This window comes from Bidens hawaiensis, unplaced genomic scaffold, assembly GCF_021521415.1.
Source record: "Bidens hawaiensis isolate Kalapana, Puna unplaced genomic scaffold, B.hawaiensis_p1.1 tig00035997_1, whole genome shotgun sequence".
Taxonomy (NCBI): domain Eukaryota; kingdom Viridiplantae; phylum Streptophyta; class Magnoliopsida; order Asterales; family Asteraceae; genus Bidens; species Bidens hawaiensis.
The window spans coordinates 52659-124747 of record NW_027496285.1 but is presented as its reverse complement, the minus strand read 5'-3'; the positions used below and the strand labels follow the sequence as shown (position 1 = coordinate 124747).

The window sequence follows — 72089 nt, the reverse complement described above, 5'->3', positions numbered from 1 at the left end:
AGCGCACCGGCTAATGTGATGGCATCCTCAAGATTCACTGGTTTGCTATTCATGACTGAGTCCCGGATTTGCATCGATAAACCCCCAATGTATGTGTCAAGTTGACGCTCAGCCGGGGTAACCAAATGTGGTACAAGAATGCTCAACTCGTGGAAACGGAGTGAGTAGGCGGCGTTATCACCACTATCTTGCTTGAGGATCCAGAATTCCTCCTCAAGCTTTTGAAGTTCATGTTTGGGACAGAGCTTCTTCATCATAAGTGCCTTGAGGTCGAACCATGGAAGAGCCATAGCCGCTTCCGACCCTTGGATATGCATAAGACTACCCCACCATGTTAGAGAGATTTTTCTAAACATGATTGAAGCGAATTTGTCTTTTTCTCTTCGGGGCACTCGCTGTATCTAAACACATTCTCCATGGACTCGAACCATTGCAACAAGGTAGTCGCACAGTTCGAACCCAAAAATTCGGTTGGGTTGGCACTAGAAATTGCTTGTATGGGTAGGATGCGGGTTCGGGTTCAATGGATGCAACAACGGGTGGAGGAGGTTGGGTAGCTTGGATTTGGGTCACAAGTTCGAGAATCATAGCGGCCATTTTTTTGACGATAAAAGCGGCAATACGTCGGTTGGTATTCTTGCGCGGTCTTAGTGGAGGCATGCTAAAAAGATTATAAAGAAATTGGATAAGTTTTGGGTAAAAAGAAATGAATATGAAGGTGTATAAAAATAAAATAAGATGAAGTTTAAATTATTGACTGTGAATCCTAGAGTTCGTAAGGAGGAGATGTTAGTGTTAGATAAAAATGTATATATTTGTATATAAACAACAAACTGAAAACAATCGTAAATGGTTTTTGAGAGGTTAAAGCTTGAAAATTTAAGATTTTGAGATTTATGGAGTTGGAAAATTGTACATGAACCACCATGATTTGATAATCCAACACTAAAAAGTTTTATAAAACAACATATTGGAGTCTAAACATGTGTACGAACCACTGCAACTTTTTCATGATTTCGACTCAAATAACGACAATAACACAATAAATCGAGATACAACGTCATGTCAAAACACTAGTCCACGAACCACCGTAGTTCTATTGTTTTGACACCGAAAATTAGGATGGCGACCGGAACGCTCGCGTTCAAGAACTTAAAGTATTGACACGTATAACACGATTTTTGGCCTACAAAACGAGCACTATAATCCAACCATCCAAGGTAAGTAAATCACCTTCGATTTTTGGACTCTTTTTTTCAAATGGTCGTTTTATAATTTCTCGTTTACTATGATGGCTACAAACCCGATATAAACGCAACATTTAAGGGATTTGAAACAACGGGATCTAAGTTAATCTTGTAATCCATATAACACAATGAAAATATACTTTTTGCGTTTTAAGGTAAGGATACCTTGGAAGTACTATGAAAGTGTGTATGTGAACATTTAGGATATTGGTGAATTTTAAACAAGTTTGTAAATAACATTTGATATGAACAATCAAAATAGAGTAAACACGTATAAGCACATGTATAGGACCCTAAGTATATCAATAGTAGGTCGTTACGTCTAACCACCTATCTTATTGTCATGGCTCTGATACCAAACTGTCACACCCCGACCAAAGGCGGCGGAACATGCCGAGGTGTAACGATTGCCCATAAGCACATGACACTAATTAAAAGAGACAATATTTAACAAACTCATTTAATTTCACAACATCGGAAATGTCACATAACAAATATTCATAAAATAGTCACAACAAGATATTACAAAATATAACAAATTAAATATTGTTCATTTTACTAATATCCTAATGGTCTTGACAACGTTTTCTCCACAAGCTCGAGTCAACCAAGATGCAAACCTGTAACATTTCATAATATGAAGTTTATCAACACAAAAGTTGGTGAGCAATTCATAAGTTTGAGCATATAAATATATAGTAAGAAAGAACCACAAAACTCGTATACGAAACAATAAATAAAAGAAATAATTTGGATAAAATCACTAATAGATTTACGTTAGCGACACCTAACTATAATAGGATGCTAAATAGTCTAGGATTTTATAGTTATCGTTAATTGCATTACGTTAACGACACCTTGCTATAAGGGGATGCCAAATATACTAGGATTTTATAGTTCCACCAACCAAAAACGATAAACACATAGGCATCTAATCATAGAACACCAAATCGAGCAATTATTTAAGTAAATTATACAATAACGTTTGTGGTTTAAGATTCAAGTATAAAGCATTTATTTGAATTAGTATGAAATGTCACCCCCAAAACAAAATATGGAAAACGGGGTATGAAAGTACTCACATTCAAGTAATAAATTTGAAATATGATAATTTGGAGATTTGCCGGAACGACGGGTTTAACGAACAAAACCTAAAAGGAAAAAAGAAGTTTCTTGTTTAGAAAGGTTGTCTTGAAAATACTAAAATAAAATAATTGTTGAGAAAAGTAAAAAATTAAAATTCAAGCTTTAAAATGTAACTATTTAAGAACTTATAATAATAACCCTTTAAAAATGTAAGTTTGCTCAAAACCGGGTTAAAGTATCTAACCTTAATATTTACTCAACCTATGTTAAGTAATAAAGTGGGTAAAATGCAAGAATGCAAGTCCCTTGGGATAAAGATACTAAAACGGGTTTACAAAAGTTGGTTAACAAGTCTGCTCGCTAAAGACAAAAGCTGCAAAGGTTGCTCGAAGACCTGTTTACACTTAGAATATTTTGTAATACGTTTGAATACGTTTTATACCAATCATTAGGGTTTCTAGAAGGAATGTCAGGTGTCAGGGAAGGCCTATAAAAGGAAACTTTAGGGCACGCCTATAAAAACAACAGACACTAAGCGAATATTGTGACTTGACGGCTGTCTCCCTCCTGTAAGGAAAGCTGTCATAAATCCTGATATTCCACCTTGAAACTCTAACTGCTTTTCATTGTATCCTTCATAAAATATATTGAAATATTTTGAGTTACTTTATGTGTTTGTTACTTTCTTGTTCGTTGAACAATATTAAAAGTATTATTGATTCCGCCTTTAATATTTTTTTGTTTTTCACAAAGATAGTAAGTCGTAACCTTCTTATCAACACTTTTGTATGGGTTACGATTGTGAGTGATTGAGCTATTGAGTGAGATATATGGGACCGATAAGTGGTATCAGAGCTGATATTGATGTTTCTGTGAAGAGCTGTTGCTGATTATTGTTGATTTTGAAGATGCAAAGTGACGTCAGCTGACAACTGTTACATTGGTTTGTGACGTCAGCTGCCCTGTTTTTCATTTTTACAGATCTACAGTATTGTTGAGGTTTAAAAGTATTTTCTTACTCAGATCTACTTTAAAGTTCTTACCTTTATTATATATCTTGCTCTAATCCATCCAGATACATCAGATCTGAGGATTTTGTACACAGATCTGATTGATTTTCAAGAGTGTTTAAGTTTTGTTTAAGCTTTTTAAGGTTATTTCTCATTTTAAAAAATATTTTAAAATAACAAAAAAAAATGTCTGGATCAATGGATGAGCAAGAGGTTTCTATTAAAAAGATTCCTAAGCTGTATGGGCAGGAGAACTACATCAAATGGAAAGTGTTGTTTGAGGCTACAGTTTATTACAATGATGTTGAGACGTGGAATTCAATCAAGAATGGGCCTTATGTTCCTGATGGCACAACAAACAATCAAACAGTTGAAAGAACAATGAAAAGGGGGAGCCTGTTGATGAACATGAACACAGAGCCAAAACTGGATCATTGATGTACCTGACTGCTTCAAGGCCAGACATTATGTTTGCTGTTTATGTGTGTGCAAGATTCCAATCAAGCCCAAAAGTGTTTCACATGACTGTTGTTAAGAGGATTTTTAGATATTTGAAAGGAAAACCTAATTTAGGGATATGGTATCCGAAGAACCATGCCTTTGATCTAATTGCCTACACTGATAGTGACTACGATGGCTGCAACATAAGTAGGAAGTCCACATCAGGAGGATGTCAATTCTTGGGAGACAGGCTAGTATCATGGCAATGCAAGAAGCAAACTACTGTGTCAATCTCAACTACTGAAGCTGAGTACATTGCTAAATCTGCCTGCTGTACACAAGTTCTTTCGATTCAAAATTAACTATTGGACTATGGTTTGAATTACTTGTTCACTCCTATCTTTATTGACAATACTGCTGCTTTGTTCATAGTTAAGAACCCAATCCAACACTCCAAGAACAAGCACATTGAAATCAGACATTATTTCATTAGAGACTGTAATGAAAAAGGTCTATTTGAATTGAAAAGAGTTGACACTAGTGACAACTTGGCTGATTTGTTTACCAAGCCACTAGACAGAACTAGATTTCACTTTCTTTTGAAAGCATTATGAATGATCAACTCTGATGAAGTCTGATTGATGAAGTGTGCTTCTTATGATAACTGACTATCTTTAGAAAGGTCTTGATGAGTGAGTTGTGTTTGATGTGTGAATTTGTGTTTAAGATTAACTGCTATGTGCTTTGAATGAACATTTATGTGACTTAGGTGTCTATGATGCTTAGGTTTAAAATTAAGTAAATTTGTGTGATATCAGGATAAGTGTAGCTGAATGTGAGTTGAACTGATGAATCTATGTGCTTATTGGATATTTCTGAATATGTAGATAATCTGATGTGTTTAGACAGATTAGGGTTTTCATAATCAGTCTTGAATGTACATGATGTTAAATCTGCTTGTGTTAATTCATGTCATTCATGTTATGATTGTTCTTGAATATGTTAGTCATTTATTGTGTCAAAGTATGTCTTCGTGTTAAAATTGCATGCTCTAAGGAATATTTTACAAGAAAATTTTCACAAAACATTTTTGACAAACAGAGCAAGTTAATGGTGTGAGGTATGATAAGATTATTCAGTCCAAAGCTTTGTAGAAGCTTAAGGTTTTCAATAAAAATTTATCCAACCTTTGGGAAATAATAGTAGATTAATTATTTATGCCAATCATATGAATTTATTAGGCTACAAAAACTATTCATGCAGTCATTAATATGTATGGTTGCTTTCCATGATGTGTAAAAACTGAGGTAATATAAACATAATGAAAATGTTGAACATAATGTGGAGATACATTGTTGAATATGCATGTTTCAAGATAAATCTCTCCGAATGATAGGCAGAAAAGTGATTACCCGAACGAGCATCTTGGTATTTGGTCACCAAAAATGAAACATCTTATACATATGACAAAGAACAAATGTGAGCAAAAATTTTATTATCAATCAAAAGTTGAAATGTTCACAAATTTTGAAAGAAATGAAAACATGAGGGTTAATTATAAAACTACAGAGGTGGGACATCCCTATAAGTCCTAAACACCTTGAATGGATGGCTAGTAAGTCCGTATTGCATGGCATGTAAGTCCAACGTTCAACTTCAATATGTTTGAAAACTTTGAAAAGAAAAATCCATGGAGAAAATTTAATGTTCTGTCATAAAAATATTTTGACCAAATATCAGGGGGTTGAGTTAATTTGGGCTGATCCGGGGAAATCCAAATAAGCTTTGAGAAGAGATATGGGACATCATAGTACAATAAGTGTTATCCATTTTTTTTATTATGCAAACTAATTGAACCTTAAGCATATCACCAACATGTAATGAAATTCATGCTAAGTCTAGACCTGCTATTAACCTGCCTGATATGTCATAATAATGCTGAGAATGAAGTATTGAAAGGTGACTTAATCAATATGATCCCATGTTGAGATCTTTTCATAAAAGAGAAAAAGATTTGAAAGAAAATAACTGAAATTTGATCTCATTATGCACCATTTGCTCTTAAACTTTGAACTTTAATGATAAAATTGATTGAAATATGGTTTAAGTTAAAAAGAGTTGCATTTTAACCTTGAATATGTCTGAATATGTTATTTCGAGTAAGCTTTGATGTTTTTCAAACTTTCGAGTAATCTTAGGTGTTTTATTTGAAGTTTAACTCATTCGAGCAAACTTGATATTTATTTGTTTTTATCAAGCACACTCGATGATTATGTGATACATGTATGAATATGCTTTACATATTTGTTTCGATTAAACTTGGGTGTTTTAGTTGAAATTTGTGTTTGTCAAGCATACTTCATAGTTTTGGAGTATTTTTTGAAATTACGAGTGTTTTCGAGTAAACTTTGTTTATCGAGCAAACTTCATGTTTAGAGCATACTTGTCTATTGGTATAATATTCCAAGTGTTTTTCAAGCATACTTGTGTATTTCAGAAAATCTCAAGCAAACTTCACTTTTCGAATACACTTTATGCTTAGAGCACACTTTGCACTCTTGAAGTATTTTCGAGTATACTTTGATTTAAAGTACACTTGATTGAATATTTGTTAACTTTTTGCGTTTATAAGTATAATCGATTAAGGTTTGTGAAATTAAGGTATTGAGTAAGGTTGAAAATTAGAAATATCTCTAAGTTATTATTTTGGATTCTTTATTGATTCCGAGTAAGGTTTCCTATTTGATGGATTATACTTGATTATTTACCTTGTGATTTATTTCTCGAGCAATATTGTATATTCGAGTAAGCTTCCTTCGTATTATCTACTTAGGCCTACTTTTAATTACTTTAAATATCTGAACAAACTCTGGACGAGCAAGCTATGAAAATAAAATTTAACGAGCAAGCTATATGCTTGTAAAATTAAAAATTGGATTTTTGGCATTATTCAGGAGCAAAATGACAAAATGCATTTAAACCCCACTTTCAAAAGTGTACAGCACACACACTATATAAGAGAGACTTAGAAAAATTTTACATCTCACCTTTTCCCTCTTTCCACTTTGCATTATTGCCAACTTGCTCATTAACCAGAATCCCAATTATTTATTCATATTCCTAACCTAAATTTTCCAGCCAACTAAATCCGACTTGGTAAGATTCAATTGATAGTTTTTCGACACTCATTGTACATATTTAGGGCTTTAATTTCATTATCACTAACATCTCTGTTTTCTGTGTAGGTTATAAACTTGTCGAAGAACAGGTTCTTAAAGAATAACTTTCATTTCTTTTTTAGTATATAACCTATAACATGATAAAGTTGTGGACTTTAATGACTAACCTTTAATTTGAATGTGTTTTTGTTTGTGATTGTGTAGATATGGTATATCCATTTGAACAGAAGCACAATATGTGCGCGTTGCTCCAGGTCACTGATGACAATAGACCTGTGGAGCTGATGATTAGATGGATGCAGCGGCCTAATCTTCGATTTTCTTTGATTGAGAGTCTAATCATCTACATAAATCATCAATTGGATTTCTGGAATTCGGCCCAGCTGGTGGATGATGTTAATGGGCGACGTGTAGAGGCCACGGTGGTGGGGCATGATATTGAGGTCACAAAGAATCTTATAAAGGACAGCCTACAACTGCACAATTATGTGGAAGCTTCTATTCATTTCTCTACAAACCGTCTATTGAGAATTTTTCAAGAGACGATGGGCTACCAGGGGGATGTCCACAAAGGACAATTCAAAAAAGGTATGTTCCCTAACTTGTACAGATTCTTAATCCACCACATTATACATGGATTTACACCCAGGAGGGGTACATGGACCTTGATGAGCAGGGAGATAGCAAATGCCACAGTTGCTGTCATTTACAATCCATCTTTCAATTGTTCAAGACTGATATTTGAAGGATTGGTGACGAATTTGAGGAAAGAAAGGGTACAAAGATTCTTGGTCTATCCAAGATTTCTTCGAATTATCTTCAATCTTCAGTTCCCTGATTTACCAACCTTGCGCACAATACTTGCCCTGCAAAACCCAAATGTATACAGACGTATAGCAAGGTTGGCGGCAACAAGTAATTTTAATCCAACTATTGAATTTGATATTTTACCATGGTTAATTGATAATGACATGGAAATTATGGTGGTGCCAGAATCACCTAGGGCGACTTCTGAGGAGGAAGAGAGTGAGGATGATGAGGAAACTGATTCTGGTGATGAAGGTGATGGAGGAGTTGATGGCAATGATGATGGAAGAAATGATGATGCTGTTGTGCATGATGTTGTGGAGGTTGTATCTAAGGCTCAGGGGGAGACACTAACCCAAACCCAAACCATTCCAACACCACCTACCTCACCACCACACTACTAAGACCAACCTTTAATCCAAGACCTTTCACCACCACACTACCAATCAAATGAACCTTATATTCCATCCCCACCAATATCACCACCAATCCAAACCCAATCCCCTACACAAACCCAAACCATAAACCAAACTCAATCACCAACCCTTTCCCAAAACCAAACCTTAAACCAAACCCAATCCTCAAGCCAATCACCATCCCATTCCCAAACCTTAACCATAAACCAAACCCACTCACCAACCCATTCACAAACCCAAACCTAAACCCAAAACCTAGAACAACCTAGACCTGAACCTTACATTCCTCAATATGTACCAGCCCATCTCATAAACCAACCCGATACACCATACAAATCCCCAAATCATTCACAAACACCTGAAATCCCAACCCATGAAACACAACAAATAAAAATCACTGATTCTTATCATCTCTCACCCTCAAACTCACCACAAAGCTCTGACCCTACCCAAATCTCACATATCTCTTCCCATAATTTATTGAGCCGAAATTTTGATCTAATAATTGAGAATGTTGATTTAAAAGCATAAAACAGTAAATTAAAGGAGAAGAATGAAGTGCTAAAACAGAAAAAATGCTGAGGTGGAGCTACAGCTGGAGCATGCTCTCCAAAGGATTCAAACTTTGGTATCTGAGGTTCAGAAGACCTCAGCTGTACCAAAACAAGGGGAGAATCCACCTGCTGCCATTGATACTGCTGTAGATATGCTTAAAAAATTGCTGATGTGTATGGGAGTAGTCGAGTTGATGATGAGGAGGAGAATGAGGAGGATGGTTATGAAGTAGAAGAGTCTGATGGTGTTGAGCAAGACTATAATGTTGATGAAAATGTTGATGCTGAAGAGATTGTGCATGAGAAGGTGGTTGATGATGAAACTGTGGATGAGGAAATGATTGATAATGAAAATGTTGGTAAAATCATTGATGAGGCGATGGTTGATGAAGGATATGCTGACAAGATTGTTGAGGAAGAGGAAGGAGTGAATTATGAGGAGGATTTGAATATTCTGTATGGTGAATTCGATAATGTTGAATCTTTATTGGAGAAGGAGAAGGAGGATGAGGTTGAAAAGTCTGTGGATGAAGAATTAAATGAATTATTTGATCAGATTGATAATTTTCCCTATGAACCAACTGTGATGAGGGAAATTGGTCCATCCAAACCTTTGACTGTGGATGAGGAGAAAAGGAGGCTGAAGGGAAAATCTATAGCTCAAACTGAAAAACAACTACAACCACTGGTACCTAACAAGATTAAATCAAGTGATGAAGCATTAATGGTTGATGAATGTGCTGAAAAGGCATGATGATATTGTGAATGATTTTTTGAAGAGGGAAACGATTTCAAGATTCCTATCTGACAAGGAACTTGAAGATCAGAGGATAATTATAGAAGAGGCTGAGTTAAAAAAGAATCTAGATGAAGGCAAAGGGGGAAATAGAGCAGGAGGTGATAGAGGGGTTGCTTAAACTACAACAAACTGAAGAGGCTGATAAGACTTTAGCCATTATCTTATATCAATTCCAGTAACCCCCAAAAACACATGAAGAAAAATATAAATCACCTGAGCCTGAGCCAGAACAAACCATTCCTACTACAACTGCTGATAAACCTGAAAATGAAGATGAAAGTAAGCAGTTGGTTACTGACATAGTTGGACAAATTCTGACTCAAATAAAAGCTGGGAAATAGGATAAACAGATCATTGATGATATAGTGAATAATCAAGAAAGTTGGGATACTGATTACTTGAATAAGTATGCCAAGAAGTATGTGAGGAAGAGAAAAAGACAGGATAAGGATGAGAGTTCGGAGGAATCTCAGCCAAAGAAAAAGAAAAGCCCAATCAATGTTGTACCTATTCAAGTGGTGGAACCTGTTGATGTTGAAAATGAGCCCAAAATGAATGAACCTAAAATTGATGCTCTTGATGATCTATCTGAAGCTGATGATGATGATACAACTGATTCCCCACATGTGGATATGACTGATATTCACAGGGAAAATATTCAAAATATGTTAAATGAAGCTAAGAAGGAAGATCCAAAAATCATAAGTCTGATGAATCATGGTTACAAGTTTGAGACCTTGGCTCCTATGACTGATGAGGAGTTGCATGTATTACTGGATGAAGAGGTGGAGGAGCTAAAGAAGAAGAGAGAGAAGTAAAACAGGGACACTCAAAGGTTCCTTGCCTATCTAAGAACTCATGGTTTCCCAGAAAAACAGCTGCGCCACATGAAGTTTGAAGAACGAGAGAGTGTCAGCAAGTCTATCAGAGAAAGAGTTCTGAAAGATGAATGGGAAATGATGAAGAAGAAGACAGCCAATCAACAAGACAAACTTGAAAAACTCTATAACAAGTATGGTGGCAAGTGCAAATACTTGATTGATCATGGTGTGGTAATAGATGATGTGGAGAAGATGAGTAAGAAAGAGTTTTAATAAGTTCTCAAGGAAAATCCATTCTGAAACTAGCACTAGCAAGAAAAGACCAAGATTGATTACATTAGCTGAGAAAGAGAAGAAAGCCTGGGAAGACGAGCAGGTTAAATTGTTTGATAGGCTGATGGAAGCAAGGGATGAAGGAGAGAAGACCAAAAGTTTAAGCATAAAAGAAAAATTGTCTCTATATGAGTCTGAGAAGGCAAAATTCAATGAAGAGAAAGCAAAATCAAAAATATCTTAGACTCCTAACCCAGTTTTTGTGAAGGAAGAGCCTCTTAAGCCCTGAGAAGATGAAAACAAAATCAAAACCTTGAAAGATATGATGAAGAGTAAGGGCATGACTGAGGGAGTCTTTGACAATCTTGGAAATGGGCAATTGTGTAAGGCCCCGTTCCCAGTGCCCTACATTTCATGTTGTATTTACTCATAAACACAGTTCAACAAATCAGAGTTAACTAAAACTTTCGCAAAAATGCTAACTTCAATCATTCGTTACAAAACATTCAAACTTGTCTTTAAAACATATCGTAAAACATCATATTTAAAACATCATTTCTTCCATCTTCAAATGCCAGCCGGTCAATCTATGCAATGTGTCATCCTCATGCTAGCTCATTAAACATATTTACATGCGAGCATATAAAAAGTCAGCTACGTTTAGTGAGTTCTAGTTAATCAGGAAACATACAATACATTCTCTTACATTCATATATACGCATCCGAAGATACATATTCATACTTAAACTTAACTTCATTCCTGACACTTTATAGTTATCCGTAATAGGACCATTTCATAATATCTATTACAAGAGCTATTACTATTATCCATAGAACTAACAACTTGTATCATCCATAGAAGGATCTATATAAACTATCCATGGAAGGATCCCTAGATATTATCCATAGAAGGATCCTTAAGTGTTACCCATAGAAGGGACCCTATATACTTTCCATAGAAGGACCACTACATATTATCCATAGAAGGAGCCCTATACCAGATCGATAGAAGGAACCATATATATTGTCCATAGAAGGTACTCCATAGAAAAACGCATACTTAGTTATATAATATTCGTATAAGGAACGTTAATAAGGTTCACAGTCCTTATTTAAGCTAACACATATAGAGTCTAGGTCCAATAGTAGTTTAGAGGGATTTGTCATCCTAACTTACTGGGTCGGGCGTAGATCTCACATACCATTCATGTACCTGCTTACACATACCTCACATATACAATAATTACATCATAGCATACGAACACTTTAAGCGTTCTTCACATCATTCATCTAACAATCATACTCCTTGACGATACGTGCAATATTCAAAAATTGTTCACGTACCGACAGGCATTCGTTCATTACATTCATACATTCTATCACATATATCATATATAGCAGACACTTACCACTTAAGATAAGTGTATTAACATTTCACCTTGAGTATGCACACAACCCCGAAAACAAAACAAGGAAATGGGGCTAGAAACTCACCTGAACTCGGTTTCTCTTAGAGTTAATGGTAACTCCTTTCTTTAACTGGGCAAGACTAATTGTGTAACAATTACACGTATCAATTAACTATCACTACCCATATCGGATTTCTATTATAATATAACCCTCAACAAACAGGGGTCCGGGGGCAGCCCCTAGAAGGTTCCAAGGGACAGAGCTCCTAGCTGGGGTCGAGCTGCCAGGTCAGCTTGGAAAAATTTTATTTCCATTAATTGCCTTAACACAATTTTCATTAGAATTCTTAATTTATTATTTTATTTGCTAACGAATAAAGTTTGAGGGCTTCTTTGTAATTAATCCATTCTTTTCTAAGTCCAGGGATCTTTCTATCATTCTTTCAAAGTCTAATTCGTTTTCCATTTCTTTAACGAATGGGGGCTCATTCGTTACTTCATAACGAATGCCCACTTATGGACCTCCATGACGAACTGACCTTAATAACGAACTAACCTTATAACAAACTGACCCTTATAACGAACTGACCTTTATAATGAACTGAGGGTTCGTTCGTTAGTTCTCCGTTAACGAATTTCTTAACGAATGAAGCTCATTAGTTATTCTTTCTTAACAAATTGGCATAGCGAATGAGCCTATCGAATCAGCCCTCATTCGTTAATTCTCCGTAACGAATTCGTTACACATGCCTAGGGTTAGGTCAGAGAATGTCATAACATTCTTGACATCCTTAAATTCTCCGCCGCCGTGCCGGAAAACCGGGCGGTGACTGGAAAAACTTATTTTACACCGTTTTCACCGTTTTCGCCCTGATCGATCCGGATCCGAGTTAGGGTGACCCCTAAGCTCGTTTTTTGATTGGTTTATACCCTATTTCATCCGGATCTCACGACTTTAACGATTGATGGCATCGGTTTATCGTTTTGCGACTAGATCTAGTGGATTTTGAATCTATATGAGATCATAACATCATTACCTCAGATTGATGCCCGGTTCCTTCTTTGGGTTCGGCTAGAGGAAGAGAAAATATGATAGAGAGGGACAGAGAGAGCGCGCTTAAGTGTGTTGTTTGGGAGGTATATGGAATTAGTGGAAATGGATGGATTAATGGATAATTATAATTTATATACCATGGGTCATGGACTTAAGCCCATGGTCTTTCCTCATTCCTTATTGATCCTAGTCCATCACCCATATTTATTTAACCCAACACAAGCCCATCTCATAATAACTGATATTATTATTTTATTAACCGAAACAGGAAACAAGATGTTTCAAAACAAGATGTTTCAAATTGAAAGAATTGTTTTATTCTGAGAAGGAAGAGTGGGAGAGATTAGAGGCTGAGGAAATGAGATTATTATAATTCCAGTGTCAACCAAATGGTGAGCCTATTCAAAGTCAAAGATCTATCCTTGTTGGTCCAACTGATGAAGAAGTGATGAAGATGATTACCACTATGGCAAAGGAAGGGAGAGATTACCTGAATCTTGTAATGATGCCAAAGGAGCAAGTCATTAATATGTTTGAACAATCTGGGCATGTGTAACACCCCGCAACCGCAGCGGAAACGTAAACGGGATGCGACAGACACCTCTGATATCAACCACATTGTTTATAAAGAAAATTGAATGCATTAATATACTTCAAAATTACATTATCTCGTATTTCATTACCGTCTAGGTGATACACACATCATACCATACGATACATAATTCTATCTGTCATAATGTATCCTAACATCCCGCACGCAAATCTTACACACATCAAGCACTTAGCACGTAAGCAATCAGTTCATCTTAATTGTATCTGAAAAGCATGTGAGAAAACGGGTCAACTATGAATAGTTGGTGAGTTTCACAATTTTAGTAAACCATGATAAATCCATATCATAATATAATATTATCTGGGGACACTGTTAACCCAGAACACTTCCAATAACCTCTGGGGACACTGTTAACCCAGAACACTTCTAATAACCTCTAGGGACACTGTTAACCTAAAACACTTCCAATAACCTCTGGGGACACTGTTAACCCAGAACACTGTTTCGGGCCTTATAATGTTAGCAACTCAGACAATTACCATCTTAATACATTACCGTACGATTCCCGTACAATAAACATTATATAAATACATTCATTTCCATGCGATCAGCATGTACTTAAACATTTTGATAGAAACATGCTTTCCGCCCCGGGAAAATATTTAAAACAGTTCAGTAAAAAGGGGCTCGTGAAACTCACCTCGTAAGTAGTGATCAATGAGCGTTGGACAATACAAATTCTCGATGAAATACCGGTCTAGATATGATCTAGCACATAATAGATTACTTTAATATCGCACGAATATTATCACCGAATAAGTAGGTTTATGCTAGTCACTTTCACCCAACTAATCGTTTCGTTTATTTTTGGACAACCCATTGATGATAAGTTTTTATAGGTTCTTTTTGAAAATATATATTTACTGAACTATATAAATATAAAGAATGTACTTTTTATTAGTGTCGGTTTCACTTCATTATCGTTTGTCTTTAATATAAATGACTCGTTCATTCGAGTGGTATATATATATATATATATATATATATATATATAAAATATTTCGTTAAGTTACGATCAATATCTTTAGTAAAATGTAATATGTTATACTTTCGTTAGTAAACTTCCAACTGACTTAAATATACCGCATGGGGTCGTTTTACTCGTAAAAATTATTATTTTTGCATCTAACATACATGCACACACATATGTATTTCCATATATGTATTTATGTAAAAATTATCGTTGTTATCAAGGTATTATATTCTATTCAAAAATATCTTTCAACCTATACTCCCTCTTTTATTCGTTGTTCGGATGACAAGATATATAACGTTTATTAGTTTGCATTTAAAAGAGAAATTTATGTAGTTTTTATTTAAAGTCGTATTTAAGTTTAATAAAATATATAAGCATATTTTTAATATAACTTTATAAAAAAATCAACCATTTTTTATTTAAAGTTATAAAATACATTTATGGCTTAGACGTATTTATTTGGTTTATATTTTAAAAATCAATTTTTATTTCTTTTTAAACATTATTTTTTTATTCCACTTATAAACCCATAAAACTATATATTTGTACCAAGGTTTTATATAACTTTCACTAAATCACATTATTAGGCTTTTAAGCCCGCGTTACACATTTATTTTATATGAACACTTTTTAAAGTTTAGTTTCAATTCCATTTATATAAAGAAACTCATTTTACTGATACATAAACACCAAATTTTATCAACATTATTGTACGAACACCTTAACCAATTTTAGTGATATGTAGGTCATATCTAAATATGCTTAGCATATCAATAAAATACACTTAGCCCTTTTCTTTGCGTGCAATCACTTTTAAACATATCTTACCCAAAAATATTTTATTCTTTAATCACTACTTATTTTTCCATTGATAAAAGTTTATGTATAAGATTATAAGTTAACTTTAGCATGTTAAGTGTAGATTAATATATGGGTGTTAAAGCTAGCATGAACATATTTTATCAACATAAGGCTAGACTTAGGAAAATTTAGCTTGCTTATGTCTAGGATTCGGGTTTAAACTACTTGGGTGAATAATTAAGCATAAATAATATGTACAAAAATAGGTTATAAAAGGGTGTTAATACTCACTTGGTAGCTAGGTTTGTTTAAATATAAGAATAAGAAGATTTTGAGCTTGATTTCACCAACTTGAAACTTCTTAGCACATGCTCCACCTTGTAATAACCATTGAGCCGAGAGAAAGAAAAGAGATTGTTGGTGGTGTATTCTTTGTTGGAACTAGTAAGTGTTATATAGGAAAGATATGTTTTCTTATATAATGTCTTGTATATTATAATATAAAGTATGGGTATTGATTTTTGAGTGTATGAGAGGCAATTAGAGGAACATCATGGGATGTGGTGTGTTCAAATGATGGGCAGGGAGGAAAGTTGGGAGAGTTGGTGGATAAATGGTGATGGAGAATAGGTGATGGATGTGATGAGTTTTGACTGTGTTAGATGTTTGATCTTTGAAAAAGTAGTACTTATAATATTTTATTTAGTTTGAAATGGCCACAACGAATTAAGAAGGGCATGTGGAGTGTATTGTGAGGTCACGGTTCAAAAGGTAAGAAAATTGGTATGTGGTGTTAATGTTAATTAATGGTATTTAATGTCTCATTTACACATACATGTATTATTTATATTTCATATATAATGGTTTGAGTATTTCTTGTAATTATAATTAAAGAGTACAACTATCTAATAAATTAGGCTAGCATAGAAAATGTTTTAGTTCGTTTATCATTTTAATTTGGTGTTACGTCATCCGTTCATTAGTGTATATAATGTCTTGTACACGTCTATTACTCGTATAATTACTATGGTAATTCATGTATCCGACATTAAATATGACGTAACTATTATCTACCGGTTAGGGTATACCGGGTTTCGTCGGAATCGTTACAGCATGTGAGAAGACCTGTTCCCAAAAAGAAATATACAACAAGGCCTTCCACTGTAAGGGTCCCAATTCCAACCACAAGAGCCGCACTTCAAAGACAACAAAGGCCACCATCTGAGGTGGTCCTACCCAAGAAACTGTACTTTTATTGGAGAACAAAGATTATAAAAGTGGTTATGTCTAGTGGTGAATTGAAGGAAATAATCTTTAAAGATGATATTCAGGACTTCAAGAGAGAGAAGTTGGAGAAGATGGCCAACATGAGCTTATATGACTATCATGATACTCAAAGGTTTGCAGCCCAGCAAAGAAATGAGCTTTCCAAATACTTAAAATATCAAGCTCGGAAAGGATTTCCTTTGCTAAGAAAGAAGAGGAAGTTAGAGCTCTCAAATTTTGAAAGGAGCAAGAGGCAGAGGAGGATAACTGATATAAGGCTGACTGAAGGCTCCTATAAAATGAAGACTAAATACTCCAATCCTCTGGCCAATCTGAAAGAATGTTTGAGTATAAGGCGGCGGATGATCAGGCCAAACCACAAAGTCCAGAAGAATGGCAGAATTTCTAAGATCGTATTTGAACCAAAGATCAATCATTCATACTTAGGAATTCTGATGGACTGGCCCTAGGCATCATTCAGCATGACACTGAACTAGAATTTCTTCATGTGGAGGATTTGGATGATATAATCAGATAGAATCTTCCCTCCCAACATCCACCATAGGGAGATCTTCTTGTTCAAGGATAAAGCCACGGCAATCAAACTTGACAGAAGAAGAGAAGCATCAAGCTCAAGACATTGAATACACTTCTTTTAGTTTAAGTTTGATTTGTAATGTCCTTGTGGCAGAATTATGAGTTTTAAATTTTTCATTATGATATGTAATTTTACTTTTTGAGAATTTGATGTGTATTTTGAAAAGTGTATGTAACAAATAGGTGTTTTGGTACAGCTAAGGATGTTCCAATCTAGAGGGAGATTGTTGGGATGAGAAAAGACTTAAGGAAGATGCGAATCTTCTCAGCCTCCTTAGAAAATGGCTAAGTATGGAAACTGAGCAAATGTAGGCCTCCCAACAAGCTTATACTTGGTCAACCAAGGTACTTTGGTCTTCGAGCAAAGTTATCTTTTAGAATTCTTCTTAAGTGTTAGTTCTAGCGAACTACACTTCATCAAGAAAAGTTGTTCTTCAAGTCAAACAAGGTTTGTTTCAGAGCAAACTCTTGACTAAACTGTTTCGGTCAAAAATTAACAACTTAACTTTTGATCAAATTAGTACGTGAGGTAGAGTGCTTGATTGAAACAAAGTGAACACGATAATTTGATTACGAGGGAAAAAGCCCTTAATTGTGAGAATCTCCAGCACAAAAAACCCCCGGACGATGAAAGCTATCACAGTCACTTTTATTAATAACAAAAGGTTGGTTACAAGTGGTGGAGCAGATAGTGAATCGTATGCTAAGTGTTACAATGAATACTATTAGCTAAAGCAATGTAGTGTGTGTTCTAAATGATTCTATCAGCTCGTTTAAATAGACAAAGTAGTACAACTGAAATTCCAAATAATCCGGAAACCCTAGACTAATTCTTCCATGATTCGTTGCTTGCCCACGTTCGAGTTGACGAAGTTCAAATAATATCCGTAATCTCACGTTCTTATAGTCACATTAATCACGTGGTCTTATCTGCAAAACAAATAAAAATAATATAGGACAATTGAATTTGTCAAATATCATCCTCGGAATATTAGCGTCGGTAAGATAGCTCGGAATCCTTGAATCGTAGTCAATCCTGAGGATACAAATTAACACCCAACAATTGCCCCCAATTTTTACAGTTAGCGCGTGACAGCTATAAAAAGTTCAAATTCCAAAAACAATAACATCTCCTGCTGCTTGAAAGGACGTGCACGCGGATTGAGGAAAAATTATAACCGTCTTTGTGGCTTATAATTAACCCTTAATCAATTTTTTAATTCATTATACTCTCTTCTTTGCTCTGTTATCCAGGTCAGTCTCGCTCTCTTGTCTTCTTAATTTTCTGAAACTTTTCTTCTTATTTTAATAATAATGAGGAAAAGAACCCCCCGATCGCCAAATCCTTACTCCTTCGTAACCTAGGAAGATTTCGTTGACCAGGCTCACATCCCTGCCACTGATGAAGACCAGTGTCTTTTTAAAGATCTCGAAATTAGGTTTCTAAAAGATTCAGGCTTGTTACCCGCTGAGGCCATTATTAGACCCTAAGACCCTAAAGTCAAGGCTGATTTCTCTTCTAAAACCTGGGTTTGCTTTTTCCATTACCACTTTTCGATTGGCCTTTCGTATCCATTTTCTCCGCTAATCAAGGAGTTCTTTGATGTCACCGGGTTTTCTTACTCCCAAGTCATGCCAATGGTGTGGAGAGTCTTGGCCACAGTAGATCAATTGAATAGAACCCACGAGCTGTCCATAGGTGTCCCTGAGATAGCCGTAACCTATAATCTCCGTACACATGGATCTCGCCATTACTGCCTTCAATCCAAATCCAACCGCCTTTACGTGGTCCCCAAGGTGTCCGATAATGACCCCGATTGGAAGAAAAAATTCATTTTCGTTCGTCGTGACTCTTTTCCCGATGGAGTGAGCTTGCCGGTTAAATGGGTTCACAAGGGTAGGAAATTCTTATGATAGAATTTATTTTTGCAAACAGTTTGTATTAATACGACATCTTTTTTGCAGTTGTGTTTGAGGATATAATAAGGTACATGAAAGATACGAATCGAAGGCTCAAGGCGTTGTTCAAAATCCCGGCAGAAGATAGGGAATTCTGGTTAGAAGAAGAAATAGGGGAAACAAGCGTGACCGCTGCGAAGTCTATTGAAAGCATGTCGTCTGGTAAGTATCTTGGGTATTTCGTAGAATTCTTAGGATTTCACTTTCTTGAGAATAATTTGATAAATTATTGTGCAGAGATGCCGAAACCAAAATCTTCCTTCAGCTTAGTTGACCTGGACGATCTCATCGAGGACAGGACCGTGGTGAAACAGGAACACTCCAAGACCCTCTCTCCGAATGTAAGGGTTCCAACAACTCGTCAAAAGAGCGCTGCCCAGAAGAAAAGGAAGGCCACCACTTCAGCTGAAACTGAACCCTTTGCCGACATGAGCACTACCGATGCTGTAGAGAAGTTGCAAGCTCTCGCCAACTTTCTTGGAACAGTAAGTATCTTTGTTTATCCTGAAAATAGTAATCTGCAGGAAAACTTATGTTAATTTGGGGATAACAGAAAACTGAAGGTTACCATCAAAGATCCCAAGACGCTGAATTGGCTCTGAAAGAGGCTGAGGTCAAGATTGTCGATCTTCTACATGCTGCCGACATAAAGAACAAGCTTTTCAAGAAGAAGGACAAAGAGATTGTGGACCACAGAACTTCATTTGAGTTGGAGAAGACTGAGTTCATTGAAGAGGCCAAGAAATCTGCAGCCACCAGTATCCTGGAGTCAATGCTCAAGATTTCAGAGGAGGTGCAAACGAAGGGCTATGCGATGGATTCCTGGAATTCTGCGGCTTGGAGGAAGAAGCTGAAGATGCTGAGGGGTGAGAAGGTTGAAGAAGCTGATGTGGCAGTTACCTCTGAGGTTATTATGGAGAGGGGTGCTAGTGAGGAGATGAAGGAAACTAAGGCTGGTGAGGTGACGGGGTCGGAGAAGAAGGAGGGTGATCATGGTGAAGGTGACAAGGTTTGAACCCGGTGTTCAGGTTGTTTTGATGTGTTTCTGATGGTTGTCTGAACAATTTTTATTTTGGTTGTGTAAGGATAATATAACATGCTTAGGATAGTAGTTTGGGTGGAGGGATCCTGGTTCAGGACGAAGCCCAAGCTAACTCTAATTTCCTATTTTTGAACAACATGATGGTTCGGGTGGATGGGCTCTGTTTTGAGCGAAACCTGAATCATCTTTTCCTGCATTATGATGTTAGTATAACAAATTTTTATGACTTGTGTTGGTATTTTATCCGTGTTTGTGTTATTAAATTCTTTAGAGAAAAAATTGAATCTATTAGAAATGGAATTTTTTAATACAGTTTAAGTTAATAAATCAATACCAAGTCATAAAATTCCTCTCATAAATAAGGCAAGTAATATGAAATATAAGATATTGACAAATATGAAATCATACCAGAATCGTATAGCAACTAACTCTGATAATGTATAGACCATTTCATCCTAGTAATAAGATTACTTTTCAAGATGCTCCTCCAATCATAAGGATACATTGATAGACCTGCAATATTAACATTATCCTGAAAATAATTTCAGAAATTCTGTCGACGAGGCCCAAACAAACTAGTGACAAGGTCTAAACAAACTGGCGACAAGGCCCAAACAAACTAGCGACAAGGCCTAAATAAACTAGCAACAAGGCCCTTAGAAGAGGTGAAAACGCCTTAAACCTTAGGAATAAACTAGCGACAAGGCCCTTAGAAGAGGTGAAAACCCCTTAAACCTTAGGAATAAACTGGCGACAAGGCTTTTAGAAGAGGTGAAAACCCCTTAAACCTTAGGTAATGGTACGTCTACCATAAACTTGAGAATCAAACCAATAGCTGAGGATAACGAGGCAACAAGTCACTATATTTCATGTGCTGGCCCCGTCTCTCGAACTACGGCCGAATCAACGTGCGCTACAGGTGATCTTAAGAAGAGGTGAAAACCCCTTAAACCTTAGAAGGCATTGAATAATACCTTAACTAGCGGCAAGGCCTAAATAAACTGGCGACAAGGCCCATATTAACTTCATTCCATGTGGGGATACCACAAGTCTTCAGGCTACAAAACACTCAAATCTAGGTGAGGGGTGGGTGTTAGCCTTGCTAACACCCCTCCGATGCTTAAGTCAGTAACGTGATAAAGGAATAATAATATTGAAAATGAATAAAAATGTAAATTCGAATACATACCTTACTTGTTTAACATCACTGTTAAATTTCTCAAGATAGCAGTTATCCTCGGGATAAAAGTCTTACATAAAATATTTTTTGAGGTGGATAGCGTTCCAAGCCCTTGGTAGCAGGTCACCATCCAAAGTTGACAATCTGTATGCCCCCTTTCCTGCTTCTGAGTCAATCAAGTAAGGACCTTCCCACTTTGGTGCAAGCTTTCCATACGCAGGATTTGTAGTATTCTGAAAAGCTTTTCGGAGAACTAAATCCCCTTCTTGAAATTTATGAACCCTGATATTCTTGTTGTAGGACTTTGATATCTTCTGCTGATAAGATGCCATTCTGATCTTTGCTAAATCCCTAAGTTCTTCTACTGCATCTAGATCTTCAAGTAGACTTTGAGTATTATCTTCAGGATTTTGATGACTGACTCTAGCTGTAGGAATAACCATCTCCGTCGGGATAACTGCTTCAGCTCCAAATACTAATGAGAAAGGATTCTGACCAGTAGCATTCTTTGAAGTGGTCCTATCTGCCCAAAGAACAAAAGGTAGTTCCTCGGCCCACTTTCCTTTCTTAGACCCCAACTTTTTTTTTAGGTTACTGATAATGATTTTGTTGCTTGACTCGGCCTGACCATTAGCCTGAGGATGGACAGGTGTTGAGGTGATCATTTTGATTCCCCAACTGGCACAGAAGTTGGTGGATCTCTTGCCAATGAACTGCGAGCCATTGTCACACACTATCTCTGCCGGGATTCCAAATCTTGTCAAGATATTGCGCTTGATGAATGAGATAACTTCTTTCTCTCTGACTTGAACAAAAGCTTCCGCTTCAATCCACTTCGAGAAATAATTCATCATGGACAGCATAAAGACTTTTCCTCCTGGAGCTCTTGGTAGTTTTCCCACGATATCCATACCCCACTTCATGAAAGGGCAAGGGGATATAATAGGATACAAGGGTTCTGTTGGCTGGTGCAAAATGTTGCTATGTCTCTGGCATGCATCACAACTCTGGGAATAACTCATAGCATCTCTCTTAATCGTGGGCCAAAAGTATCCGGTCCTCGGGATTTTGGCGAATAGTGCTCTGCCCCCAATGTGATTCCCACAGTCTCCTTCATGGATATCCTGAAGAACTTCTTGAGCTTCTGCCTTCTCCAAGCATCTAAGATATGGTCCTGCAAGAGATTTTTTGTATAATATATCATTCATTATAGTATATGGGATTACCTTCGTGCGAAAAGCTCTTGGGTTTTCATCCTTGGGGATAACTCCATCCTGAATATATCTCCTGATCGGGATAATCCAAGAATTTTCATTATCCTCAGAGTTTTTGACTATCTTATCTTCATCATCTTCTGATATTTCATTAACACCTTGCTCTTCTATTGCCGGGCTCAGGATATGTATAATAGGAATCTTGACACCTTCCGGTATTCTGAAGGATGAAGGTAAGTATGCTAGGGCATCTGCTTCAACATTCTCTTCTCTAGGTACCTGTGAAATATCAAACATTTCGAAACATTTTGCTAGTTTTTTTACAAGCTATAAATATGTCATTAGTTTTTCTCCTCTAACAGTATACGAACCATTAAAATGATTAGTTAATAATAATGAATCAACATGTACTTGAATAAACCTGATTTTCATGTCTATTGCTAGTTGTAATTCTGCTATCAAAGCTTCATATTCTGCCTCATTGTTTGTGGCTTGGAATCCTCAGGATATGGATTGAGGTATAATGTCCCCCTATGGCAATTTCAGTAGGATCCCGAGACCTGTTCCTCTAACATTTGAAGCACCATCAGTGTATAGGGTCCACTTATCTTTGGCTTCTTCAAGTTGTTGGATTTCCAAGTCTGCTTCTTCATTAAGTTCACTGGTGAAATCAGCCACAAAGTCTGCTAATGCTTGGGATTTTGATGGCAGTCCTGGGTTCATATGCTATATCATTTGCACTCAGCTTTACAGCCCATTTTGCCATCCTACCTGACATTTTTGGTTTTCTCAAAACAGACTTAATAGGGTAATTAGTTTTAACATGAATAGAATGAGTATCAAAATAATGTCTAAGTTTATTAGATGCCATAATAAGTGCTAAAATTAATTTCTCAAGACAAGAATGCCTGGTCTCAGCATCCAATAGACTTTTACTTACATAATAGATGGAATGATGTTGACCTTCTAGATCCTTAGCTAAAACTGCACTCACAACATTATTTGATACAGCTAAATATAGAGATAGAGGTTCACCTTCCTCGGGTTTTACCAGTAGAGGAGCAGAAGAAAGATAAGCTTTTAAGGACAAAAAGCTTCCTCATGCCTACTGGTCCATTCGAACTTCTTGTTTTTCCTCAGAATATCGTAAAACTCTTTGCACTTTTCTGAGGATTTGGATATGAATCTGTTGAGCGCCGCTATCCTGCCAGTTAGCCTTTGAACATCTTTGACTGATGCTGGGGATTTCAGACTCAGGATAGCTTGTATCTGCTCCGGACTTGCCTCTATCCCCATTTTGGTGACCATGTATCCCAAGAATTTGCCAGCCTTCACTCCAAAATGGCACTTTGCAGGGTTCAGCTGCATGTTATATTTGTCGAGGATATCAAATGCATTCCTTAGATCCTGGAGATGATCCTCAGCTTTCTTAGACTTCACCACCATATCATCAATATATACTTCCATCGTGTCCCCCGGTTACTCTTTGAACATCATGTTAACTAACCTCTGGTAGGTTGCACCTGCATTTCTAAGTCCAAAGGGCATAGCAATATAACAATAAATACATGTGGGAGTCATGAAGGCTGTGTCTTCTTGATCTGAGGGCTCCATTTGGATTTGCTAAAATCCTGAGGATGCGTCCATAAATGTCAGCATCTCGTGGCCGGCTGTAGCATCTACCATTGAATCGATGTGTGGTAGAGGGAATGGATCTTTAGGATAAGCCTTATTCAAGTCTATGAAGTCCATACAAACTCTCCATTTTCCATTATTTTTCTGCACAACAACCACATTTGCTAACCATCGAGGATATTGGACTTCCCTAATCATATTTTCCTTCAAGAGTCTTTCAACTTCTTCTTGGATGATTATGTTTCTCTCAGGTGCAAACTTTCTTCTCTTTTGATGGAATGGCCAGAAAGAATTATCAATTCCAAGTTTATGTGTTATAATATCTTTGGAATTACCTGTCATGTCTTCATGTTTCCATGCAAATGTTGACAGTCTCGACTTGAGGAAATCGAGCAACTTCGACTCAATATCCTCAGGAATGCTCGTTCCTATCAGCACTTTGACTTCAGGATCCTCGGGATAAGGAAGTACTTCTTTAATTTATTGTTCCCTAGCCTCCATTACGTCTCGTGCTGGCTTCTGTAATTGCTACGCCTGTTGATATTTGGCAGTACACTTCATAGAAGAGGTGTAGCAATTCTTTGCATCTTGTTGATCGCTGATGATTTTGATAACTCCCCACGGACTTGGGAGTTTCACACATTGGTGATAAGTAGAGGGAACTGCTTTCATGTCGTGTATCCAGGGCCTGCCTAATATAATATTGCAACAAGACAAACAGTCAATAACACAAAATTTTTGTATTTTATTTACCCCTTCGACGTATACTGGGAGTTTTATTTCCCCAATAGTGCTCTTAGTCTCTCCGCTGAATCCAACCAATACTGAGGAACTGAGAACGATTTCATCCTCAGGAATATTCATCTTTCTAAGCACATCTAATTAAATAATGTTGACAGAGCTTCCACCATCTACGAGGATCCTGCGCACATAATGGTTAGCCACATATAATGTTATTACCAAACTATCATGGTGAGGATACTGAATGTCGACTCTATCGCTTTCATCGAAGGTCATGGTCTTTGCTTGAGTGAGAATGGATGTCTTTTTTGGTCTGTCAGCCACTTCTAACTTCCTTTGATCAACATTTCTTTTTGCAGCAGAATAAGAGGTTCCGCAAATGGCAGATCCTCCAGATATGAACATGATTGTTCTTGCGTCTGTTGGTCGAGGAGTCGCCTTTTCAGGAATATTTTCAGGATTTTGTTCCTTTCCCTTCTTCCGGCCAAGTAGCTCTTTCAAGTGGCCTTTGCTGAGAAGATAACTAATCTCTCTTCTGAGTGCAATGCAATCATCAGTCAAGTACCCAAAGTCTTCGTGGAAGGCACACCACTTTGATTTGTCTTTGTAGGCTCCTTGTTTTTCCATCTTCTTTGGCCACCTAGCTTTTTCACCTAAATCCTGCATGGCACAAATTAATCCACCAATATCAACAGAAAAAACAATATTTAGAGACCTTAGGATATTCTTCATCATCTACTGCATTGATCCTTGGGTTATCAGGCTTATAGTAAGGCTTTGATCGATATGATTTTCCCGGGGATTCGGCCATCCTGTTCGTCTGATCGTATTTCGGGATAAAGATCTTATAGTTTTTCTTATCATCTTCGAGCCTGATAAACCTCAGAGCTCTGCTTCTTGCTTCGTCTAATGACCTGCATGGAGTCATAACAAGATCATCATAGAAAGAGGAGCTTTTTTCTAACCCCAACTTAAGAGCTTCCACTGCCGAAGCCGGGTTTAGATTTGGAATTTCTAGTGACTCCTTGCTAAACCTGGTAATAAAATCTCTCAAGGATTCATCAAGATTCTAGGTAACCCTATAAAGATCACCTGTCATTTTCTCAAATGTTCTACTGCAAGAAAATTGGTTATTGAACAAGTTAATTAAATGATAACAGGAAGTGATAGTATTAGGAGGAGTACTCAGTAGCCATTTCATGGCTGCTCTGGTCAAGGTAGATCCAAACCCCTTACAAAGACATGCTTCCTTGATTTCCATAGGGATTGGGTTGATCTCCATACGCTGTCTATACTGTGCAACGTGTTCCTCAGGATCCGTTGAACCATCATACAGTTTCATATTTGGGGTTTGAAACCGTTTTGGAATATGTACATCACCAATCGATGACACAAATCGGGATATTTAGTGACTATCAGTGGGAACTTCAGCTATGGGACGGATTACACTAGGAACATTTGATATCATATCCTTAAGCTTCTGTAATTCCCGGGCTAAATTTGAACTTATGCCTGCATCCTGCAAAAATCCTTGATTAGCATTAAAGGGAATTGTATTGAAAGTGTTACCCTGATTAGTATTCTAAGGAGCAGTCTGGAGGTTGTAGCTTGCATTCCCGAACATAGTATTTCCTGGAGTGACAGATGGAGTGGTAGAAGTGTTAGATTGCATCGGGATAAAGTCTCCCTGGTGCACCTCAGAGGACCCTACAAATTGCCGAGTTTGAGCAAACGTCTGCTGAGGATTGAAGAGCCCTGATGGATACACTCCTGAGAATCCTGCCTATTGCGGAAATCCTGCGGATACCACCTGCTGATAAGGACCTGAGGATCCTGACTGGTGGGACAATCCTGAGGATCCGGACTGCTGGAATGATCCTGAGGGTCCTCCCTGCTGCGACAATCCTGAGGATAACGCCTGCTGATAAGGACCTGAGGATCCTCCCTGTTGCGATAATCCTAAGGATCCTGCATGTTGAAACGGCCCAGCAAAGGATGCTTGCAGGTATCCTTGGGATCCGGATGAGTACAATCCTGCAGACTCCGAGTGCTGGAAGAGTGAGGATTCAGGGTTGTACGCCGTGGTTGACTCCGGATGTAACAATCCTGAGGATCCTGGAGGAGTAAAATTCAGAGATCTCGGGATTAATGGTGTGAATTCTTCCGCCGGCTTCTTGGCTTTTTTGATGTCTTCCAGTTCCTTCACCAGCATCTGGTTGGTCTTGTTCTGGCGATCCATCTGTTCCTATAATCTCTTATATATGGGCAAAAGTTCGTTATTAGTTACCGTAATGGGATCCTGGGGAGATGGTCTCGTTCCCGCGAACACCAGAGTGGCTCTTTCTTCTGAATGTTGTCAAGTTTCTTTGGGATACCACCAGCAGGAGGAGGAGGCATAGAAGGCCTCACAGAGGAATCCAAAGCCGCGATAGAAGAAAAAATAATTTTCGGTTGGGTAGACGTGTTGTGGATATTGAAAGTAGGGTTTAGTTTGAGAGTTGATAATGATCAAAGCACCGATTGCCCCACGGTGGGCGCCAAATTGTTTCGGTCAAAAATTAACAAAGTAATTTTTGATGAAATTAGTACGTGAGGTAGAGTGCTTGATGGTAAAATGAATGAACACAACGATGTGATTACGAGGGAAAAAGCCCTTGATTGTGATAATCTTCGGCACAAAAAACCCCCGGACGGTGAAAACTATCACCGTCACTTTTATTAATAGTAAAAATTTGGTTACAACTGGTGGAGCTGATATGATATCGAGAGCTAAGTGTTACAGTGATTGCTAGTAGCTAAGTAGTGAGAGTGTGTGTTCTAAACGTATCTAGCCTGATAAACCTTAGGGCTCTGCTTCTTGCTTCATCTAATGACCTGCATGGGGTCATAACAAGATCATCATAGAAAGATGAGTTTTTTTCTAACCCCAACTTAAGAGCTTCCACTGCCGAAGCCGGGTTTAGATTTGGAATCTCCAACGACTCCTTACTAAACCTGGTAATAAAATCTCTCAAGGATTCCCCAGGATTCTAGGTAACCTTGTAAAGATCACCTGTCAATTTCTCAAATGTTCTACTGCATTAAAACTGGTTATTGAACAAGTTAATTAAATGAGAAAAGGATATGATAGTATTAGGAGGAATACTCAATAGCCATTTCATGGCTGCTCCAGTCAAGGTAGACCCAATCTCCTTGCAAAGACACGCTTCCTTGATTTCCATAAGGATTGGGTTGATCTCCATACGCTCTCTATACTGTGCAACATGTTCCTGGGGGTCCGTCGAACCATATATAGCTTCATATTTTGGGTTTGAAACCGTTTAGGGATCTGTACATCACCAATTGATGGTACAAATCGGGATACTCTGTGACTATCAGTGGGAACTTTAGCTATGGGACGGATTACACCAGGAACATTTGATATCATGTCCTTGAGCTTCTGTAATTCCCGGCTAAACTTGAACTTATGCCTGCATCCTGCAAAAATCCTTGATTAGCATTAAAGGGAATTGTATTGAAAGTGTTACCCTGATTAATATTCTGAGGAGTAGTCTTGGTATTGTAGCTTGCATTCCCAAACACAGTATTTCCTTGAGTGACAAATGGAGCAGCCGAAGTGTTAGCCTGCATCGGGATGAAGTCTCCTTGGTGCACCTCAGAGGACCCTGCAAACTGCTGAGTCTGAGCAAATGGCTGCTGAGGATTGAAGGACCCTGATGGAGGCACTCCTGAGAATCCTGCTTGTTGATGAAATCCTGAGGATAACGCCTGCTGATAAAGACCTAAGGATCCCATCTGGTGGGACAATCCTGAGGATCCAGACTGTTGGAATGATCCTGAGAGTCCTGCCTGCTGCGACAATCCTGAGGATAACTCCTGCTGATGAAGACCTAAGGATCCCGTCTAATGGGACAACCCTAAGGATCCCACCAGATAGAACAATCCTAAGGATCCAGACTGTTGAAAAGATGAAGATCAATCCTGAAGATCCTGGAGGAGTGAAATCCAATGATCCTGGAGGAGTGAAATCCAAAGATCTCGGGATTAGTGGTGTAAATTCTTTCGCCGGCCTTTTGTCCTTCCTGATATCTTCCAGTTCCTTCACAAGCATCTAGTTGGTCTTATTCTGGCGATCCATCTGTTCCTGTAACCGTCTATAAAGAGACAGTAGGTCGTTGTTGGACACCATGATGGTATCTTGGGGAGACGGCCTTGATCCCGAGAACACGGGGGTAGCAGGTTTCTTCTGAGTGTTGTCCGGTTTCTTCGGAATAACACCAGCAGGAGGAAGAGGCATAGAAGGCCTCACAGAGGAATCTGAAGCCGTAACAGAAGAAGAAACAATTTTCGGTTGGGAAGACATGTTGTGTATGTTGAAAGTAGGGTTTAGTTTGAGACTTGATAATGATCAAATCACTGTTTGCCCCACGGTGGGCGCCAAATTGTTTCGGTCAAAAATTAACAACTTAACTTTTGATTAAATTAGTACGTGAGGTAGAGTGCTTGATTGAAACAAAGTGAACCCGATGATTTGATTACAAAGGAAAAATCCCTTGATTGTGAGAATCTCCGGCACAAAAAACCCCCGGATCTAAGTGTTACAATGAATACTAGTAGCTAAAGCAGTGTAGTGTGTGTTCTAAATGATTCTATCAGCTCGTTTAAATAGACAAAGTAGTACAACTGAAATTCCGAATAATCCGGAAACCCTAGACTAATTCTTCCATGATCCGTTGCTTTCCCACGTTCGAGTTGACGAAGTTCAAATAATATTCGTTGCAATCCCACGTTCTTATAGTCACATTAATCACGTGGTCTGATCTGCAAAACAAATGAAAATAGTATAGGACAATTGAATTAGTCAAATATCATTCTCGGAATATTAGCGTCGGCAGGATAGCTCGGAATCCTTGAATCGTAGTTAATCCTGAGGATAAAAAATTAACACCCAACATAAACCAAGCTAAAACCAAGTATTTTGGTGGATCGAGCAAGGTTTATTCATAATAATCAGTGGTTCCAGCAAGCTTGAATAAATTTGATAAAGAAATTACTTAAAGACTTCAATCGAGTAAGGTTCAACCCCGAGCAAGCTACAGTGTCACCAGCACACTTGGGTTTTGTTCAAATAAGTTAATGCAACAAAAGGTTGAAGGGATCTCTGAAGAACAAGTTTGCTTGTAGGATATATACCGATCAAAGTTTGGTATTATTAGGAAGTTTGAAGCCTGCTTGATGAATATTTTCTAAGGAAAAAATTCTAAGTAAAGCTTAATCGGAGAACTGTTCCCCGGCACACTTAATGGTTACCAGGTCTGCTCGCTAAAGAAAAAAGCTGCAAAGCTTGCTCTACGACCTGTTTAGACTTAGAATATTTTGTAATACGTTTGAATATGTTTAATATAAATCATTTGGGTTTCTAAAAGGAATTTCAGGTGTCAGGGAAGGCCTATAAAAGGAAACTTTAGGGCACGCCTATAAAAACAACAAACACTAAGCGAATATTGTGATTTGACGGTTGTCTCCCTCCTGTACGTAAAACTGCTTTTAGAACTCGATATGACCATTATGAATTTCTGGTTATGCCATTTGGTCTAACGAATGCACCTGTTGTATTCATTGTCCTTATGAACAGAGTTTGTAAGTCATACTTAGATAAATTCACGATAGTATTCATCGATGATATACTTATTTATTCACGAAATAAGGAAGAACATGAGCAACACTTGAAATTAATCCTAGAGTTGCTAAAGAAAGAAAAGTTATATGCCAAGTTCTCTAAATGTGATTTCTGGCTTCGAGAAGTCCACTTTCTAGGGCATATAATTAATGAAAATGGTATCCATGTTGATCCCACAAAAATTAAAGCAATTAAGAATTGAGAGACACCAAGGTCACCCACTGAAGTGCGGCAATTTTTGGGATTGGCTGGTTATAACCGTAGATTTATCGAAAAATTTTCCTTCATAGCTCAACCTTTAACCCAGTTAACCCAGAAGGACAAAAAATACAATTGGACTGAGAAGCAAGAAGAAGCTTTCCAGCTACTTAAGCAAAAGTTGTGTAGTGCACCAATCTTGTCACTTCATAAAGGAACATACGAATTTGTAGTTTATTGTGATGCTTCACGATTAGGACTCAGATGCGTGCTTATGCAAGGAGATAAAGTGATAGCTTATGCATTACGACAACTCAAGAAAGAATTACACAACACATGATCTGGAATTAGGAGTTGTGGTATTTGCCTTCAGAATCTGGAGACATTGCCTCTATGGCACCAGGTGCACGATCTTCACTGATCACAAAAGTCTCCAGCTCATATTTGATCAAAAAGATCTTAATATGAGACAACGAAGGTGGGTAGAACTACTCAACGACTATGACTGCGACATTCACTACCACCCCGGTAAAGCAAATATTGTAGATGATGCCTTGAGTAGAAAAGAAAGAGAAAAACCACTTTGTGTCCATGCATTAGGATTAACAATTCAGACAAGTCTACCACTCGAATCCGCGATGCACAAAGAGAAGCTTTGAAACCTCGGAACATAAAAGCCGAGAGATTGCGAGGTATTGAATGTGAATTCATAGCAAAATCGTATGTTACACTATACTTGATCGACCGAGTTTGGGTACCATGATTTGGGAATTTACGAAACCTAGTAATGGATGAAGCACATAAATCCAATTACTCAATTCAGCCAGGATAAACCAAATGTACAAAGATCTCCAAGAATTCTATTGGTAGCCAAATATGAAAGGAGATATAGCGGTCTATGTCAGCAAGTGTCTGACATGTTCAAAAGTGAAAGCTGAACACCAGAAGCCATCTGGACTGTTACATCAGCCTGAGATTTCGCAATGGAAATGAGAAAATATTACCTTGTATTTTGTGACCAAACTACAAACTAGCCCCAACAACCACAATTCCATTTGGGTTATTGTGGATCGATTGACAAAATCCGCTCATTTCATTCCCATCCGTGTGAAGGATAGCTTAGAGAAACTAACTCGACTTTATTTGAATGAGATTGTAGCCAAACATGGTGTACCTGTTTCAATTCTATCTAGCAGAGACGGTCGTTTCGTTTCTCAATATTGGCAATCCCTGCAAAAATCCTAGGGACACCATTGGACATGAGCACCAATTATCACCCCCCAAACCGATGGTCAAAGATAAAGAACCATCCAAACGTTGGAAGATATGTTGCAAGCCTGTGTTCTTGATTTCGGCAAAACTTGGGATGCCCACTTACCTTTAGCAAAAGTTTCCTATAATAACAACTACCACTCTAGTATTAAAGTTGCACCATTTGAAGCTTTATACGGGAGGAAATGTCGATCCCCTCTTTTTTTGGGCAGAGATTGGAGAAAAACAACTAACAGGACCTGAGATTGTTCAGGAGACCCCCGACAGGGTCTTCCAGATCAAAGACAGGTTGAAGGCTGCAGCAAACCGATAGAAGAGTTATGCCGACAATCGCAGGAAACCATTGGAATTCCAAGTAGGAGATCAAGTACTATCTAAAGTCTCACCCTGGAAAGGAGTGATCAGAATCGGAAAAAGAGGAAAACTAAGTCCTCGATATGTTGGACCATTCAAAATCATCGTTCGAATTGGTCCGGTAGCATATCGAATCGAACTGCCTTCAGAGTTGAACGGAATGCGCGATGTGTTCCACGTATAAATCTGAAGACATGCTTATTTAATGATTCATTGATTGTTCATGTTGAGGATATTCGAGTTGACGATAAGCTTCGATTCGTCGAAGAGCCTGTAGAGGTCATGGACTTGAAAATACAAAAGCTTAGACGAAATCAAATCAAGCTAGTCAAAGTTCTTTGGAATTCAAGGCTAGGTCCTGAGTTCACATGGGAACGACAACATCAGATGAAACAAAAATATCCTCATGTATTTCGAGTAGAGTCTGAAGCCAGTGACACTTCCTAAATTTCGGGACAAAATTTCTAAAAGGAAGGAAGAATGTAACACTCGACAAAAATTATCACTAATGTAATCATGATTGGCATCATAATTTCATTTTATGAATAAAACCTTTCTTTATTAAGATTCAATATCTTGCAACGTCAACAAAAAATCCACATTTTGACACGTAACGAGCATAACGCGAAATAACCTTGGGCAGCGGGCCAGAAAATAAATAAATTTTTATATGATTAAATGGCCCCAAAATTTAAAATATATGTTAAAACATTGGAGACAATGTATAAACATAATTTTAGAAGGTTCGAATTGCAAAAACTGAGAAATAAGTAAGCGAAAGCCAGTATAGGACCCAACACAAACTACTTTCAGAAAAATAGTTTTCATAGTCCGAATTGTCAGGAATTTAATTTCGTTCAAAGTCTGACAAAAATTATTAGAAACGGGATCTGATTGATTATCTAAAACTTAAACCGATTTGGACTGATGATATGAACATGAATCATTGACAAAAATTATTAGAAACGGGATCCGATTGATAAAAATTTTGGTTAGTTATTGATCAATAGGACTTATGATATGAACATGAATCATTGAATTGTTAGTATTAAAGTTGAATATAGCAAGAACTTGTTCATAGTTTGCAATTTGGGGATTTTTGAATTTCTTGGATTAATTGATGATTTTGATGAATTAATAAAACTTGAAAGTGATATGGATTAATGTTATGGGATACTGAATAGGGTATATGCTAGTAAATTTATAAAACTATTAGATAATACGTGAAGATTGTTGAAATTGTTAGATTGCCAATTAAGGAAACTTTTTTGAATGAAAAGTTGAATCCTTGATTTTGATATGAATACTTAGCATATATGTGTTTGATATATAATAAATTGCATACCTGAACAAAGATAGGATGCATTGTTAAAGTATAGATTGAATTAGCATATTGATAATTTGCCACTTACTTGCTAGAAATAGAAACTTTGTAACATGATTAATTGAAAGATCGAAACTTAAATAGAACATTAGGGTGAATGAAACTATGTGAAACTAGATGAATGAGATAAACAAAGATTCATACTTAATCATGACTGAAAGATTGATAGAATTATCAAAAATTAAAAGTTATTATAATAAGAAACTTTGTTAGTTAAACACTTAGGAAATTCATAAAAATGATGAAATGCATGAGCTAATGATTTGATGATATGAATGACTTGATTGGAATAAGTTGATTATTAGATAATGATAGGAATAATCATAAAGTTGTTAATTGATTCTAGAAAAGGACTTACATGATTACACACACATGTTAGAACCTTTCAAATAAAAATAAAGAATATAGTTGTAAAGTATTAATTTGGCTAGTTGTGAGAGTCATAATAATAGGTTGAAATCTGGATTTTTAAGTCTTAATATGATGTTTATTCATATTTTAAATGATAAGCTTGATTAGTGGCATTGTTAATAAACTTAAGTTACGAATTAGAAGCTTGAAATTGATTATATGTGTTATATGAAACTATGTTATCAAATATAGAATTAAGGATGAATTATGTGTTATAATGTGTATATATTTAGTTCATAGGATTATTGGTGTGGACTTACTTGACTTATTTTATTTGTCGGTAACTTTAACGGTCGAAAAATCGGCTTTTAAACGTAAATCGACAAGACGATTAGTGACTGCTTTAGAACAGCCCCTAAAGTTGTATACTTATATATAAAGTAAGTTAATATATGAGAAAATGACAAGATAACAAAACTTGGTCCTAAACAGTTCGTGTCGCGAAAACCGACACGAAAACGTTAAAAGTTGATATTTTAATAAAATATTAAAGAAAATGATAACATATTTTTGTAAAATAACTTCTAAAAATTAACTGATATATATGTAACAAGTATTTTTCAATATTTAAAAGTTATATTTTATACAAAAGTCGAAAAGTTTGTTTTTAAACGCGAAACCGACGAAACTGGCAAAACCGACAAGATTCATTGAAAATGATAATTTAATATTTTCTTAAAGCTTTCCAGCAACTGAAACTTTAATATTTTATTATATTTATATATATACTTTATTAATTAATTTAATTATTAAGACAATAGTTAACGAAACCCTAACTATACGTACTCGTTAACTTAATAGGAACTTACTTGCTTATATGCTTGTGTGGACATTAGACTAGGACTAACAACTTAAAGATTGTTATAAAATAAAACTCAAACTAAGTTTTATTAACAACACGTGTACTAATATAGGACACGCGATTTTTGGAACGAAAAGCTTCAACGGTGAGTTTCTCTATCGACCCTTCGTTTTCAAATTGTTTTTATTGTGTTTTGGGGAAAAAACATATTCTTTCTACTGATTTTTATTGAAACTTTTATAAAGCATTTTATTTTACAAACCGTGTAAAAAGTGGGATATGTCAACAATTAATTAAATAACTTTTAACCGAATTAATAAGAGTACAAAAATATTGGTAGATCTATCGGGGGTGAATCCCCCCCCCCCCCCAATTTCTAATCGCGTTGGGTTAAAAGTGAGAATATTTTGAATATGGTAGGTATCGATTTATCAATTTTGATAGTCATACACTTGTTGTATTCCTTGCTAGTCTACAACAGTATGATTTGTTTAAAAAATAAAATGCTTCGTTTTTATGGCAAGTTCGATTATTAAAAATTTTAAAGATATAATTATCATGTTAAAAGAATGGTAGGAAAAGATTACCACCATTTCTTATGGTAAAAGAATGGTCATTGAACCATTGTATGGTGAGAATTTATATGTACTCGTTTACTTTATTTATCGATAAATTAATATAATATTGTTATTTTTATGATGACTTGGATGGAAGTTTCGGTTGCCTTACTTTCATAATAATATATATGTAAATATATATATATATATATATATATATATATATATATATATTATTTTCAATAAAGAGAACTCACCAACATTCGTTTTTGACGTTTATTTTTAATATGCTTTTCAGGTAAGTGATGGCTTCGAGGGTACAAGGAAAAGAGAGCGTTGGATGCGTGTTTGAATAATATAGGAAACCGGGATTTTTAATAAACCGTTCAATAGCACGTGTTTAACTCCATGTAAAGAATTCTATTAAACAAAAGTTTACCTTTTATTATTAAATATTTTGTTGTATTATAATTGGCTATCGGCATCTGTCACCACCCGAACGACTTAGTTAAAGTCTTCAGCTGTCTTGATTAAGGTTTTCGGGATGTGACAGATAGTTTTTGAATATATACTTCATTTATCCCAAACCGATAACAAACCTCCTAAGCGGCCCCTCGTTGAACTGCACGCGTAATCAAAAATTAAAGTTTTCCCACTTTGACTTAAATTTACTCAAATCCAATTTTGTCATATATGTTTCCTGGAGAGGATTTTGTCATATGTGTTTCCTGGAGAGCCAGAAAACTGACTCCATATTTACCACATAACTTTTCTTTTTTCATCTTATTCTGTTTTTGCATATTTCCGCTCCCACATGAATTTATAAAAACAATACATTCATTGATACACTATCGTCTCACTCATCCTCCTTAATAATTTTTCCAGGTCTTCTTTGTTTTCTTTAAGATCATAACCCATAACAATGCTGATCTAAGTATTTGGCACTAGCTCATTAATCATAGAACCACCATGCAAAACCTTTTAACGTGGTTTTCTTTTGTTTAAAATTCCCCCACTTTCTTTTATTCTCAAAACACACTCTTCCGATAAAGTCCTAAAAGAGGAATGGCATTCATTGTTGATTAATTCCTCATAGTGATAATAGAAAAAAATGATAATATGATAAACCAATTAATTGTATGCATACATGTTACAACATGGAGAGTAGTAACCGCATCCGAGAAGGATGTAGACGACATGGTTGTCAACTTGGTCGAGTTCCCCTTTAGAGTGTATAGTTAAGGATGGTGATTAGGATTCTTAAGAGGAGCCTAGTTTTAGGAGAGATGAGGCACGTGATTTCTTATGTGTGTGAGATTAGGTTATGATTTTAATTTATTATCTCTATATATACACCCAAGGGGAAACCCTTAACACCACCCGGGGGCACCCGATTTTATTAGTTTTCATTTACCTAACCACTAAAATTTTGACACCTCTCCCCCAACCTCTCTCACACCACTACACCCCTAAAATACAATTTATCTTCTTGCTGACTGGACACCACGTGGCACACTTCTGCCCCGATTCTCCCCCTACCACTACGCACGGTCTTATTAGCTAGTAAAGGTAATATGATCTATCAACAATTACCAGACTAATATATAATAAGGTATAATTAATATTTTGATCTATTATAATATAAATGATTATAATGGTCACATATAAATATATAATTATATATTTATTCATACATTCTCCCACTTGGCTAAGTAATCATTATTTATGAGTATTAGATAAGCCTAATCAGGAGTTAACACTCATTTTAGCTTTAAACTTAAGCTGGAGCATAGAAATACAGTCATTGAATTGAACATCAGCTCAAGACCCCCATTAATCATATTTTTGTCCTTATTTAAAACTTAAGTAGTTATGATCAAAATTTTCAAGTAAGCCCTTCAAACTTTTGATTTGTATAATACTTTGTCTATATATCATTATGCATGCAGAACAAATTATGAGACATACAAAATCGAAACTGGTGAGGAAAAATCAATAGTTAATCATTCACAGTGTGATATGTAGTTATACATAGTCATCAATAAACCTGTTATGGTTATAAGCGCTTTCAAAATAATTATGGGCGATACACCTTTAGTTATAGGATCACTAAGCATATCATGAATGTTTTCATATTAAGCATATCATGAATGTTTTCGATGTGAAAATTTAGTTCTCTCAATTTGTTCATAAACGAATAATTAATTTCATATCGAACTTTAATACAACACCTCTCGAATTGTTACTGTTTGAGAAAACATGGTAGCTGAATTTATCACAATAAGTTTTCATTATATAATTTATATGGAGTTAACAATCTTATAATTCCAATGATAAATTTTCAACAACATTTAATGACAATTACTATGTAATTAATCAACATATTATGTCATTATTACTTAGGTTGTTGTTATCAGTTCATTATGACTCCTCCACGAAATAGATTTATCTACCGATATAAGAATATATCCCGAAAGTTACATTTGTTATCTTTGAATATTACAAAGTTTAAAGTAATCAACCGGTTTGAGTTCTCACTTTTCTTCTTTTAAATTACATTCTCTCCTTTCCTTTAAAGATATTTAATACTCTTTTAGATGCTTCATATTAACTATGACATATCTAGTTCGTTGCAATTTGAATAATATATGTACGAGTATATACTTGAACCTACATAAGTCTTCTACGTAATGAAGCATAAGGAAATAATCTGTGTTCCTGTTATCCTCTAAAGGAGAGCAATATAGTTTGTTACATACGTAAGGATCCATTTAAGGTAAGATTATGAAACAAAACTAATGTTTCTTTGGGCCTATCTCATAATGTTATGATATCTATCGTGTAAGTGATAACTCTAAGATCTATCATATCAAAGTATGTATGAACAATGTTTTGACTTATGTAACATATACTTATCAAAAGAATGTCATCAATATAAAGACAAGTTTGTTTTAGTTGCTCCCACTAATCTTGAGGTAGGTATATTAATCAACTTGGTTCTTGAGAGTTGTATTAAGATTTCATAACATTATGATATTTGCATTTACCCATACACGGATTTTATTAACTTACATACTAAGTGTTCTTTGACCTTCAGTTTAGAACATTCAAGTTGTTTCATGAACATGTAAATATATAAGTCAATTTTTAGAGAAACTTGTTTTAATGTTCATTTAATGTAGCTCTAAACTATTTTAAGCTACAGTATGGTGTACAAAAGGTGTAATCGGAGTTAAAGTTGGAGTAAAATTTAATGACACTCTTTCCCCGCCTCTTGTACTTATGGCAAGTCATTATAAGAACTTTTACTGTTCCTACTAACCTTAGTAACCTTTAAAAATTAAAATGCTTATAGTCAATACTTAAGACCAATAAATTCTAATAGAGAAACAAGTTGATAATGTTAGTTGTTGTAGTTTCTCTTGGTGAGGATTATCTTATTATTGGTAAGATATCTAATTATACCCACATTTAAGCTACAATAAAAATTTTGTAAGAATAGTATTAAATTCTAAGGAGATAAGTTTTATGGTGAACAATGTAACATTTATGGATTTTTCTTGCTAATAAATATTAGTCTTTTGTACTCATTTAATAAAGTTCTCGTATTCATTTCATTGTCTACATTTATTAGTGTTAAATTATATGTTATTTATTGAATAACATTAACTTTGTATGCGTAATTATATGATCATATACTCATTTCATCATAACTATGCATAATCGTTAATATGACACGTTGAACCGGAATGCCTAGATTAATATTTTAAAACATGTAACGAAATATTTTGTTATTATTATTTTTATCCTAAGTATTTAAATTAATCATGTGATTAAAAAAGTGAAACATTCTAGAACATTATATCTTAACCTTGTTTCCCAAGTATTACTTTATCTTTTCATTTTATTTGAAAAAAAAAAGTAAAAAAATAAAATAAAGTGTTTGAAAAAAAAAACGTGTCGTGAGATATTCAAAATGTCATTATCATTTTGTTGCTTTTTATACTTATTATCATTATCATTATTAATATTAACTTATCTCTCAATCTTTAAACAAGTTTTATCTATATCTAAATCATATTCAAACCTCCTAACCTTCACTATAAATAGAGCCTCTCATTCTTACTATTTTTCACACCAAATCTCATTCTCTCTTTTCTCTCTAAGTATAAACAAGTCTATATAATTATTTTGCTTTTCACTGTTGTTCCTTATACATTTTTGCTTTCTATTATGAATTTCTTGTTTGTTCTTATGTTCTTGAGTTTTTTTTTGAATCTTCATAGTTGTTCATATACCCTCACCATGATCATCATAATATGTTATTAAAATCCTTAATATTTGCTTTAAAGATTATGATGGCCATGTTATTCCAAGAAATCACAATTATTTTCTCAAGTTCTTGGATCAAAAATATAATTTTTTCATGAGCAACTATGAATATTCTTATGATCTTCAAAAACTTATAATGTTATCATATTCGAAAATTATAATATTTACATAATTAATCCTTATACTTTCATAAGTGTCAATAAACATTCTAAACTATAATATTTACACTTTAAACTATGTACTTTCATAAATGTCAATAAACATCCTAAACTTTAATATATACACTTTGAACCCTATACTTTCCAATACACAAACCTATATGATATACACTTTTAACCTCAAACTTTCTTATTTATCAAAACCATTCTAAACATTTTGAGTTAGTATAAAAATAGAGTATAAACTGAGTATGTATGTATCTAACAAGCAAACGGTTCTGTATAAGGCAAGAGTGGCGTGAATATTCCCATTGGACCCGTGAATCTTACCAGGGAATCAACTTGATGGAGGTCATGCTCTTGGTTTAGAACATTCTAGTATGCAACACTCTAACTAATTTAGAAATCAAAACTTAATCTAGGGCATCCTGTGACCGGTTCAACAAACTCTTGCTCGTGTTCGTGTTCATCCGTCAAGAAAGGTGAGTTCATAGCCCCTTTTACATGTTTTTTAAACGTTTTATACTTTGGGGTGGAAACATGCAACTTATTTCTTCTATGGTTTATAAATGTTATTTGATTCAAGCCTTATTCATGATATTCATTGTGTGTGATCATTACAAGTATATACTTAATCGCATGTACAACCATTAACTTGTTAAGCCCGTGGTAGTATGATGATAGATCTATTAGCCCGAGCCTCCCACTCAGGCCTCGGGTAGAGGCTTGTGTGTTCTAAATCCAATGAGCGTTAAACATTAAACATAATAGTCTAATCATGGATTAGACGACTTGCTAATCGTATCAGAGGTTTGGTTGTAATCACTAAAGTATACAAAGTAACTCGACACATATGGAATGTTTTCAACATAAAACATATTTTTCTATTATTTTAAATTTAAAACCTATGTTCTCACCAACTATTTTTAGTTGACACTCTCGCATGTTTTTCAGGTGATAGGATATAAGTTATGAAGATTCATAAAGTATCACTTAGGGGATGTGTCAGATCTAGAAGTTTAAATAAATCAAGTGTTATGTCTTGCTTGTTATTTGAATTATGTTTGGTTTAAACAATGTGTTGGTTTATTTTAATAACAGTTTTTACATTTAATACCATGTGCATGATTTCAATCTACGCACGCCCCGGCGTTTCTGCCTTCGGCCAGGGGGTGTGACAAGCAGTGTCATGTAGCAGCAATGTATAGTGTGCAAGAGGTGTAAATTGAGATGATTTCAAGTTTTACCCCCACCTCTTGCAAGTTATGATTAAGACACTTAACTCCCACTGATCTTTGATATCTCCAGAAAAACTACCAGAGAAGTTTCAATGATGTATGTGGCGTAAGAACATATCATACATATTTTAGACTTGATTTGATTTACTTAACGTCCAGATGTCATAAGAAACTTAGGGACAAATTTAGAAGAAATCATATTAAGTATATATATGAATGGATTTCTATAAGTAGTGGACCATACAAGTCAGATTAGATACAAGTAGATAATCTTTAAATGATAAATTAATTGTGTATGAATATTCCATTTTGAATAATTCAACGAATGTCAGTGAAATATAACTTTTGTGTAACATCCTGTTTCCTGTTACGGTTTATAAAATAATAATATTAGTTATTATGAGATGGGCTTGTGTTAGGTTAAATAAATGTGGGTAATGGACTTGGATTAATAAAGAAGGAAGAAAGACCATGGGCTTAAGCCCATGTCCCATAATATATAAACAATATTATTCATCAATCCATTCATTCCACTCATTCCTTACACCATCCAAAACACACACTTAAGCTCTCTCTCTCATCTTTCTATCTTTCTCTAGCCGAACCCAAGAGGAAATCGAGCATCGATCCAAGGTAATGATGTTATGATCTTATATGAATCCAAACCCGCTAGATCTAGTCACGAAACGATGAACCGACACCCTCAACCGTTAAAGCCACGAGATCCGGATGGAATCGGGTATAAATCAATCGAAATACGAGCTTAGGGGTCACCCTAGCTCGGATCCGGATCGAAGGACGAAAAACGGTGGAAAAACGACTGAGATCTCGTTATTCCGGCGAGATCCCGATTTTCCGGTGATGACGGCGCCGGAAAGGCAGTGCCTGTGGTAGGGGAATGTTCTGACATTTTCTGACCTAACCCTAGGTGCGTGTAACGAATGAACTGCCATTCGCTATGCCCATTCGTAAGGAAGGAGTGACGACTTAGCTACATTCGTTGGCTCATTCGTTACGGAGAGGTGACGATTGAACCCTCATTCTTGAGAAGGTCCATTCGTTATAAAAGTTCATTCGTTATAAAGGTCCATTCGTCAAGAAGTAATGAATGAGTCCACGCGTTAGGAGGCAACGAATGAGCCCCATTCGTTAAGGAACTGTATAACGAATAAGAGTTTGATAAAATGATAGAAAGGTCCCTGAACTTAGAATAAAATGGTTTAATTACATAGAAGCACTTAAACTTTATTAATTGATGAAAGATACCTTAAAGGGTTAATGAGTTAACAATATAATATTATTAAATAATTCTAATGGAAATTTTGTTAAGAACAGTTAATGGAAATAAAATTTTTCCAAGTTGACCTGGCAGCTTAACCCCAGCCAGGGGCTCTGCCCCTTGGACCCCGCTAAGGGTTGCCGCCCCTAGAACCCCGCTGCCAGGGGCGCTGCCCCCGGAAGCCCGTTCGTTAAGGGTTATAATTAAACCAGAAACGCGATATGGGTAATGATAGTTAATTGATACGTGTAATTGTTATACAGTTGGCCGCGCACATCTAAAAAAAGAAATAACCATTAACGGTGAACGTATCAGGACGCAGGTGAGTTTCTAGCCCCATTTCCTTGTTATGTTTTATGGGCTGTGTGCATACTCGATGTGATTAGTTAATATACTTACCCTAAGTGGTAAGTGTATGCCTTATATGATTTATATGATAATGATTGAGGTTATGAATGAATGCTTGTTGGTACATGAACGATCTTCGGATATTGCATGTATCGTCAAGAAAGGTGAGTTTACTTAAGATGCATGAATGATATATGAATGATTAAGAATATGTATGAATGTATATAATAGAATGTACGTTTAAAGGATCGTATGTATGGTTGTATGGAAAGAAGGTACCAGGCCTAATAATATCTAAGATAGAAGGGACCAGACCCTAATAATATCTAAGACAGAGAAGAAAGAGACCAGACCCAAATAATATATGAGATAGAGAAGAAAGGGACCAGACTCTAATAATATCTGAGATAGAGAAGAAAGGGACCAGACCCTAAAAATATCTGAGATGGTAAAGATAGTTATGTATGTATTATGAAAGTATGAAAGTGTGATGGTATGAATGAATGTATGAAAGTATGAAAGAAAGAAAGAAAGAAAGAAAGTATATATGTACGAATGAAAGAAAGGTAACAGGCTAAGTATGTAATATGTATCTTCGGATACGTATATATGTAAGTATGTGAATGTATTGTATGTTGCCTGATTAACTAGAATTCACTCAGTGTAGCTGACTTTTAGTATGCACGCAGGTGAGTAGGATAAGACAAGTGTTTTAAAGAGGGACACATGGCAGATGAATAAAGAAGCTGGCATCTGAAGACTCAGTTGTTAATGTTTGAACTTAAAAGACATGTTTTATATTATTTTAAATTGAGACTTATGTCATGAATGGTTGACTTTTAATATTATTCCACGAAAGTTTTAATTCACTTTGATATTTAGAACTGTGTTTATAAGTAAATCCAACGCCAAAGTAGGGCACCGGGACCGGGGCCTTACATTTTTGTAGACCCATATTTATTCCTTAAGCCAAGTAATGTTTAAGGCGTTTTAACACATGATTTAAAGTTACTAAGAATGAGATTAGATGAAAAAATCCTTATAAATCTTATGATGATTTCTCATGAAATTTAGTTTCAATAGATGAAAATTATAGGTCTCATTTTTCTGTTCTTAATTTCTCATTTGCATGATAACAAAAGTTGTAAAAATGTATAGTATCATTTAGTTCTATATTATAAATTTTTCTATCCAGATATTGATAACAAATAATATGAGACTTTAAGGTAAGAGTGACTTTATGTTGGCTATACAAACCGTATAATTTTCATAATGAAGCTTAAGTATTAATACTAAACTGATTAAACTTCAAAATCTATAAGGTATCATAAAGCGTGATTAGAAAACAATTTATTATGGTTCTAATAGACTTAACGTTTAAATTTGTCACTAACACTCTTCTTAGTTACTTGTTGGTTTCCGGTAAGGAAACATATAGAACTAGACTCAACCTATCATGTGTTAATTGGAATATTATGATTAGCAAACTTAGATACCATTAATATATAACTATCAATTTAAGCCAGTTCTTTTGAATTATGGATAGTCTCATTGCTCATGCCTAATTTAATGGCATATTTCAGCAACGGTACTTCTTTTTATAGAACTTAAAGCTAAAAGTAGCATTTGTATTTTGTTCATGGACTTTAGCACTATCCTCTTTTAGGTTATAGTGGTTGTGACGTGAATAACATCTTATTCATTTCTTTTCTTGTACATATGTTGCAGATCAATACACTCATTTTCCTTTGGTACTTTTGAGTATTATAGCCGGTTCTAAAGGCATCAAATTGCACTAGTGAAAATTAGTATGTAATGTACTAGAAAATGTACTTATTTCTATGTATGAGCCCTTAATTTTATGGGTCATGATATTATACATTAAAATGTATTCATGGATATCGTTTAACCTTATTTTTAGAATTTAAAAAGGAATGTCTGCATCTTATGAGCTATTTTGATTATTTTATAGATATTAGATTAGTTTTAGGAAAAACTAAATCTTAAATAACTCTATTTAATAATATGAATATATTGATTATCATAAGAGACATTATGTTTGACCCATCTCATTTGTCATGATCTAGGTTTCTTCTTTATTACTGTTATTTGAAGGAACAACGGGATGATCATGTCTTGTGGGATAAACAAATAACGAGAAGAGCTAAAAGTTAATGAAACTCTTTATAAAACAAAAACATATTGGGTTTGAGATTAGAGTGGATGATTTGAATGAACTAGTAATTTCTAGGAAACAAATTATAGTGAGTAATGTAATGAGATATTAAAGTAAGGCATATTAAAATATGTCCGTAAGATTAATGAATGATCATTAATGTGAGAATTATTATATTTTATTGAAATGTGATATGTCTATTATTAACATCATACTGATAGACTGTTTAAAATTCCACTTATACACAAAATACATCACCTTGGGCATAAGTAAAGTTCATTTAAATATGTATGAAAAACAATTGTGACCCACCTTTGGGCAGAAGTGAGACAATTATTTTAATTATGCACGGATTAACTTTGTTGGATATAAATGTAACACATCACCTTTGGGTAGAAGTGAAACATTTAAATGATGTAGGCAAGATTAACAAAATTTGTATTTGGACTTGAATTAAGGGTAGATGTAACACATCACCTTTGAGCAAAAGTGATACATCAAAATTCATTCAAGTAAAGCTTTTATGTTTTGTAAAAGTTTATAATATTTAAATATTCACACAATTTTTTAATCTGAGTTTTCAGAAAAAAATTTAGTTTCCATGAAAAAGCGGTTTACGGGAAAAAGATAGTTCTTGGTTTTTTATGAGATCTCGGTTTTTACGAGTTCTCAGTTTTATGTGTTCTCGGTTTTTATTGAGATCTCTGTTTTGAGTTTTCGGGAATTTATATGTTTTCGAAAATATTGAGTTTCCAGGATTTTTTATCCCGGTATTTTAGTTCCCGCGAACAGATAATAAAACCCGAAACTATTTAAGCATCCATAACCCATGAACAATTATGACCCATAAACAATTTAAGCCATAAGATTTGGTCCAAATTTAAGGGATTGACTTTATCTACAAGATTTGTGTATTTTTAAAAACAAACTTTTATTAATTTTTCAAATTTCAAAAAAGTCTTGGGGATAAATTTTAACCAACAATTATGGAAAAACAAATCAGAATCCATATTTTGAACCAAATTTTGTTAATTTTTCGAAGATCTTGATGAATATTAAGAACATTAATAAAAATAACCGTAAACTTTTAACCTTAAATTTATGACATCAAAACTTTGATGATGATTTTGAAATCTACTATGGTTAAAATATGAGGTTTTAACAAGTTTTAATGATTTTAAACTATTTATTAATACCAAATTTCAATAAGTTTAAGAATAATGAAAAAAAAATTAGGATTTATCAAGACTTAAGTTCATGTCTCCTGGTTTAAATCCAAATTTAAGAGAAAACCATAAAGAACAGATTAAACAACATCTTTATATATACACCTAAGGGGAAACCCTTTATTAGCTAGTAAATATAATATGGCACATCAACAATTACCAGACTAACATTTAATAAGGTATAATTAATATTTTGATCTTTTATAATATAAATGATTATAATAATCACGTATAAATATATAATTATATATTTGTTCTTGCATTCGCTACTAACTTCAAAAGTTGGGTTAACTCCAACAGCCTTATCAACCAAACACCCCATGCCTCCATCACTTTGTTTGAGTGTTGAAGAAAGCCCATTTAGCTAAATAATTCCTTACCCACTCTTCGAATTATTTCCCAACCAATACCATCTTCATTAATACCATTATTTTTCACCACTGAATGGATACCTAAGGACTCGATATGATTATTACCAACCTCCTCCCCTGTTTCCAAACCCATATTGTTCCCATTCAAATTAACTTGAACTTCCTCAAACCAGGCGGCCTTCATAGAGAGATTTCCTCCTCGTCTTCTTCATCGACTAGCCCATGTTTTATAAAAGTCTTTGAACATTCTGCCGAATCAACTAAAACCTTTTACTCATCCCTTTTCTCTCAATCACCAAAAATAAGTTTGTCCAATAGAAATGGATCGTTGTTCTCCGGTTGCTCGTTAACCTCAACCTCTTCCTTTCCATTATTTTCGGATTCACTATAACTTTCTTTGCTCGCATTTGACTCCTGGACACTCTCTTCTACTTCTGTTTCCAAAGGCTTGATGAAAGTCGGCGACCAACCCCCCAGTTTCTCTCACGTGAATTGGAAACAAATTATCTTCCACAATGATATTCATCTTGTAATGGCTCTTTGTAAGAATACAGATCCTTCCCACTCCCAATCTATCATCACTTTCTTCATCTAAAAACAAAAAATTCACCCCACACCTTTGCTATCTTTATAAATGCGTTAAACGACCACACGCATAACGGATTTCCTTCTACTTCGATCCATACTACTCGCTTTTCTACTTTTAAAATTTTTTCAACGGAATGACATCATTAAAATCAGCTTCACCGTCTCACATTGTTTGAATTTATCACAAGAAACTCGGTCCGGAAACTCGATCCACACCCATTTACCTCCCACATATGAATGTTAATATCCAAGAAACCTTCTGTGTGGGTGATCACATACATATTTTGAATACTGTTGATGTCTACCACTTGTACTAATAAGTTGCAAGAAGAGTCAGGCAACCCAATTAAATCAAAGTTACATATTTAACATGAATTCTCCAACCCTTTAGAAACTTAGACGAGTTCATTTTAGAACTTGCTGCTACTTCTGCATAAGATTTACTTGACACTCCCCTAGAAAAACTAAACTATCCAGATTTTTGGTCAATATGATTTTGCATCATTCGCCTTCGTCTTCGGTCTCTGCCAATCTCGTTCATGCTTCTTCGAAACGTCAGCATAGACATGATAACTTCCAATCCACATGGTTCTCAAATTATCAATCAGCAACTACACATCATTTACCCGAATAAACGAACGAAACCAAACTTCTTCCCCATCTTAGTAACCCTAGGAGAAATTAAACGTCTGCAACCGTTCCCCATTGTTCACATCTAGCTTTTAGCACCGAGGCTGACAAATTTAAAGGGAAATTCGAAATAAAAATCAAAGTGGTAGCCTGTTTAAGATCTTGATAATAAGGGGGTTTTTTTCATTTAACACATTTGCTTCATCTGTAGCCCTAACATGTTGCTCCATATCCACACCCTTCAAACGATTATTTGAAGCCCTGTATCTCCAATGATAATCCCGATTATGATTTATCACTGGAACATGTGCTCGTTCTCGTATCACATATAGCCGGCAAAAACTTATATGTATTCTTAGTTTACTTTTACCCTTTTTCTATTTTATTTTTTTCACTTTTCCTTTTCAAGTCACGAAGTGTTCTTAGTCTATTAGAATTATGGGAATAATTCTTAACTAGGAGTATAATGAATTTGTTGGTTGATCTTTATACAGAGGAAAATAGAGATGTTGAATTCTCCCATGACGTTTGATATAACATCTACCTAGTAGCCAAAGTAATCCTGTTATAAAATCTCTCGATAAAATTGAACCCAATCCTTAATCCTATAATAGAGCGTTTGTTGTACAGGAATGACACAGGGAATAGAATGATTCATTGCGTGGTAATGAAAAAAATGGTGTTTGGTTGCTCAATAGAATGGAATCATCTATTACACATGGAATCTCATTCCATCAAAATCATTCCTCCCCCCCCCCCTCTTTTCATTCTATTCCTCCTTCACTCTACTTTCTCAACAACACCACCACCTGACCGCCATCGCCATCATCACAACCACTTCCACCGTCGCCACCAACGCTACCACCGCTGCCGCATGACCATCACTACCACCACCACTATCACTACCGTCGTCACGACCCTACCATCGTGATCACTACCAATGCTACCATCACTTGACCATCACCACCACCACCGTCGTCGCCACCCGCCACCACAACCACAATTTTTGTCGCCAGAGCTACCACCACCATTTTCGTCGTCAGAGCTACCACCACCTTCGCCATTGCATTTTTATATTTCAATTGCTTTTTTGTAAAAAAGAGTTATTTTGAGATATGAGTGTTTTTATTATTTCTATTTCATTTCTACAATTTTCTGGATACCAAATAACATAAAGTAATAATTCATTTCATTCTCATAGGTTAACCAAACAAGAAAAAGGAATTTTAATGATCCATTTATTCCCTTGTTTATTTCATTCATTCTCTTATTCTTTTCCCCCTTCATTCCATTACCTCCAACCAAACATACCCTTAGACTAGATGTTGTGGGCTTTAAAATGGGGGCTTCAAAATGACGTGGAAGGGCTTTACTATCCCAACACCACGCGGGGCTTCATGGGAGGGGCAATATGGAGATGGGCTTTAAAATTTTACGCATTAACAAAGGTAGTAGTGGGACCATTATGTTTCTCTCTCTCTCTCTCACTCACACACACACACATATATATATATATATACAAGGTAGGTGTGTTAAGGGGCTTTAAACCACAATGGGATTTAAAGTTAAAGCCCCTAATGCCTACGACAATTTAACAAGGGTTTTAAAGCACTTCCACAACACATTGCGCCTTAGAAAGATTTGTCCCCCCTACAAGCTAAATGCGTGAATAACACTCCTCAGACGAGCAGGTTTATAAGGGAAGTACTTAGTCAGAAACTTCTCCAACAGGTCATCCCACCACCACCACGACAAGTGAGTCGGTCGTGTATAACACAGTCTAGCAAGTACGGATATAGAATGTATGGACATGGACACTAAGATGAACAAGTAATACAACATCTCTATATAAACTAACCTAATTTTGATGATGATTTTATAAATAATTATGAAGTTTTTCTGTGTATTTTAGTTATTTATATATATCGAACACGATTACTTTGTGATTTTTTCTGTGTATGGGTGTTCGGTGCTTAAACGAACTAATATGGACCATTCAAGATTGGAAATAATCAAGATGTAGGTGAAGGGAAGAAAACGGGGGGTCGGAACCACCTATGAGCATCAGAGAAGTGAAAAGGTATAAGAAGCTTGAACCAGCGTAAGTAGGAACCGTGAGGCAGTTTTAGGAGTAATACAATCTAGGGCCACCGTAAGTTACGACCAAAAAAAATGTTTTAATTTGATTTTCAAAGGTATAAGAAGCTTGTCTTCACCCTAGGTCGTATCTTCTTCATACCACATCCGTCTTGGACAGTCTTGGAGGCATTCCTCACCATCTTAATACTTCCTGGTCATCAATTCTTCCATGTTTTCATATTCCAACCAACAATCGAGTTAATTGTGATATAGAGGCAATGCTAAACCACTCAAGATTTCGCTTGGTGTAGGATTTATGTAAGAACTGATTATTTTATGATTTTGGATTGATTTTGATTAATCATTTGATTAATCTAGCTTTTACGTGTATTTTGGTGGGTTAAATAGTTGTTTATATGGGGTTTGCTTTTATCATAATTTAATAGTTTTGAATTCACCAACATTTAGGATTGTTAATGTATTCATTGTGACTGATGATTTTCAGTTAAAGTATTCGAAAGCTACGGAAAATGGGGAGTCTGTTAGTGCATGATTTGTTGTCCGTAGCTGATCGAATAGACTGGGGGTAGTTTAGTCTTTATATTTATTGTAACATGGCCCATTCCCTATGGATTGTATATCGAATGAGGTCCATTCGTTATACTAGTTATTCATTAGTTAAAGTAAGAGCTCATTCGCTAAGGGTTTAGCGAATGAATGCTCATTCGTTAATGTAATGCCCATTCGCTAAGGATGTTTAGCGAATGGGAGGTCATTCGCTACGGGAAGCCTATTTGTTAGATGTGTCTAACGAATGAGAGGCCTCATTCGTTAGTGAATATTAACGAATGAGGGCAGCCTATAAATAGGCTTTCCCTAGTGAATATGCATTGAGATCCGTGCCATATTTATCCCCCGCGTAACGTTACCATGCCGGATTCTCTCCATAATGTATCAATGTAATGTATTAACGTATCAATAAAGTATTAGTTTAACGTATCATCTCGTGTACGATTGATGTATCGTGTTAGCGACTAGATCTTGGCTCGTATAACGTATTATCGTTTTCATAAGGATTAAGTTTTTATGGTCATTGAATCGTTTACCATTAACCAATGATTATTATTATTATTATTATTATTATTATTATTATTATTATTATTAATAAGTCATATATATTGGTGTTGGTAGTTAACTAGACCTTATTCAATTGTGTCAATTAGTCGGATTGAGTTATGTTAATCAACATAATCAAATCATAGTATGTGTTAATTATTTATCGATTATAATAAAAAAAAACATGTCTATGTGGTTTTAATAGGTAGGAATTATAATTAATCGGCTCGTTACATAACCTGAAACCTAAAGTGTGGTCATTGTTTCTTTAATAGTTACACAACCAAAGTTTATTCGTGTTTTCTTATTGTTTCAACATAAATCAATTCTCTAAGTTTGCTCGATATCGACCGTCCAACTTAAACATACAAACAATGGACTTTAATAGCACTTTCCACTAAGCCCCTATGAAGACGACCTTACTTGGTTGTACTGGTTACAGGTGATTAAGACCCATAATTACTTTGTTTTTTATTAGATCACGACATTGATCAATAACTAAGATAATCGAAAACTACCCTTGAACTAAAACAAATGAGCACACAAAGATACCAAGAATGGAGAAAGAACTACTTAGACTAGAAATCTTGTTGACAAACTAATTATTAACGGAATTATTCAATCACACGACACCGGAACCTAAAGATAAACCAACAAAGACATGTAAAAGCTCGCTATATCACCATTTCGTCTCACTAAATGACCAAAAAGATCGAATAAGCACACCATAATAAGAAACACTATTTTTCCCTAATGTTGAGTTACCTTTTAGTCTCAACAACACATAACCCGTAAGAAAACTCCAAGAAAACCTCATGACCACGGACCACCCCAGCAAAGTGGTGATGGCCAGGCGTCACCTTAATGAGTTAAGGGAGTGTTTGGGATTCCTTATTTTACCTCCTTATAAATTTTTTCATAAGTTAATAAGTTATAACTTATTACATTATCCTCTCATAATAACACACAATACCAAACCTTTTTTTAACTTTTTAAAAAGTGAATAAGTCATAAGTTGTTTAAAATAAGCAATCTCAAGCACCCCCTAAGTATCATCTTAACTAGTTTACACACTAATGTTTGTGTTATCAATAAATGGAAAATTCTTAAACTGATCCATTTTTAGAGAGAGAAACTCGAAATAGTTCAATTTTTTTTAAATCGTGAATAAAATGTCAGGGGAAACGGATCGATTCTAAATGTGACGCCCCGAACGAGATTTGAATGGATTTATTCCGGATTTTAATAAAAATGGAGTATTTTGGGTTTCTCGACCCATATTAAGGATTTTTTTTATATTTTTTCTCAAGAATGAATCTAAAGTGAAAATTTAGAAGTCAAAATTACAGTAGTTTTGCACATTCCCAGTCTATATGCCCTGCAGCTGAGAGTTGATAAAACTTACTTGTCTTATTCTCTTTCTTTCGCAGTGCAATTCTCTACGGAATTTGTAGGTAATTAATTAGATACTATTTGTTTGAATTTCGTTTTTAATTCTGTTATTGAGTTTGAGTTATCATCAGCACTGTTCAATTCACAAATACAACTCATTTAAAACCTAGGGTTTTGTGTTTCTATTCTTACTTTTACAAGTTCATTTATGTTTGTCTGTTTGATAAGCGAACCGGACATGAACATAACTTTTTCGTTCGGTAAGCCTAATAAACGAACACCAGCAGAGGCTGCGTTCGTCCGGTAATGCGTCCGTCCACTTATGTTTCGTTTCGTTTATGCCCATCTAATAAGGTCTATGTATTAGTATGTTATAGTTAATATTTTTTATTTATTTTGTTTTTCTGTTTGTTTGCCCGTTAGGGTCTTTTATGTTCGCTTTTCCATTAATGTTCATATTAGTGTCCGTTTACAATATTAACGAACATGAACAAGGCCAATTCCTTAATGAACAGACACATACACGATTTTTCATTCGGTAGAGTGTTCATGAACCGTCCGTTTGCCCGAAAAAAGCTTAGCGGACGAACATGATCAAGGTCTTGTCCAGTCCGGTTCGGTTTCTTTACAGACCTAGTTAGTAGTTTTCATATTTTTTATTAGTACTTGTATGATTCTTATATCAGTATTTTATGATAAATGTTTGATTTTCTTTACTTTTATCTTTGCTGCAATAAACAAAACTAGATTTTCTGGTGAAGAAGAACATGCTTGCTTTGACAACCATGAACATTCTTAAATTTCATGCTTATCACCATCTTCAACCTCAATTTTCCTGTAACATTCATCCCGTCTCCTCTACAACATATCGCAAATCCAAACCCTGCAATGCCTCATCACCTTCAATCTTGTCTCATGCCCAGTTTCCCATTTCTAGAACCAATTCAAACCTTAGGGCTTCAGCTTCATTATGGACATTGAAAGACTATGTAGAAGATGACGCACGCTCTTCCGAGGATTTGACCATGAATGGAGACGTTTATCAGAAGACGTTAAGGTTGGTTGAATGCTCAATGTTTGCTGCTCTTGGTGGATTAACCTATATTTTAAGCAGCTCTCTTGCTATTGAGGTACTTATTATTCTGACCACAATCTTGTTACTAATATAACTACATTATATAGTTTTTGAAAAAGATAATCAACTTATTTACTTTTTATTTGTTACGTATGGCAGAATTACTTTGGTTGTTTCTTTGCATTGCCAATAGTATTCTCCTCAATGAGATGGGATATTGTTGCTGGTAGAAAGACTATGGTATGTATTATTATAAGATATATGTTATCATCCATTTATACGTTCTAGTTTATGTTTTCGTATTTTAGTTTGTTTTAATCTTTTTGTAGGTGGCAACTGCTACACTTTTGCTTGTCTTGGCTGGCCCAATAAAAGCAATAACATATCTGGTTAGCAGTTTCTTTCTAGCAGTCAATTTAATTTTGTAGCTTTTATGTTATATATGTTTTCCATCTTTAAGTTGAGCTAATTTCTTATTTCTTTGATTGTGTGTGCTATCTTCATTTCAGCTAATGCATGGTTTTCTTGGTCTTGCAATGGGCTCTTTGTGGAGGTACGCACTTACTTCAACTTATAACTATTCTTGCAATGGACTCTTGAAGGCCACCTGCCGGTGCAAACTGCATTTTTCCGACCCCATTCGTTAGCAGGGTATTGGTGGGGGTCTTGTGAGTCTTCTGGTAGCGGGTTCTCATGGTTACCAAAAAGAATACAAGGAAAATATATTAAACTTATTAGTTATAATTTCAAAGTCATTTTGTTTTCATTCTTGTTTCTGTCTCTCATCCACTGGCTGACTCAAAGCGGTTTTCATTTTCGGTAAAACCTCTCAGGTCAAAAGCAAGTTGGGGTGTTTCTGTGACAATTAGCGCACTTGTAATGACTCTCTCTCTCTCTCTCTCTCTCTCATAACACACACACACACACATGTATAGGGATTGTTCTGTGTAGAAGACAATTTTTTGCGAGGACAGAAAGAATAAAATAAATCAATTCAATTTTTTTTCTAAAAAATGTTAAAAAAGTACTAGAAAATGGTTGAAGTTAATTTTTATTCATCTTTTCCAATATTGTTAACAAAATATATAAATAAAATTCGTTTATTAACGCACGTGTAAATCTTGTGTAGGTATATTACCTACACATTACACACATATAGGCAAACTCTTAAAATGTAAAAAGAAACACATGAATAAATTCTTTTAATGGTTTTTTATATACATAAACACAGACATCTGTATGTTAGAAGTAAAAGTTCTAAAAATATGTGCCATTGATACCAAAAATTAAACGAGTTAGGTTTGTTCTTTCGTTCTCACAATAATTTAGTCTTTTGTAATGAACCCCTCTCTATATACATATTATATGTGTATATATGTATGCATCTCATCTTAAATTTATGCAGGTTCGAGCTGCTGGTGCAATGTGCTATGTTGTGATGTACTCTTTCTTAATCAGAGAAAACATCCTTGCTTTGGTAAGTTGACAATTTTACCCATCCTTTATCTGAAATTTCGTCGGTACCTTCCAATATTTATTTAAATTATTTAACATTTTCGTGTAGATCACCATTAATATTCATGCCTCGGTCACATTTATCCTATCATCGTTTGGTTTCTTGGCTATCCCATCCATGAATATCATATACGCCATTTTTGGGACAGTGGTTCGTCTCATTAACCCTCTCTCTGCATAATATATATATATATATATATATATATATATATATATATATCGCTTTGAACACTTGTATATATTTTTAATGTACCTATTTTGGCAGCTTTTACTTAATTGCAGTTTCTTTGTGTTTCTGCTACATCTTTTATATGCACTATTCTTTACAAGGCTAGGAATGAAGGCTTCACTGAGATTACCAAAATGGTTTGCTAAAGCAGTTTGAGTGATTGCACACTCGCCATTGACTTTCAATTTAATAGTTGTGAAGCAGAACCGAATCATTTAATTAGCAGCCTAAACCCTTGGGTTTGGGAAACTATAGTATAGGTTACATGTTGTACTTACAAACGGCAATTCGGGTTGAAACAAATCATTTTTTTGTAATTGAGATCTTTAAATGATATGACAAGTTGTATGTATTGAAATTAGACTGTTCAACCCTAGGCCGAAACAAAGGTTAACTAAAGTTTTATACATTCAAGTTGATCAATTATGTATCATGTGGATGAATAACAGTTATTACCTCCATGTTATAAGCAGCATGATGTTCAGTCACATGTAAAGCACTTAAATAGCCCAATAATGGTGGAATGATCATCATTGTAATGATAGTATGTTATATTCCATAGTCTGCAACAATTTACAATATTTGGGTAAGTAACCTGGACCAGTTGAGAAATACAACTGTAATTGGTTGATAAAAAAAATAAATAAAAAGGTATAATAGGTTGATAAATATAAAAAAAAAGTATAATATGTTAAGGGGGAAAGTACATATTAGCTAAATAATTTTGAGTTTTTACAATCGCTAGCTCGGTCTAATGACAAAGGTGTATTGTCTTCAACCAAACGGTTGTTGCATTTGGTCTCACTTGAAACATCAGATAAAAATATATGGAAAAAATATAAATTAGCTGTACAGAGAAAAAAAAAAGAAAGCTAAATATTTTTGGAACTACTACTTGTTTTTTAATACATCAAGTTTCCAGTGAGAGATACCCTTTTGGGCTAAGTTTCATTGGATTACCCTAATATAGACGTGGCCCATGGGTTACAAAGCGTAACAATTTTAATTTATTTACCTACATGTTACAATACAAATGAGTCAGGTTATTTAATTCTTAATGTTTCAGAAAATGAAATGATTGAAGTCGGGTTGAACGGGCTAAAAGTCCTTAAAAGTGTATTTTCTAATGTATAAAGGAACATCCTACCCTTTTCTTGAATTTGGTTTTTAGTGAAATAATGTTAACTTCGTACTCGTATTATGTTTGACACACTGACAATTAGTAAAAAGAATTTAAACAAAAATGTCATGGTTAATCCAATCCAATGTGTTCCAACCCGTACATCATACTTACCGTTTTGGCCCCTTGCCCAACCTTCCTGACTAGCCAATTTCCTCTACAAAATAGTTAATAGTTTGAATTTCGCAATAATGTTCTTACGCTTTTTTGTTATGGATGACAAACAAACTTGAACCTGACAGGCAAACCTGAAACTCGAAACATTCAGGGTATGAAATTACACAATTAATTATAAAATTCTTTTACAAGTATGAGATGGATATCGTATTAAGTAATACATCTCCAGGTTGCCTGAAACATACTCAAAACATTTATTATTTGTTTTTATTCTTTTGCTTCTTATAATAGAATAATCTACTAATTCAATAACTTTTAATTCTTATATTTCTAAGTTTCTTGGTTAATAAAATTTTATGAAAATCAACGTGTCACACCCCGATTAGGTAAATGCAAAAGCGTAATACGGGATTGTAACACACACCTCTGGTACCAACCACATTGTTTATAAAAAAAATGAACAAACTAATTTACATCATATTACATTGTTTTGTACTAAGTTTACAAACTAGATGAAATACACATAACTGGTTCTCCTGACCGTTTATTCTTTATTAGTATAATTGTGTTTATCTACACTGTGTCAGTCTCATTCTTAGCACAAAGCACATAAGCAAGCAATTCATCCTAACTTCGGCTTACCTGAAAAGCATGTTAAAAAGGGTCAGCTACAAAGAGTTGGTGAGTTTCACAAGTTTAAACGAAACCAGTATACGTAATCATAGTAGTCATGTTTTGTATGTATGCGATGTAATTATACTAAGCCACGAGTGAATCATCGACCAACTTCTATTACATGGCCTCCACTGCCCACGCACATCCTATGCCTACATTGGCTCTATTTGCCCCAACCGGTACTATGTCTAACACCACATAACATGTTACAAAAGGTTCGCATGGCCATGTGCAATTGTAAAAACATGTTCTGGCATACCCCACCGGCCATGTCAATTGGGTTTGTCAAACCAATAGTACTATTCACATGCCTTCGGCTCATAGTTAATCACTCGTGTGAAAGACCTTTCAAGTGTTAGCACTTAGATAATTCGCATCATAAAACGTTTCCAAATAAATAGGTATATATATACATGCTTTCCACCCCAAATGTTTGTAAAACAGTTTAAAAAGCGGAATCAAGAAACTCACCTTATTGTAGTATCGATCAGTTACACATGAAGTATGTATTATGCCTCGATTATAGCCCGAATCCTATAATCGGTATAGTACTGTTAACACTAGTACAGTCATTAAACTAAATCGGGTTGTATATCTAGTCTGGGTATGGCTGTTATGCCTGGAACATGTCAGTAGTCTTAGATTGTGACGTTGTACAATATGAAATGTTCAAAACCAGTATTGGCTCAGTTTCACCGTTTTTTGTGTCTGTCCAAATTGGTCGTTTACGCGTTTCGGAAATAGGTATGATCACACAAACTTAAGTAAACATATTGTTTGATAAAATGATAAAGAAATTTAATGTTTCAGTATCTTGATTGGTCACAGGGTTTGTTTCCGTTTTCACAGGGGCTGATTGTACAAAACGCATACAATCCACCCGAATTGTCCGAAAATCTTGTAAAAAGTTCATTTTTATCAAATTCATTCAAAACTATGATATTTGACTACTTTTGACATTTTGACATACCAGTCAGTTCGTTAAACATAATGTCGTCGGTTTTGTCAAAACATATATAAATTAAATCTTTAAATTATCATAACTATTTACATAATTAAATATAAGTTATGAGAATTTTATTAAAAATAAAATAAAATCTATAGAATTTTATAAAAATATTCTAGAGTTTTAACACTTAACTATTTATATATAAAAATTCATTTATGAGTTATAATTAACCGATAAATCACCCGTTTATACCGAACGATTCCCGGAAAATCCGATAATTTTTTTAAGATCAAAATACCATAGCATAACCCCTGTAAAAAATTCAGAACCTAATTCTTTGGTCAACATACCTTTTTGTGCATTTTTCGGCTTTTAAAACCCAATTAAACGCAAATGCACAAACTATATTTAGACATCTCCAAATAATTTCAAATTTTACCCGTGATCTTACCATAACATTTTTGAGCTCTGAATAAAATTTCATAATTTTTCAATAAGTTTAACTATATGTCATAATAAAACGCCAATAAACGGTAATAAATTCGCCAAATATTCTCTGTTTATCAAAAAATTACCATATTTTAACACATACTCACTTATATGATCCCTAATGTTCCTGAAAAGTTTTACAAGATAAAAACAAGTATGTCACAACCTAATACTAAAAGCCCCCAAACGAGTAAACCGGTAATACCTTGTCGGTTTTTTGATCGGTTAAGCTCTCTATTCAAGTTTTAGGGTCCTTGGTTAGCTATAAAAAGTATATAAAGATCAAATATGTTGGGCCTAGTTTTGTGGTTTGAGCTTTGTTTAACATTGTTTTAGCTTATTTGGGCTTGGCTGTTGGGTTGTGTGTGAACCGAGAACTATCATAGAGTTCTCGATGGGCTTATGGTTGTTTTGGGCTGGTTCTTTTGGGCCGTCCTTCTTAGTGGTTCCCTATATATAGATGTATGATGTATAGGGTTATGGTGTTCATTCCTAGTTATTGTTGAAGTATTGTAAGTGCTTAAGCACCCGACGTATTTAATAATATACGTGTGTTTTGAAGCAACTTCGTGTTAGTTTACTAGTTCTTGTCTGTGTTCTTGAATCACCGAGTGTTGGTATTCCGCACCAATACTCGTCTAGTTGATATCATATTGTAGTGATCCAAATTCGGGACTTACAATTGGTATCAGAGCCTTAGACCTTTTTCAGGCTCGTTATTGTGATATCAACGATTCGGGACTACTAGGGGATAATATATTTTCCGGCGAGAAACTGATCGGAGAAGAAGACTGAGTTATTTTTTTTTTGGCAAAGATTAATCTTGATCTGAGATTAAAATCAAATCCCATATTTTTGGAAGTTTGTTACAAGTTTGTTGAAGATATTTTGTTTTCGGCCACTGTAGCTCTTGATAATCATCAGTTCTCGGCTCAGGATTGTTCTCGGTAGCTGTTTGTTCTCGGATTGTCTGTGTTCTCGGTCAAGAGTGGGTCAACAATTTGAGTTTTCAGTCAATTTCTAGTCAATACCTGAGTTCTCGGTGAAAGTCCTGTATTTCTAATTCTCGGTTAAGAAGAGTTTTCGGTCAAAGAATTAGTCAACGTCTGTGTTTTCGGCTAATCTTGGTCAACCTATTGGGTTCTCGGTCAAAATTGGACAATACCTTAGTTCTCGGCCCACGTGTTTAAGTGTGCCCAGCCCAGTTTACTTTGTTGGGCCCTGTGTGTATTGGACTTGGACTCTTGACTGGATTTGAAACTTTAATTGGACTCAATTTAGATTAAAATTAAAAATGGCACAGATCACTAATGGTAGCAGCTCCATTAATTCATCACTTCACCAAGAACTTGATTCCATCATGGGCACTGCTACTCGTATACCTCGTTTGTTGTCCCATGAGGGGTTCATCGAATGGAAATTCCGTTTCGAACACTATGCCAAGATGAAGGATTTAAAAATTTGGAAAAGCATCGTGAGGGGACCTCAAAGGATTACCTATCAAAGAGATGGTTCAACCGAGGTCCTTGTGAAACCAGTTGCTCAATATGATGATGATGACTTTGCAAAAGTTGAGGAAGATGAGAAAGCTCTTTCAACTCTAACTATGGCACTTTCACCCGAGATTGCCCTTCAGTTTAGAGAACTCCAATCAGCTAAGGAGTTGTAGGCCGCACTGATAGAAGTTTATGAAAGAAATGAGGATATGAAGAGAAGTCGTCAAGATCTGCTGCGACAAAAGTTTAATATGTTTAATCATGTTCTGGGAGAGACACTGGAATCCCAACTTCAAAGGTTTATATCTCTTGTAACTGAAATGAGAACCGCTGGAATCTTCCTACAAACCTCAGAGATTAACAACAAATTGGTGAATTCTCTGCGGAAAAATTGGGACATGAATGTTGCAGTCATCAAAAAGACTAAGGATCTGAACAGAATGAGCATGACTGAAATGATCGCCACCATTAAAGCATACGATATGGATGATAAACAACGGGCAATAAATCATGCTAGTTCTTATAGTGTTGCTGGTTATAATGTTGCTTCTAACAGTGCTCTCATGTCTCAAGATAGTTTTTCACTGTTCAAGCCCACTCAACACCCACCACAGGGAAACTTCCAGATGTTTTCATCCACCCTCGGTCAATCATCATCATCGAATTCACCTAATCCAGCTCCAGTATTTTTCACCAAATCTGGTCAGTCTACAAATGATTTTGGTAAATCCACTCACAGTCAAAGCCCCAGTCAAAACCCCAGCCAGATTCCCACCATACCTAAAGAAACTCAAGAGAATATTGCTCTAATGGCGGGATTTATGAATTGTTACCATGCTTTTCTAGTCGGAGATTTGGTTCAACCCATGGCTGCTACTGAACTAGATCAAATTCATCCTGATGATGTCGAAGAAATGGATATTTCTTGGCAAATCGCCATGGTGGTTTTCCGTGCAAAGAAGTATACCAAAAGAACGGGTAGAAATAACTGGAACATGCCAAATAACCAAAAAGTGGGTTTTAACAAAGAGACTCTCCGGTGTTACAACTGTCACGAGCAGGGTCATTTTGCTCGTGAATGCACTAATCCGACTAAGGATGGGAATACGGAAAGGGCTTTGGTTCCAGTTGGAAATGTTCGGGGTGAAGCTGGAGGTAGTTCGGGTAATGGTGAAAGGGGTATGGTTGCTCAAACGTTCTCTTGGGAAGGTCAGATGGCTGCGCTAAACATTGGAAATCAGACTACGAATTTCGCAACTGTTGAAGACTCTGAAGATGAAAACACTGCTGAGGAGAGGGTTAAGGAACTTCAGTTTGCATACATGGCGTTTACTTCTCCGGATTCAACCGAGGTACGTTTTCAACCATGTTCTTTAAACTGTGGTGAGAAAATAGAAATGTATAAAATTCATGATGACAGTCTGAGTAGAGATATGGAGAAAATAAAATTAGAAAATTTTAAACTTAAGAAAAATGAAAAGGGCTTTCTAGACAAAATAGAATCTCTTAACAAGGACATTAAAAAACTTAAGTCTGATTTTAGTATAAAAAGTTGTCATCACCTTGATGCCAAACAAGAAATCTTTGAATTAACTGCTAAACTAGAAGCCTCTAAGCTAGAAATCTTGAATCACACTAGCAAGTTTGAAAAGGCTGAACTTGATTTTAAGAAATTCGATGGTTATAGTAAAGTAGTTGATTCAATGATTGAAAATCAGCTATGGTGGAAAGAAAATGAAGGTGAAGGTATAGTCAGGTTCCCCCACCATATAATCACAATTATGTTCATACTCCTGTCACCAAAGAACAGGTAGAAAAGATAAAGGATATGAAGTATGGCAAACTAACAAAGGTGATAGAACCAGCTCTGCTGATGCTGGTTCGTCTACTTTAAATATGAACGATTCTAATGTATCTACTTCATGTGCAGAAAGAATAATTGTGAAGAAATGGACTGGTGAGGATGACGACCCGTGTTTTGATTTTGATAATAATGATGTTTCTGACATTTCTTTAGAACTTCGTGTTTTGAATTCTTTTATTCCGACTATTTGTGTGGGCTCTGTTTTAAAGAGCAAGGATTCTTGTGTGGTTGATTCTGTTAAGATTTTAAACTCTAATAATGTGGTTCCTAATAAAAACAAAACTTCAAAAATTCCAAAAACATCAGAAAAATATGTTGCACCAAAGTTTGTTAAGGAGGGATGCTCCAATGACAAACAAGGTGATAAGTTTAAAAGAGGGAATATGAAATCTCGCAAATCTAAACAGACTGGTCCACACAACCAGTCCAGACAAGGAGCTGCCCAAAATGAGTTTTTCATAAAACGTCAAACTTGTTTTAACAGTGGCACTCCTGGTCGTATTTCCAGAAATTTTCCACATCGTCCGTACATTCCCTACTACGGATTTTATCAAATGAATATGCCATATATGTCTCGTAATGCGTACATACAATGATTCAGGCATTATCCAGCTAGTTCCATTGACGATGATTGGAATCGAAACAAATCTGGCAGGTTTAGTCCTCATCAGGCCAAACCCAACAGGTCCAAAGGAATGGTCAGAAAAGATGTTTCAAATTCAAACTCTAGTATAAATACTAAGACTATGTCCAAACAGGAGAAAAGGACGGATTAGTCTCCTCCCACGACCAAATCACCGTAGGTTATGACAACCGTTCGTACATACAATTCCAAGTCACACAAACATAGATGGATGCCTAAATCTCCGGAAAAAGACTCAACAAAATCTATTTTTGATGATCAAAAGGATATGTCATGGCAATCCGTAACAACTGTAGATGAGTCAGGGTTACCCAGTGTAAGTATGGACTGGGTACCAAAAACTAACTAATCCCGCTCTTTGTGCAGGGACAGCTATGGAGGAATATCATCAGACCAGTGGCTGTTCCAGGCACATAACAGGAGACATTACCCAACTACATGAAATTCAAACATTTAACAGTGGGTATGTGTCTTTTGCGGGAGGTGAAAAAGGAAAGATCACTTAGAAGGGTACTGTAAGTAACGGTGTTTTAAAGTTTGAAAACGTTAATTTTGTTCCAGAATTGAAGCATAGTCTTTTAAGCGTGTCACAAATTTGTGACAAAGATTTTTCAACTCATTTTACAAAAAGGGAGTGCTTAATTCTGAAACCTGGTATAATTATACCTGAAGATTGGATTCTCGTTCGATCACAACGTAAAGATAATGCTTATGTGATCGACATGAACAAAAATGTTCCTGAAGAAATAACATGCTTGTTTCAAAAGTGTCGGAACATAATGCGATGCTTTGGCATCGTCGGCTTGGTCATGCTAATACTAAAAACTTGAATCGTCTTGCTAAAAACAATTTAGTGCGTGGTTTACCAATCAAGGATTTTGTGACCGTTGAAAAATGTGTGGCTTGTTCTTTGGGCAAACATATTCGAAAATCTCACAAGCCAAATTGATTAACACTATTTCATCTGTTTTTCAACTACTTCATATGGACCTTTTCGGGCCAGTTCATGTTCTGAGTTTGTCTCGTAGTTCTTATTGTCTTGTTATTACTGATGACTACTCACGTTTTACATGGGTATTTTTCTTGTCAAATAAGAGTGAAATTGCAAATCTCATCAAGAAGTTCATCGTGCTCATGGAAAATCAACTGAATCTGAAGCTGAAGGGAATTCGTTGTGACAACGGAACATAATTTAAGAATGCGACTCTGAATCATTTCTGCTAAGAAAAAGGGGTGCTTCGTCAGCACAGCGCCCCACGTACTCCTCAACAAAATGGTGTGGCTGAAAGAAGAAATCGAACCCTTATCGAAGCTGCAAGAACAATGCTGTGTGACTCTAAATTGCGAGTTCTTTTGGGCAGAAGCTGTTAACACGGCATGTTACGTTCAGAATCGGGTAATAATCAACAAATCGAAGATGAAGACGCCATATGAGATTGTTTACGGTCATCAACCTACGGTTGCACATTTCAGAGAGTTTGGTTGTCCATGTACTTTACTAAATTTCGAAACCATATCAAAGTTTGGGGCTGCAGCCGATGAGTGTTATTTTGTTGGGTATGCGGGAAATACAGCTTACAGGGTTTACAACAAGTCCACCAAACAGATTATAGAGTCTTATGAAGTTCGTTGGTTGGAAGAAAATGAGACTGATGCTCGTGTCGGTCCCGACTGGTTATTCGATTACAATGAATTTTTCAAACCTTTCAATGTGTTTCCAGTCATCAACTCCGAACTTCCATGTAATTCCATGGTGGAAGTTGCAACGGAAATTCCACAGACTGTGTCTCATATTTCTCCATTGATTGATGATCATACTATAGAATCGAATGTGGTTTCATCTGCTACTGACAGTCAGTTCAACAAAACTCCAGGACCTGAATGCTCGCCAAACCCAAGTGAAAGTGCAACAAATGTTGAAGGGGAGAGTTCTATTCGTCAGATCTTCGGGAGCACCATGTTTCCCGATGACATTCCAAATGAATATGTCGCCGGCACCTCATACTCTCACAGTACGGCAACATCTGGATGGAAAAACCCTCTTGTTGATGATATCGAGAACCTGTCAAATTTGCAACCCAACGGTGATATATCTGAACAGTTGATTCCATCAAGAATTCAAAAAGATCATCCGATTGAAAATGTCATAGGTCCAGTTGAGGCGGGAGTGTCCACCAGAAGCCAAACCGGACACATAAATAGTTGTATGTTCTCGTGCTTTATCTCTCAAATTGAACCGAAAAATGTAGAAAAGGTCCTTCAAGAACCAAGTTGGGTCGATGCAATGCATGAAGAGTTGAATCAGTTTGATAAGTTGAAGGTCTGGAGATTGGTTAAACTACCAGAAGGAAAGAAAGCTCTCGACACTAGATGGGTTTTCAGAAACAAGCAAGATGACACAGGGGTTATTGTACGGAATAAGGCTAGGGTTTTCGTCAGGTTGAGGGATTAGATTACACTGAAGTCTATGCCCAAGTAGCTAGACTTGAAGCTATTAGAATCTTTCTGGCATATGCTTCGTTCATGGGGTTCACTGTGTATCAGATGGATGTCAAGACTGCGTTTATGTATGGAGAAGTTAAAGAAGAAATTTATGTTGATCAGTCACCTGGTTTTGTCAATTCCAAGAAACCAGATCACGTTTACAGACTAGACAAGGCCTTGTATGGGTTACATCAGGCTCCTAGAGCGTGGTATGCTACACTGACCAAGCACCTTCTTAATCATGGGTACAAGAGGGGAACCATCGATCAAACTCTGTTTCGGAAAACTGTCAGAAAAGATTTAATTCTCGTACATATTTACGTTGATGACATCATCTTTGGATCCACAAGCACTGAATTGTGTACAGAATTTGAGGGTGTAATGAAGAAGAGATTTGAAATGAGTTCGTTGGGTGAGATGACTACATTTCTGGGTTTACAAGTTCGTCAGAGTTCAGAAGGGATTTTACCCCATCAAGGGAAATATGTTGAGGATATGCTAATAAAGTTCGAGTTTCAAGATTCAAAGAGTGCCAATACTCCCATGGCGGAAAGACGACTGCTATCATCAGATCCTGATGGGAGTCCCGTAGATCAAACATACTACATATCGATAATCGGGTCTCTGATGTATTTGACGACAAGTCGTCCTTACATTTTGTTTGCAGTCTGCCAGTGTGATCGTTTCCAAGCTAATCCTAAAATCTCTCATTTAACTGTTGTTAAACGTATTTTTAAATATCTGAAGGGACAACCGAAGTTAGGTCTTTGGTATCCCAAACAATCAGAATTTGATCTTTATGCTTTTGCTGACAGTAATTATGGTGGAGATGACATTGACAGGAAATCCATGTCAGCCGGTTGCCAGTTTCTCGGAGACCGTCTCATCTCATGGCAGTGTAAGAAACAACAAACAGTGTCCACCTAAACCGCTGAAGCAGAGTATGTTGCCGCATCCGCTTGCTGCTCTTAGGTTATCTGGATGCAAAATCAGTTGCTGGATTACGGTTTGGAATTTCTTGACACTCCTATTTTCTGTGATAATGATGCGGCCATTGCTATTGTGAAAAACCCTGTCCAACATTCTAAAACCAAGCACATCGATATCAAAATTCATTTTATCCGTGACTGTTTCGATCGGAAATTGATTTATCTTGAACAAGTCCACATCGATAACAACGTGGCGGACTTATTTACAAAACCGGTTGGAACAGCAAAATTTAATATGCTTGTGAGTTTTCTTAAAATGCTTCGTTTCGAGAATTGAGTCTTTTTGGGGATAACTTTGTACAGTTTAGTTTATTTTTTTGTTTGCACAAATTTAGGGGGAGAAAAATCAAAAGACATAAATAGTGTGCGTGTGTTGTTTTTATTAAAAAAAATAAAAAAATTATTTTAATGTAATTCATTCTCGCTTAAAAATATGTCGGTTGCTCAAGTCTGAATGACATATACTCGTATATGGTTGGTCCGGTGTTCTACTTGTAGTTTCACAGGATAGCCATTTACCCAACGACTGAAAACACCTGGGGCGATTATGATGTGTTTTCGTGTTCTGTGCTCTTTCACTTAAAATTATGTCGGCAACTTTGAGCTGGAAGGACATGCACATATATGCATGGTTGGTCCGGTTAACCACTTGTGGTCATACAGGACAGCCATTTACCTAAAAGCTTGATAGTGACCGGGGTGACTGAATACTCAACACGCTTGTTTCTTTTGTAACTCCAATGGGAAATGATATTACTATTCAGTTAACAGCTTTTTAGAAGCATCAAAAATATTTTCAAATGAAAATTGATCCAACCTTTGGAAAATGATAGATAAATTGTTTTTGTGTGCCTAACGGGTGAAGTTATTAAGCTTAAAAGGCTCTAGAACAGTCATTGATATTGTATGGTAGCTTTCCATGATGCGTAAAAGTTGAAGTGATATAAACTAAAATTGCTGAACTTAATGTGGAGAATCATTTTGAAGACAGGTGCATGTTTCCGGTACATCTCTCCGAATGATAGGCAGAAAAGTAATTACCCAGTCATACACGAGCCCGTTAGTGTCTTGATCACCAAAAATATTGTGCTATTGTGTTTATTTATTTAAAAAAAATTCAGCAAAAGAGTTATTTATGAGTTACTTATCTATTATTAAATTAATTTTAATAAAGGCTTAAAGGGACAAACTAGAACTACAGAGATGGGGGCACACAAGTAAGTCCTGTCATGTCTCGAATGAAAGGTTTGTCAGTTTACTGGCACTAAATCCAACGTTCAACCTTAAAGCCTAAAATTTTGTGTTTATAAAAACTTTTGATCAAGCACTAGGGGGTTGGAGTCAAATTGGGGTGATTTGGGGAAAGCAAAATACGCTTTGAGAAGAGATAGGAGGCACAACAGGTCCATAAGTGATGTCCATCTAAGCTTTATGCCGAACTGAACCCTAATCATATCACTGATGCAATGAAAATCATGCTAAGTATGTTATACCTGCTATCAACCTGTCTCTTTTGTCATAATAACGCTGAACATGAATCCTCGTGATAGCCTCTTAAACGATATGATTCCATGTTCGGATCTTTTCATAAAAAGGGCGGTAGTTTTACTATGAACTGAAATTTGATCTCGATTTTAAATTCTAAAAGGAGTTTCTTTTGTGGATAAATAATTATTTTTATTTTATTTTATTTTATCTTATTTTATTTTATTTTTCCTTGTCTTACTCTATTATTTTACCTCGAAATTACTCTCCTCGAAATGATTGTGTAATTTAAGTTTTTCTTAACTTTGGGTTAAAAGCTTTGCAATATTTGGATCACTTATAATGGGTCATGGGCTGTCCCCTGGTTTTCGGCTTAATCTGAGCCCATAAAGGGTTTTCGGCCCGTTGAGGTTGGTATTAATATTTTAAGGGTGTTTTCTTTTCATTTTTATTACTGTACACATTACAAACCTCTAACCTTCTTAGCCGAAATAATCTTTTTTCATCTTTGCTGAAATCAATTTCTTCCTCACTAATCACAAGTTAACGTGTTCATCGTTGACTAGCAGGTACTGGGGAAGATCAAATGGGTCTTATATGCTACTGAGGACTATCTTAGTTCAACCATGAACCGATTTCATGGGTGACCTTAATTCGAAATTGGATCTATGAGTTATTAGGACTTTGATGGGAATATTGGTTTTGTCTTAGGGTTTTCGGCTAATATTTTAAACAAGATGTTGCAGGTTTAATGGTGGTTTATGTGAGATCTCGGTGATTGAAGATGAATGCCCACTTCCCAATACAGAAACCCAAGAGTTCTCTGTCCCCAGCTGTCAAGGAAGTTCTCGGTTGACTTTGGCTGACCGAGAACCCTTTATCCTAACAGAGAACACCTGTTCTCGGTCAAATGTTGACCGAAAACCTTCGTTCTCGGCCAATTTCCCTTGATCGATTTCTGACCGAAAACCATGTGGTGACCGAGAACTCGCCTGATTGACCGAGACCTCTCCATTTGGGCCTAACTCTCACTGTTAGAGCCCAAACCTATTCCAGGCTGTGAACTTGGGCCGTCAAAAACCTTCCTTTGGTTCCAATAGGAGATTTGGACCATAACCTGATCTGGGCCCAAAAGAAAATTTCTATAATAATTGTTAAACATTATCAAGCCAATCTAGTTGATATCTAACTTGTTATGTTTGGTGCAGATATGGCTGATCAAAACCAGTTAAAGTTTGTGGATACTCATAATATAGCTGGCCACTTGTATGATACACCTATAGCTCACAAGGAATTCAAGTCGATGATAGTCGGTCTCAATACCTGCAGGATATCTCATGCTCTTCGGGAGAACCCTGTCATTTGCAAGAAGATGGTTACTGATTTCTGGAGCAATGCAAAGATCAATTCACAATAGGCAGATGGAGTTATTTCAATCGAATCCACAATACAGTTGAAGCCGGTTGTTGTTATTGAAGCCATCATCAGAGAGGTGCTTTTGTTTGGGGATCAACCTGACTACCCAACAGAGTACTCTGCTGCTGAGGTTACTGAAGTTCTTACAAAAATGGGTTATGAAGGCACCTATCCCCCTGCAATCAAGAAATTATTTCATCCATACTGGAGATATCTATTACACACGTTCTTTACTTGTATCTCAGGAAGAAAGGGGGGGGAGTCAGATGAGATCAGTCACACCCAGATGTCTGTCGTTGCTGCTCTGATCATGGATTGGAATTATAATTACTCTAAATTTGTTTTCAATGAAATGATGAGCAACCCGAAGGCAAAGAAGAAAGAAATGTTCCTGATGTATCCAAGGTTCTTACAGATGATATTTGACTCTCATCACACCCACCTGATTAAATCTGTAGAAACCTTGGACATGAAGTCTATGGGACCCAACTCCTTTGGGTTGATGAAGCAATCAAGAAAAGGAGCCAAAGTGGTTTATCGGGGATTACACACTTTGGTGAAATTTGGACGATTTGCTGAGACAGAAACTGAGCCTGTGTTGGCTCAGGTTGCTGATGAACATGCGGTACCAGTTCAACCACGTGTTGCTGCTTTCGAAACTTTCTGATGATGAAGATGATGAGACTGAACACCGTCAGTCAGATACCCCTCCAAGTACAGAAAATTTAAGTGCTTTGGAAGCTGTGAAAGCTTTATTACAGTCAACTGCTCTGAAACCTCCTCAGTCTGTTGCTGAAGTCAATGAAGAAGACATAGCTGAAGACCCAACTGCAGACCTCGGTCCTCGAAAACGTAGAAAGAAAGATCCGAGGCCTGGAGTACTGATAAATGAGTCTGAAACAACCACTACACCAACAACAAACGAAACATCCAACCCAGTTCAACATTCCATTCAACCTGAAACACCTGCTCCAGAAACACAAGCTGAACAAGATATACCTGCTAATGAGTCTTCATTCCATGATTTATTGACTAGTGATTTTGGTAATGATTTTGATTTGGAATTTGAGGCAGAAGTTCCTCACACCGACACTACAGATATTCCCTCCGGCTGTTGAAAACATTGATGACTCAATGTGAGTCAAGGTGGTAGTTCTACTGCTCGTCCTGTTGAAAACATTGATAACTCGGAATCTTTGCAAAAATATCTTGATGCTCCTCCTGTCTCCAAAGAGAAATCTGACAGAATTAAGAAGAATCTCCTTGAAAAGGGAAAGAAAATGCTGCTGGTAATGAAAAACTCAAATCAGAATGTGGAATCGTCGGATCATCTAGACAGGTTTGTTATTGAATTTCAAAAGGGTTTTAATAGTAAATATGGTGATCGATCGGGAGTTCTATCGTGGGGCTTTGATGCGGATAAAAATATGTGGTGGGTGAAAAGGAAGTCAGGAGTCACCGAATACTATAAGAAGATGAAAGATTTTGGCTCTTGGACGAAAGTGGATTTAAGTGATTTAATTAATTCTCCATTCACTAATCCAACTAATGATAAAAGAGGTACTGAGTTCTGGAATTTTCTGAAACGAGAGGTTGATCGATGCTTTCCGAATATGAAGACTGCTGAATCCTTCCTAAATAAAGCCAAAGGAGTTCAAGATCCGAGGACTGAAAAAACTATGGTTAACGTCATGTGGCCTGCAACAAACAAAGCCACTCACATTCCTGTCCCTGACCAGATTCCAGATGGCACCTTGGATAATATGAAATTCTGTATATATGATAGCGTGTCTGCCACTATCTTTATTAAGCTAGAGAAGGGAAAGGGTCAGTACCGATTTGTTGAACCAAGAGACCTGTTAAAGCTGGGAGAAAGAGACATCCACACACTTAGTACTTTTCAGATAGTTGCCGATCCAATTTTTGAAGCGGCTGCTAAAGAATTCACAAGTATGGTAGCCACTATTATTCGTTGCAAGTTTTGGGCAGGTGCTTTGAAAAATGCTGATGTTGATTACATGGAGCAAGATTAAAGATAAAGCTACAAACCAAGGGGGAGATTGTTGGGCCTAGTTTTGTGGTTTGAGCTTTGTTTAACATTGTTTTAGCTTATTTGGGCTTGGCTGTTGGGTTGTGTATGAACGGAGAACTATCATAGAATTCTCGGTGGGCTTATGGTTGTTTTGGGCTGGTTCTTTTGGGCCGTCCTTCTTAGTGGTTCCCTATATATAGATGTATGATGTATAGGGTTATAGTTGTTCATTCCTAGTTATTGTTGAAGTATTCTAAGTGCTTAACCACCCGACGTATTTAATAATATACGTGTGTTTTGAAGCAACCTCGTGTTAGTTTACTAGTTCTTGTCTGTGTTCTTAAATCACCGAGTGTTGGTATTCCGCACCAATACTCGTCTAGTTGATATCATATTGTAGTGATCCAGATTCGGGACTTACAAAATACAACAAGTCTGTCCAGAAGTGTGTCTAAGGTGTGGGTGTGAAATGATCTAGTAAATAACTTACTTTTTACAAAATATCTAGGGGTGGGAAACCCCATATAGGGCGTCCCCGAAAATTAGGGGGCCTATGGGCCCCTATTTTGGCGCCACTTGCCTCGTTTTGTGTGACCAAAGTTTGATATCGGTTCCAATTTTAGTTCAATTTTTCGCGCGAAAAATAGTTCAAGTTTAATAAACAACGTGAAAACGAACGTTTTTGGCTTAATTTTGCATAATAATAAAAACATATTAGATTATCGTAAAAATCCAAAATA

The 72089-nt window shown here is 35.9% G+C and overlaps 1 protein-coding gene across 1 annotated transcript; it reads left to right on the top strand.

The window, feature by feature from the left end:
* The first annotated feature begins 53448 nt into the window (after positions 1-53448).
* On the top strand, positions 53449-55725 carry LOC143588126 (uncharacterized). Its single transcript, XM_077069227.1, has 8 exons — positions 53449-53841; positions 53946-54026; positions 54116-54175; positions 54296-54339; positions 54620-54662; positions 55192-55263; positions 55351-55452; positions 55567-55725. Exons 1-8 carry the CDS (start codon positions 53479-53481, stop codon positions 55684-55686), a joined length of 885 nt encoding a protein of 294 aa, XP_076925342.1. The 5' UTR covers positions 53449-53478; the 3' UTR covers positions 55687-55725.
* Positions 55726-72089: the final 16364 nt, after the last annotated feature.

What these genes read in the sequence shown, in the direction of transcription:
- LOC143588126 (XM_077069227.1), top strand. Translation starts at nt 53,479, where the DNA reads ATGCTTGCTTTGACAACCATGAACATTCTTAAATTTCATGCTTATCAC. An exon ending in TTGCTGGTAGAAAGACTATG is followed by an intron (nt 54,027 to 54,115) that starts GTATGTATTATT and finishes ATCTTTTTGTAG; the next exon opens with GTGGCAACTGCTACACTTTT. An exon ending in TAAAAGCAATAACATATCTG is followed by an intron (nt 54,176 to 54,295) that starts GTTAGCAGTTTC and finishes TCTTCATTTCAG; the next exon opens with CTAATGCATGGTTTTCTTGG.